Source organism: Lactuca saligna, chromosome 1 (genome assembly GCF_052625555.1).
Source record: "Lactuca saligna cultivar CGN05327 chromosome 1, ASM5262555v1, whole genome shotgun sequence".
In the NCBI taxonomy this organism is placed as follows: domain Eukaryota; kingdom Viridiplantae; phylum Streptophyta; class Magnoliopsida; order Asterales; family Asteraceae; genus Lactuca; species Lactuca saligna.
In genome coordinates this window covers 14,056,211-14,128,299 of record NC_136417.1, presented here as the reverse complement: position 1 = coordinate 14,128,299, position 72,089 = coordinate 14,056,211, and the positions used below count along the sequence as shown (strand labels likewise).

The 72,089-nt window shown below is 37.4% G+C and overlaps 1 protein-coding gene across 1 annotated transcript; it reads left to right on the top strand.

Moving 5' to 3' along the window:
* Positions 1–46,997: 46,997 nt before the first annotated feature.
* Positions 46,998–49,519, top strand: LOC145012526 (mitogen-activated protein kinase homolog NTF3-like). Its single transcript, XM_078971356.1, has 3 exons — positions 46,998–47,467; positions 47,851–48,277; positions 48,587–49,519. The coding sequence occupies exons 2-3, from the start codon at positions 47,855–47,857 to the stop codon at positions 49,277–49,279; spliced, it is 1,116 nt and encodes a 371-aa protein (XP_078827482.1). The 5' UTR covers positions 46,998–47,467; positions 47,851–47,854; the 3' UTR covers positions 49,280–49,519.
* The last annotated feature ends 22,570 nt before the right edge of the window (positions 49,520–72,089 follow it).

The window sequence follows — 72,089 nt, the reverse complement described above, 5'->3', positions numbered from 1 at the left end:
TTATTAAATAATTAAAGTATTTAATTTATATATAAATTCGGATATTATCCAAAGGGGGGGGGGGGAGTCACCGAGCTTATCCGGGTTACGCCCAGCGTACCTGGATTTACGCCCAGCGTAATTCAAATAATCATCCCCTATATAAAGGGTGTGAGGGCAGCCGAGTTCCTTGCTCAGTTCCTCTCATTTCTCTCCCGTTTTACCTCGTTTTTCGTGTAAGAAATATCGCGAAGCTCCGGTATTAATCCCGAGCCCCGAAGATCCCGAGAAGTAAAATTTCCGAGCCGAAGCTCTGCCAGCAAGGATCCTGGTTTTTGTGAAGATCTTCCAGATCTACCGAAGAATACTACTTCTACAAGTTGTAGTGTTGTCCGATCATCTTCTGATCAAGTGAGTGTGTGGTAACTTTCTTCTAACACATAAATATTAAGTATTTTCTATGAAATACGTGTTATGTGTATAATATAAATTTGTTTATACGTGTGGGTGTATAGTCCCTTTCATAAACATGAGTATAATGCATGTATTGTTTGAATGTATTAAGTATATGTTTGGGTGAGTGTATAGTTCTTTCTTCTAACACATATATATGAAGTATTTGCTTTGAAATGTGTGTTATGTGTTTATATACTATTGTTTATTTGAGATAAGTGTTGAATGAATGTTTTATATGGTTTTTAAATGTGTTAAACCGTATATGTATTTTATATTTACTAATATGTTGGGTAGAACATGGGTAGATGAGATAGTTGGTATGTGATAAACTTATGAGGTAAATGATGATGTATCTAAGATGCTTAAAGAATAATATTGGTAGATTCACCAAGTAGAGAATTTCATAATACTAGCAGATGCGCTTGAGAATAATATTGGTAGATGCACCAAATAGAGAATGTCATAATACTAGCAGATGCGCTTATAGGATAATCCTGGCAGATGCGCTTATAGGATAATGTCGACAGATGTGCCCAAAAGAGAATGTCATAAACCTGGTAATCGCGCCTCATAGTGTATGACGTAATCCTGGCAGAGGCGCTTAAAGGATGATGTTGGTAGATGCGCCTTATGTAGCAATAAATTTTGTGCTAATTCCTTAGGTCAATCCTTAGGAATGAATGAATGGCAGGTAGTTGGATTCTGAGGGTAAAATCCTAAGAAATAAAGAAGATAATGGGGATGGTTAATTGGGTTGATTGTTTGATGGTTGAATATAATAATTATATTATTGTGGGTTGAAAACCTTATATGCTCACTAGGCTCCCAAGTTTGACCCACTCAGTTTTCTTTGTATCACAAGTATTAATACGAAGACATATTTCACTGAGAGATTAAATGAGATGTAAATCATTAGTGTAAATAAATGTAAGTTTTGTTTATGCTTATGTGTCTGTATCGGAACATAACATCTCGAGATTTTGTTATATAATGAAAATACATTTCTTTAAAAAATGATTTGATAAATTCTTATCATATTTTGTTTTGGGAACAAATTCCGCATCGGTTTTCTTTAAACGATTACTCCGATTTTAAAAACAAAGCATAAACAAATCGGTCTTTTCTGGCTGTGAAATTGGGGATGTCATACTATAAATGGCCAAAAAAAATTCTTCAAAATTCTATTCGTTTGCGTGTCTTCTTTGTAATTACCAGGAGCCGAGAAATACCCGCCCGAAATTGATTTAGAAATTAATTTCAGGTTGTCCCTATTTTGGGACAACTTTTTTACTATTATATCTCATTTAGGACGTGAACATGTATTACATGATTGTTTGTTTACGAAAGATTCGATTATCATTTTCTCTTTGCTCCTCGGGTGTGTGTGTGTGTGTGTGTGTGTGTGTGTGTGTATATATATATAGACACACACACACACATGGGAGCTTAGGGAAAATATTGTTGCCGAATGTTTCTTAAACATACAATAATGTAATACACGTTCACATATGAAATAAGGTATTCAAAAAGTGGGTTTAGAAGTCTAAATTTGTGAATACTCTACCCATTTCTAATTATTTGTTCCTTTGTTCCCTTGTTGGGGATACTTTTTGAATCGTCGACTCTATCAATACTCTATTTGATTTTTTTCCCGTAGAGTAAACCTTAAACACTAAACTATGTTTCAGTTGCATCATGTCTATTGATAAAAGATGAACTACTAATCCACATTGTCAATCTCCTGAGTTCCAACTAGGACTGGACTCTTTTGTCGAGAGATCCATGCCACACCTAGATAGTAAACATGAAACCAAATGTCTGTGTGAGCAAGTTGATAACCGTTACTTCATGGATCCGAAAGCAATGCGACGTTATGTTCGTATATATGGTTTCAGTTGGTCATATGAAACGTGGACATATCACGGTGAAACTTTAATTCTTCCGGTTGTAGATGTCGTAGCGCCAAGTAACAAGATTGTTGATGTTATCGATGATGTTATGTGGTAAACGATAGAAAATAATACCAACCTCGAATACAAGGGGTAGCGGTGTCGATAATGATTTTGAACAGTTGTTAAAGGTAGTCGAAACCATGTTATATCCTGGTTGTATTTTTTTCTTTCCTTCATTTTTTTAGCAAAGTTGATGTATATCAAATTTAACAACAAATGGAATGATAGTTCATTTGATCAACTCCTTGAGTTGTTGAATTCAACCTTTCCATAATACAAAAAGGTTCCCCATAGTATCTAGCCAAAAAAAACTGAAGAAGATAGGTTTGGGGTACGAGTCAACACATGTATGCAAAAACGATTGTTTTCTCTTCAGGAAGGAACACAAGTCATTGTAGATTTGTTCCATTTGTAAAGAGAGTTGGTTAATTGATAAAAAAAAACAAGGGTAAGAGGGTGGCTCATAAGGTGTTATGGTACTTTCTAGTGACCTCTACACTACGACCTTTGTATTGTTTAAGGTACACTTCCAAAAATATGATATGGCATAGTACCGAGAGACCAGAAGATGGTGTGATGTGTCATCCGGTTGATGGATAGTCTTGGAAAAAAATTGATGTAAATTACCCTGAATTCTCGAGTGAGCCTCACAACGTACGCCTAGGACAAGAAGCTGATGGCTTTAATTCATTTAGTAACATGTGTAATCCACATAGTAACATGTGTATGAAAGATATATCATTCACGTTGGCCTTGTTAATTCCTAACCTAAAATCACTTGGAAAGGACATAGATGTTTTCCTTCGGTCGTTAGTGGAAGAGTTTAACCTTATGTGGCACTCAGGTGTACATATTAAAGACACAACGCCACACACATTCTTCACGATCAAAACTATGTCGTTATGGAGAATAAGTTACTTTCTAGCTTGTAGTAGTTTATCGGGTTGGAGTAGACAAGGGTATAGAGCATGCCCGACTTGCAATGAAGACACTCCCTCGTACCATGCCAGAAATAAAGTCATTTATGTTGGTCATCGTCAGTTCTTAGATGCTAATGATCCATTAAGGATGAGTTTGAAATTTAACGAGCAACCTGAGACAAGACCTGCTGTAAGACAATTTACTAATGAAGACACGCAAGAGCAACTAGGTCGTCTACTACTTCGTAAAATGTGTAAACAACCTAATACTATTAAGGAAAACATGGATCAACAAGGACTCATGTAACGCCCGGGTTTTCAGGGCTAAGCATTTTGTCAATGTAATAGTCTATGTCAACTATTGTAACTCTTTTTGAAGTAATAAATATGAAATATTTGAGTATTATGTGAACTATGTGTTTATGTGTTTATTATAAATGTATAATTAACAAAGAATAAAAATGAGCGTCAAAATTAAAGTGTGAGATAATCCCGATATCTCTACATAAAGTTGTAGAATACGTCTCAAGGTTTCCATACATATAAAGAATGCCGAAATCCGAGCTATAATGAAGAAGTTATGGCCCGCCGAAGTTTTACGGCAAAACCGGCATGGCACCGGAAGACATAAAATAGTAAATTTACGATAGAAGACTTTTTAACCTTAGAAATCTAAACAAAAGTTGTAGAATATGTTAAACTAAGAACATCGATAAAAAGAACGCCCAAATCCGACTTCGTATGAAGAAGTTACGCCTTTTCGAAGTTTCGGACTAGTAGTGTACTACCCGAAATTCGAATGCTTGATCGAGCGGTTTTTAGCCGACACGACCTGAACGAGAATCGAAGATCTTGTTGAGAGTAGCGTAACGAGAAAAAGATGGGCAAAAACGGATGTCGGATGAAGAAGTTATGAGGATTTAACGAACCAATCGTGTCCCGGCCCGTTAATAATATAAAATTTAAAATGAGCCAAAATTAGCCGACAAAGTCTAAACGAAAGTTGTAGAGTACGTTCCCACCTTCGCGTGGATATAAAGAACGTCAAAAATGGAGCTCGTATACGAAAGTTACGAATTTTTGAAGTTTGAACTCGAAAATGCGAAACTGATGCGAAATCGGATGACGTGACCGCTTCTGAACCGTCGCTTGCTGACCACGGCTTCGCTCCGGATCGTGCCACGACACCTCGCCTTACGCCGCGCGTACGAAGCGAACGCCCCGCGTCCGAGTACGCCTCGCGTCGGAAGTCGCTAAGCCTCGCGCCTACCGGTGTTGCGAGCCAGCTGGTGCGAAGCTGGCACCCTTATCCGAGCAGTACGCCCAGCGTACCCTCGGTACGCCCCACGTAGAGGCGACCTTCGGCCCCTATAAATAGGTGCGAACTTCTCCGGATTTTTCACACCATTTCTCATTCTCTCTCTAAAATCTTTCTCTCTCTAAGGTTTTGAAGCCTCCCTAAGGTCTAGGTGAACCCCTAGCACCCTAAGGAAGCCCCGAGACTCCTGGAGTCCCGAGAAAAAGGAGTTTTTCGGTTTCGAAACGCTGCTCCAATTAAGTCCCGGTTTTCGATAAAATTCGCTGTAAGTATGCTACACTTACGCAATTTTTAAGATAGCTTCCAAATAATTATAGGAATGTTATTAGGTCCTTAAAATAAATATTTGGGCTATTATTATGAGTTATATTGAGCATTATTAACGCTTAATAATAGTCAGACTAATTAATTTATCGCGGTTATCATTAAACTAAACCCTAGTGATATCGATACTAGGTTTTATCGAAGGAATATCATTTTAAGAGTATCGAAGCGCTGTCCGAGTGCTGAGTCACCACCTAATCAGGTGAGTGCATAGTTACCTTCAACTTACACATAGATATGAAGTATTTTACGTGCTATGTGTGCATATTATCTGAATACTTGCTATCTATGCTAGATGAACGTTGTTATACATGTTTTCAATGATTTAAACTGTATACGTATTTTATATCTACGAAAATGTTGGGGTAAAACATGGGTAGATATAATAGGTGATGTGTGATAAAATGATGAGAGGCCTCGATGTTGTTGTTGTGTATCCAGTCATCTAGCGGAGTATAGATGACGACCACGGACTCTTCTAGACAGTCCAGTGGAACACTAGCAGGCTCGCAACCTGTAGGTGTTGTGAACGATGTGTTCACCGGTGTACTCCATCCCCCACATGGTTGCCTATTAGGACATTTATTGCTGAGGAATCCCCTTAGCAGTAGTGTCCGTCCCGATGATGATCCTTAGGCTAGGTCCCTTATGATAGGTGTTTAGGGACGTAAAGTGAGGATAACGGGAACGGGTAATCGGGTTATTGTTGATTGATGAAGTTAATAAACTTATTTATTGTGGGTTGAAAACCCTATGTGCTCACCAGGCTCCCAAGCCTGACCCACTCAGTTTTATGCATTACAGGTAGTGGCGCATGAGCATAGGTGTGATGTTTTGGACGAGGGATTACGGATATAGGCCTGTAGATATGAAATAATGTAGTAAGGCTTATATTGTACTGTTTATACTTTTGATCTGTACGAACATGACATCCCGAGTCTTTTAATGAAATACATTTCTATGGAAATGCTTTTGATAAATCTTTATCATATTATTGTTTTGGGACAAATTCCGCAACCCTTTTTATTAAAAGATAACTCTGATTTTGAAATAAAGTATAAACAAAACCGGTCTTTTCTGGCCGTGATTTTGGGGATGTCACAGTTGGTATCAGAGCATTAGTTTAAGCGAACTAGGAATTTGTAGGATTTTTAGACTTAAACTTAGAATGCTAAGCGATGATTGTGAGGTGTGAGCACTAGCTTATTTTAGGAATTGTGCCTAAAATGCTTATAGGTGCTAAATGCTTTATGCATGATATGCTGTTATTTTGTTCGGATCTATGGTCTGTTGTCGACCGGATCTGGAAACCTTATGTGTTTAGGATTCTAAACGTACGACTACGCTATTAGAACTAGCATGTAAACGTTTCGGAGTGATAAGGACGATTTAAAACGTCTCTCTTAAATAAAGATCTAAATTCGCCTTATTCGGTGAATAGATCAAGATGGTAAGGACCCGTAGCGGAAACGTAAACGCAAATGGGAACAGACACCAACCCCCCGTGATCGAGCAAATACCAGTTGTGGAAGCCGCTGCCGGACCAATAACGATGGCCGGAGTGCAAGCGATGATCCAGGCAATGTTGGATCGTCAAATGGAGGAAACCAGGCGTTTGCTCCAGCAAAATCGAGAGGAAGCGACTATTCAGCTCGAACAACCTGAGTTGAACGAAGGGCAGACTGAAGAAGGAAACTACAGTGGGACTATTGGCCAAGCCAACCCACCGATAGTTAGGCAAAACCACCTGGATGGAGGAAATGATGGACGTGGATGCAAATACAAGGATTTCATGGCATCCAAGCCACCGAGTTTATCCGGAAGCCCGACGCCGGTAGAAGTCATGAACTGGATCTCTGAGGTGGAGACAATGTTTGAGAGTTGCGAGTGTAGCAATAGGCAGAAGACTGCTCTTTCAGTTCCTCTATTGAAATCTGGAGTACTAAGCTGGTGGAAGCTATTAGCTGATTCAATGCCCAAAGGTGAAGCAAGCAAAATGTCGTGGGAGGATTTCCTGGTACAGTTGAAGATGCAATATTGCTCTGAGCAGGACCTTCTGGAGATCAGCAACGAATTCCAGAATCTGAAGAAGGGAGGAATGAGCGTTACTGAATACGCTGCAAGCTTTACTGAGAAAATGAAGCTTGTTCCTCACCTCGTCCCAACTGAACTCTCCAAGGTTAACAAATTTTCCCTCGGATTACCAGCGGACTTCGGTCCAATGGTCAAGCAAACTACCACTCTAAAAGCTGACATCTGGGCTGCTAAGAATGTGGAGACCCAGATACAAGAGAAGGGTCTGGAGAGAGCGGAAGTGGGAGAGAAACGAAAATTTGACGGATCCTCGAGGTCCGGTAAGAAAGGTAGATTCTCGAAGTCTGGTTCGAGAGGAGGAGGATCAGAAGCAAAGTGGTGTGACAAGTGCAAGAAGAAGCACTTTGGGAAGTGTGATGGAGGAGTCACTTGTTACAAATGCGGAAAGCCTGGGCACTATGCCAATGAATGCACCCTTAACCAGAAGGCATGTTATGGGTGTAATGAAGAAGGGCACATTTTGAAGGACTGTCCAAAGAAGAAGGAGGCAGGAAGACCCAACATACCACCAAAGCCGAAGGCGAGAGCCTTCCAGATGACGCTCGAGGCTGCAAAGGAGGCAGCAGACGTCGCTTCAGGTACCTTTCTTGTAAATGGTTTACCTGAAAATATACTATTTGATTCCGGAGCCAATTACTCCTTTGTGTCGCATAAATTTGGTGCGAAATTAGCATTACCTGTAGAAAAACTAGATAATGCCCTGATCGTAGAAGTTGCCAGTGGCAAATTCGTACCTGTTAGTAATCGTATTAGGAACATCGTCATTGACCTAAACGGAAACGAATTCCATGAGGAACTACTACCCATAGAGTTAAACGGTTTCGATATCGTTTTGGGTATGGATTGGCTTAGCGCCAACGATGCCGAGATATTATGCCAAAAGAAGATAGTTAGGATAAACCCACCCGGAAAGGAATCATTTATGGTGTACGGGGACAAACGCAGAGTGAATTCTGGAATCATCTCCCTGATGAAAGCCAGGAAATGTTTGTCCAAAGGATGTGCATCATACTTGGCATTCGTAATCGATGCTAAGAAAGAAAAGAAAGAGGTGCAGAATATACCAGTTGTGTGCGATTATCCGGAAGTCTTTCCCGAAGACCTTCCCGGATTACCACCTGATAGGCAAATAGAGTTTCGTATAGATTTATTACCAGGAACAACACCGATAGCAAAGGCACCTTACCGATTAGCACCGACGGAGATGAAGGAGCTCATGACACAACTTCAGGAGCTGTTGGACAGCGGTTTCATTCGACCTAGTTCATCACCCTGGGGAGCTCCGGTGTTATTCGTGAAGAAGAAGGATGGAAGCATGAGGATGTGCATAGACTACCGAGAGCTGAATAAGGCAACGGTGAAGAACAAGTATCCATTGCCGAGGATTGATGACCTATTCGATCAGCTGCAAGGTTCAAGCTACTTCTCAAAGATCGATCTTAGGTCAGGATATCATCAGCTGAAGGTGAGAGAGCAAGATATTGAGAAGACTGCATTCAGAACAAGATATGGACACTACGAGTTCTTGGTTATGTCATTCGGACTAACCAATGCTCCCGCAGCATTCATGGATTTGATGAATAGGGTTTGTAAACCATTCCTCGATAAATCCGTGATAGTGTTCATCGAAGACATTCTCATCTACTCGAAAAGCCAGGAGGAGCATGGCAAGCATCTACGAGAAGTATTGGAGGTGTTAAAGAAGGAGAAGCTTTTTGCAAAGTTCTCCAAATGCGACTTTTGGATACGGGAAGTCCAATTCTTGGGTCATGTTGTTAACCAGGAAGGAATAATGGTTGACCCCGCCAAGATCGAGGCTGTAATGAAGTGGGAACGTCCGAAGAGTCCCACGGAGATTCGAAGCTTTCTAGGATTAGCCGGATATTACCGACGATTTATCCAAGGCTTTTCTTCGATAGCTGCTCCATTAACAGCTTTGACCCATAAAGGAGCTACATATACATGGAATGAGAAACACAATGAGGCGTTCGAGAAGCTGAAGAAGAAGTTATGTGAAGCACCGATACTTTCTCTACCCGATGGAGTCGAAGATTTCGCAGTTTATAGTGATGCATCTGGAGTCGGGTTGGGTTGTGTTCTGACCCAAAGAGAAAAGGTGATAGCATATGCATCTCGACAATTGAAAGAGCACGAAAAGAACTACCCCACTCATGATCTGGAGTTGGCAGCGGTAGTATTTGCCTTAAAGATATGGAGGCATTACCTCTACGGCACGAAGTGCAAGCTCTTCACTGATCATAAGAGTCTCCAGTACCTCTTTAATCAGAAGGAGTTGAACATGAGGCAACGACGCTGGCTAGAACTTCTCAAGGACTACGACTGTGAGATACTTTACCACCCAGGTAAAGCAAATATTGTTGCTGATGCTCTCAGTCGGAAAGTCAATCTTGAAAGGAAAAGGCCAAGAGCGTTAAGAATTGAAGTCGTCTCGACGATTGTGGAAAGTATCAGGAAAGCTCAAGAAGAAGCCTTAGAAAAGAATGACCGAAAGGAAGAACGTTTGGGAAAAACGTTAGTGTTCGGTACGAACAGTCGAGGACTGAAGGTATTCCAAGATCGAATTTGGGTACCTAAGACGGGAGGAATAAGAGATCTTCTAATGGAAGAAGCACACAAGACCATGTACTCGATTCATCCCGGTAGCACTAAAATGTATAGGGACCTAAAACCCTACTACTGGTGGCCGACGATGAAGCTCGATGTTGCGAAGTATGTGGCTGAGTGCGTAACATGTGCGAGGGTTAAGGCACAACATCAGAAACCGTATGGGAGTTTAGAACCTTTACCTGTACCCATGGGTAAATGGGAAGACATCACCATGGATTTTGTGACTAAACTGCCCAAAACGAAGAACGGACACAACATGATTTGGGTAGTCGTGGATCGTTTCACCAAGAGTGCACACTTCATAGCCGCCAACGAGAAGTGGTCTATGGATAAGCTCGCAAATGCTTACGTGAAGGAAATTGTAAGACTTCACGGTGTCCCTCTTACGATTGTGTCAGATCGTGATAGTCGTTTCACGTCAAGGTTTTGGAGGAGTCTACAAGAGGAGTTGGGTACGAAGTTGTGTTTGAGTACTGCTTACCATCCGCAAACTGATGGTCAGAGCGAAAGAACGATTCAGACGTTGGAAGATATGCTGAGAGCATGTACCCTCGAATTCCAAGGGGAATTGGGACGAACACTTACCTCTAGTAGATTTTTCCTACAATAATAGTTTTCACTCGAGCATCAAGATGGCACCTTATCAAGCCTTGTATGGACAGAAGTGTCGTACGCCGTCTTGTTGGCTTGAAGCCGGAGAGAAGCAGTTTATGGGCCCCGAGATAGTCCATGAGACTGCTGAGAAATTGAAGGTGATTAGGGAAAGAATGTTAGCAGCTCAGGATCGTCAGAAGAGCTATGCTGACGAGAAAAGACGACCGATAACCTTCGAAGTTGGGGATTCCGTTTTACTTAAAGTCTCACCGTGGAAGGGACTTATACGATTTGGGAAACGAGGAAAGTTGAATCCAAGGTTTATTGGACCGTTCAAAGTTCTTTAGAGGATTGGGAACCAAGCTTACAAGCTGGAATTGCCCGAAGAACTCAATGGTATTCATAACACCTTCCATGTGTGTTATTTGAGGAAATTCGTGGGAGATATTCCCGACATAATTCCAATCTCAGAGTTAAGGATGGATGAAAATAAAAGGCTGATCGAAGAGCCCGAGGCAATTGTTGACCGTAAGACTAAGAAGTTACGACGCAAGATGGTCGACTTAGTGCTAGTCCAATGGAAACATTCGAATGGGCCGAATCTCACTTGGGAAACAGAGGATGACATGATGAGTCGTTATCCACATCTGTTTGCTGATGCATGATTCCGGGACGGAATCATCCTAAGGGGGAGAGAATTGTAACGCCCGGGTTTTTAGGGCTAATCATTTTGTCAATGTAATAGTCTATGTCAACTATTGTAACTCTTTTTGAAGTAATAAATATGAAATATTTGAGTATTATGTGAACTATGTGTTTATGTGTTTATTATAAATGTATAATTAACAAAGAATAAAAATGAGCGTCAAAATTAAAGTGTGAGATAATCCCGATATCTCTACATAAAGTTGTAGAATACGTCTCAAGGTTTCCATACATATAAAGAATGCCGAAATCCGAGCTATAATGAAGAAGTTATGGCCCGCCGAAGTTTTACGGCAAAACCGGCATGGCACCGGAAGACATAAAATAGTAAATTTACGATAGAAGACTTTTTAACCTTAGAAATCTAAACAAAAGTTGTAGAATATGTTAAACTAAGAACATCGATAAAAAGAACGCCCAAATCCGACTTCGTATGAAGAAGTTACGCCTTTTCGAAGTTTCGGACTAGCAGTGTACTACCCGAAATTCGAATGCTTGATCGAGCGGTTTTTAGCCGACACGACCTGAACGAGAATCGAAGATCTTGTTGAGAGTAGCGTAACGAGAAAAAGATGGGCAAAAACGGATGTCGGATGAAGAAGTTATGAGGATTTAACGAACCAATTGTGTCCCGGCCCGTTAATAATATAAAATTTAAAATCGAGCCAAAATTAGCCGACGAAGTCTAAACAAAAGTTGTAGAGTACGTTCCCACCTTTGCGTGGATATAAAGAACGTCAAAAACGGAGCTCGTATGCGAAAGTTACGAATTTTTGAAGTTTGAACTCGAAAATGCGAAACTGATGCGAAATCGGATGACGTGGCCGCTTCTGAACCGTCGCTTGCTGACCACGGCTTCGCTCCGGATCGTGCCACGACACCTCGCCTTACGCCGTGCGTACGAAGCGAACGCCCCGCGTCCGAGTACGCCTCGCGTCGGAAGTCGCTACGCCTCGCGCCTACCGGTGTTGCGAGCCAGCTGGTGCGAAGCTGGCACCCTTATCCGAGCAGTACGCCCAGCGTACGCTCGGTACGCCCCGCGTAGAGGCGACCTTCGGCCCCTATAAATAGGTGCGAACTTCTCCGGATTTTTCACACCATTTCTCATTCTCTCTCTAAAATCTTTCTCTCTCTAAGGTTTTGAAGCCTCCCTAAGGTCTAGGTGAACCCCTAGCACCCTAAGGAAGCCCCGAGACTCCCGGAGTCCCGAGAAAAAGGAGTTTTTCGGTTTCGAAACGCTGCTCCAATTAAGTCCCGGTTTTCGATAAAATTCGTTGTAAGTATGCTACACTTACGCAATTTTTAAGATAGCTTCCAAATAATTATAGGAATGTTATTAGGTCCTTAAAATAATTATTTGGGCTATTATTATGAGTTATATTGAGCATTATTAACGCTTAATAATAGTCAGACTAATTAATTTATCGCGGTTATCATTAAACTAAACCCTAGTGATATCGATACTAGGTTTTATCGAAGGAATATCATTTTAAGAGTATCGAAGCGCTGTCCGAGTGCTGAGTCACCACCTAATCAGGTGAGTGCATAGTTACCTTCAACTTACACATAGATATGAAGTATTTTACGTGCTATGTGTGCATATTATCTGAATACTTGCTATCTATGCTAGATGAACGTTGTTATACATGTTTTCAATGATTTAAACTGTATACGTATTTTATATCTACGAAAATGTTGGGGTAAAACATGGGTAGATATAATAGGTGATGTGTGATAAAATGATGAGAGGCCTCGATGTTGTTGTTGTTGATCCAGTCATCTAGCGGAGTATAGATGACGACCACGGACTCTTCTAGACAGTCCAGTGGAACACTAGCAGGCTCGCAACCTGTAGGTGTTGTGAACGATGTGTTCACCGGTGTACTCCATCCCCCACATGGTTGCCTATTAGGACATTTATTGCTGAGGAATCCCCTTAGCAGTAGTGTCCGTCCCGATGATGATCCTTAGGCTAGGTCCCTTATGATAGGTGTTTAGGGACGTAAAGTGAGGATAACGGGAACGGGTAATCGGGTTATTGTTGATTGATGAATTTAATAAACTTATTTATTGTGGGTTGAAAACCCTATGTGCTCACCAGGCTCCCAAGCCTGACCCACTCAGTTTTATGCATTACAGGTAGTGGCGCATGAGCATAGGTGTGATGTTTTGGACGAGGGATTACGGATATAGGCCTGTAGATATGAAATAATGTAGTAAGACTTATATTGTACTGTTTATACTTTTGATCTGTACGAACATGACATCCCGAGTCTTTTAATGAAATACATTTCTATGGAAATGCTTTTGATAAATCTTTATCATGTTATTGTTTTGGGACAAATTCCGCAACCCTTTTTATTAAAAGATAACTCTGATTTTGAAATAAAGTATAAACAAAACCGGTCTTTTCTGGCCGTGATTTTGGGGATGTCACAACTCAAGTTGAACTAGTTGAAATGTGGCATATTTTTCGAGTTCGAGTATTGGTCTTCTTTGCAGTTGAAGTATACCATAGATATGATGTATGTTGAGAAAAATATGGGTGAGAGTGTTTTGGGTACTTCTATGATCAATGATAAGCCTAAAGAGAAATCAAATGCACGAGAGGAATTAAGAAATCTGAATATCTAACATCCCCCTCTTACATGTATCACAATATTGTCCGCTTTGGGCCACTCGACACGAGGACTTCCCAGGGGGTCACCCATCTCAGTACTACTCCCACCCGAGCACGCTTAACTATAGAGTTCTTTTAGAATCTGCTTCCATCACGGCTTTAAAACACATTGTGACAAGGAAGGTATCCACACCCCTTTTAAGGAAATATTTCATTCTCCTTCTAAGCCGATGTGGGATCAAGTGCAACCCACCTTCACCCCTCCCCCCCCCCCACACACACACTTATAGGGTTCGACGTCCATGTCGAACACATCGACCCGTGCCCCAACTTTTATACCAATCGGTCACACCCCCAAACCGGATGACGAAAACTTTTGGGGGGTGGAACGAGAATCAAAGTATTACAATAATTGTATACATTGAAACACAAGTACATAAATAACCAGCATATCATATGATTATATCAGTTACATGACCCAAATGCTATTTAGTATCAAAATACATTACAAGGTTTGTATGTTATCAAATAAAGTAGTTCTCGTAATGATATTTGATGTCTTGTCATCAAAAGTAGCTCCACTAATCTGAGCTTAATTGTTTCCTGAGATTATATGCCATTTTAAAAAGTTAACATAAAGTTGGTGAGTTCATAAGAGTTCAGTTGTAGAAAACTCCGATATTATTCTATAGATGAAAATTGTATCTCCGTCTTGTAAAAAGTTTTGTATGTGTACGCCTTTAGCGTAAAAGAAGAATGTATGTGTGTAGTATGTATCCAAAAGAATTTATAAAATAAAACTTCCCATAACTTCTAAGCTTTTAAAAATGTGACTTGTCATGTGATTTTTATTATCCAAAAATCGAGTGTATAAGTAAATAACCATACTTATAAATGTATAAGTAAATAACCATACTTATAAATGTTATGTATAAGTAGATAACCATACTTATAAATGTTGTGTATAAGTAAATAACCATACTTATAAATGTTGTGTATAAGTAAATAACCATACTTATACTGTATCTTGCACTAGAATTTACTATTCGATGTTATAATGAGCCCCTATAATCGAGTCATCGATTGTAATGTTGCTTGCCACGAGGCTTCTTCGGACGTCGTGAAATGGTAAGACAATTGTCACCCTAGACCTGTCGGTCTAGCTGTAGCTAGCAGCTTAGGTGCGGGTTGTCAATCACATATAGATCTATACACAATTCACCTAATCACTTAAGATTTAACGATTATAAGGTCCGGGACTTAGTGTTATGGTTGAATAAATGTCTCACATAACCCGTCGAAAGTATGTAATTCTAGTTGTAAATGAAATCATAGCTTTTCCATGTTCAATGTATGGTTCCAAATGTGTGTTGGTTACTTAGTGTGTAATAGCATTACCCAATGGATAATGGTACTATCCAAAGGGTAATAGTTTTATCCAATGTGTAAACATAAAGTTTTAATCATTCAAAAATAGACTTTTGGTAAAAGTGTTGGTTTGTGGTAATCCAATGTGTAATAATATTATCCAATGGATAAAGAGATTATCCACCATACAATAGCTTAAATATGAGAAACTTGTGCATATGAAAGAATAGGACTCGTGTGCTTTCTTTGAAAACATGAATATATGTATATATCTTCATAAAAGAACATAAACATGCATGATATAGTTTTACCCAAAGGTTAAATGTAACGTTTGGTTCCCTGGTATGTATTTAATTTAATTATTTATTTATTTTGAGAGGAGGACTCGACGAGTTAGTGGAACTAACTCGTCAAGTAGAGGGTAGTCTATGTGCGGGGTTTAAGTCTATGCACGAGGCCAATCTATGCGAGGGGTTTTAGTTATCGACTCAGCGAGTAGCCCAGCCACGGTGAAACCCTAATTTTGGGGTTTTGCACCCTTTTTAAGCATCCTAATCCCCACTCCTTGGCCTCATTCACAGCCTCCTTGTCCCAAACCCTTATCCACGAAACCCTAGAGTGTTCTTTGAGTGTGAGAGCTATTTTGAGTGTTCTTTATGTCTCTTGAAGCTTTTGAAAGAAGAAGAAGGTAGAGGACTCAAGAGAGAAGAAGTAGATCCAGAAGCTTCATCCCTTTAGCTGCAATTTCTAGTAATAAAGCTTCAAACTTGATCATTCTTTTCTTAGATCTATTCATTTCCATTTTATGTGGGTTTTTAGTCCAATTTTGATAGTTTTTGGCAAAGGATCGATCCAGGTGGGTATTCTTCCAGATCTAGTGTCTAGAGGGGCTATGAGGACATAAAGGTGCAAACTTTATGCCCTTAGAGTCCCCATGCAAGTGCTAAGGACGTTATAATGGTTTTTTTGAGCTTCAAAAGGCCATGCATGGAAGCAAGCTTGATACTTTTCGTGGTTAAATGGTACCTAGGCCCTAGATCTAGGTTTGCATGTTTTGGATTGAGATGCTAAGGCTTTTTAGACAAGAGCTATGTCCTAAGGAATCAGGATTTTGTCTAAACCCTTCAAGAAGAGCTATTAATGGGTAAAGTTGGAAACTTTACCCTTAGAAAGATCATTTCAGTGAACAGACGAGCTATGGACCTGGAATCTAGAAAATAAGGGCTTAATCTGTTAAGATGGCCAATTCATACAGGACTCGTCGAGTCCATGAGGGAACTCGACGAGTTGGGTCGTGTTGTCTCATTTCAGTTTATGGTAGAATTCGACGAGTATGTAGAGGGACTCGACGAATAGATTCGCCAAGTCGACGACTAGGAGCAACTCGATATGACTCGACAAGTTGGAGGACGACTCGGCGAGTTGAGTCGCGATTCCAGGATTTCTGAGTTATAGAACTCGGTGAGTTGAAAGGTTGACTCGACGAGTTGGTCAACCCATAATGTTGACTTTGACTAGAGCGTTGATTTTGACCAGGGGTAAAATGGTCATTTTACCCTTAGATAGATTTTTAGTTTTCTGACTAAGTATTATTGTATAGAGTTAGTCGGGGAGTCGTGGGAGCAGCCATCAAAGATTCCTCACACACGAGTTCAACATCCAGTTTGAGAGGTGAGTTTTCCTCCAGTAGGAATGGGTCGAAGTCACCAATGTCGGCCCGTTTATGTATGTTAGTATATGTTGGGCTTAGGCCCGATGTCGAGGTTAGTCTGATGTAGCTTATATGTTATGGACTTCGGTCTGATGTCGGGGCGGTCCTGAGAAGTAGTTATGTATGCTTGATGTCTTTATGATTCGTGCATGTTATGTGTTATGTGTTTCGGGCCTAGGTCCGATGTCGGGGCAAGCCCGATGTATGTTAGCTTATATGTTACGTGTTATGTGTTCTGGGCTTCGGTATGATGTTGGGGCGAGCCCAATGTTACGTGTTTATGTTATTTGTTTACGATATATATTATGCAGTGTGTATGCCAGGGTAAGCCAATGTCGGGGCAAGCCCGATACCGGGCGGGGCCCGATGGCAAACGTGGTCTGATGCCGGGGTGAGACCAATGTCGGGTAAGCAGATGTCGGGTTCGTCCCGATGCATCTGGACGTAGTCCCAAAGTTATGTTATATGTTATATGTTATGTGTATGGTATGTGATGTCTTGGGGGGACTCACTAAGCTTCTTGCTTATAGTTTTCAGTTTTGGTTTCAGGTACTTCTACTAGTAAAGGGAAGGGCTCGGGATGATCGCATGGCACACACCACAGTTTTATAGTCTGGGATATTTTACTCTGATAATTGAGATGATACTTTGATATTTGACAATTGATATGATGTTTTTGAGATACACGTTTTATGATGTTTACTTGATGTTATTTATGGTTTTATCAATGATTTAAAAAACAAAATTTTGGATTGTATTTTTGGGATGTTTCATTAAAAGTTTTATCCAACATATATTAGATCTAGGACCTTTGTGTAAAGATATTGTCCAAAATGTATTTTGTTTGCATGTCATTAACCTCCCCCAAAAGTGTAAAATAAGTGAAAACTAGTAGAAAAGTGGGTATCAACTCACCTTTTGTGCTTTCCCTAGAAGATGGCAACAAATGGTGAGAAAGATGAGGTAGAATTCGAGCTTTGAAAACAACACCTCCTTGAACTTCAAGATCTTGACTAGGGTTTTTGATTCAAGATTATAAGTAAAAATAACCAAAAGATGATGATGGATGGTGGTGAATCTCAAAAATTAGGAGGAACACTTACCAAAAAGCTTGCAAAAACACTTTTCAAAAGCATTGAATCAACTAGAGAATTCTTGGAGAGTTTAGAGAGTTTAGAAGTGAGATTGAAGAAGAAATGGTGGGGAGGGAGGCCTCTTGGCCGAATTTATAGAAGGAGAAGGAGAGATAAGAGTGGTGGTGGTTTGCATGGGGAAATGAAGAGGTAAGGTATTGTGAATATTTAATTTAGGGTAAGTTTTCTCCATTTTTTTATTCATGTAAGGTCATTTGATTAAAATAATCAAGTAACACATTTCGATTATTTTTTTCTTGATTTCTTTATTATATAGATGATATGATGATGTTGGATATGGGGTGATATGTTGGGAGAGAAGAGACATATTTTGTCTCATATAGTTTTTATAAAAACCTAGCCCTTTTTATAAAAGTTTGTCATTTCTATAAAAGTATGGTGAGATTTGAGAAATTTGTAAGGTTTAATAACTAACAAAAATATTGTTATTTAATATTATTAATAATAATATTAATACCTTATAATTAAGAGTAAATTACACGAATCGTCCCTCGTGCAGGTGCCAAAGTACATGTTTAGTCGCTATTTTTAAAAATTAACTTGGACCGTCTCTGTATGATTTTTTTCCACTTGGGTCGTCCCTGAGGACATAAAATTGCTATTTTGCCCTTAATAATTTATTTATTAATTTTCTATATTTTATTTATCAGTTTTTAAATGAAAATAAAAATCCCCAACCCCTTTCCCTTTCCCCGGTTCCCATCTTCTTCTTCCTATTTCTCACTCACGTACTCCCGAAACCATCGCACCTCCTCCTTTCTCCAACGAGACTAACCAGCCAAAATGTTCATTCTTACCTCTTTCATATCACCATCGTCTAGCTCAAACAACCCTGCCTTCAACACATACTTCAATCGATCCCTCCAACTTCCATTTTTGTTTTCCCTTTCCCTTCTACCTTCGTTGGAAACCACCCAGGTCACCGATTCGAGCACCATTGTTGAATCCAAAGACCACTTCTCTACCACTCCATCTTTGCCTCTCTTCATCTTCTTCAGCTCATTGCATTTGAGAATTCTTCCTGTCATCAACAATAAAGTTGTCGACATCTCAAACCCTAGGCGGCGAATCCTACTGTGGATGGCTACTGGGCCCATCGTTACTCCACATCCAACGTCAAATCCTTCATCCTATCCCTCATCCTAAAGTCATTGAACCTGCCCTCGACTATTGCAACCATCTTTTCTACCTCCGCCTCATTTGTTGCGAGATCGACCCCCTTTGAACAACCCTATTCCCTAATCTGACGATCGGAACATGAGGCCACCAAACCTCCACCATTGGCAAACACACCCATGCCCTTATTTTTTCTTGTTCTCTCTTACGACTAACTGTTAACCCATCACCATAAAACCTACCGAAAACCACCAACATCGATCTTCACTTTGATATACACCCTAAACCATTGAAGGGTTCCACATAGATGAAAGAAGTGAGAAATTGGAAAAGGTGTTTGTCACAGTTCAAACTACTGGAATAAGGTGCGATAGTGGTGGGGAGAAAGAAGAACATAGCACTGGTTCATGCTGGGGTTCATTGTCAAAGAACTGGGCAGATGTGGGAGACGATGGTGGTAAATGGCAGAGGTGGAGGAGATGTCGGATTTATTTTTCTAGAGAGAATAGCAAAGAGCGAGAGAGAGAGAGAGAGAGAGAGAGAGAGAGAGGGCCCACTTCATTTTTTAGATATTGTAGTTAATAAAAAAAATAAACACTCAAAAAGGAAATAAACAAGGCAATATAGTCTTTTCAAGTCCCGTTAGGGATGAAACGTATAGACTTGAACTAAATAAGTATGAAGCGTGGAACTTTTAACCAAATAAGGGATGGTCTGAGTTAATTTCGGAAAATAGGGACTAAACATGTATTTTGGCACCTGCACAAGGGACGATTCGTGTAATTTACTCTATAATTATATTGGTTTTCTCAAATTCGTTATATAAAATGTGAGCATTAAACGTGATAACATTTCATTTTCTTGATGTATATCTTTTTTCCAGAATAACCACGTGAGTATCAACTAAATACTAGGTCATATGATGTTTAAAACTTGTTTATGGATTTGTGAACAAGTAAACCCCATGTTGTGAACATTACCCCATTTCCCGGTAATATTTGTGTGTTTTTTTGAATTACTACATTACCGTAGTTAATAAAAGCTTTTATTCAATAATGGATTTCAAAATAGCGTGCATAGCATTATAATTTTCGATAATACATTAGGAATGTTACTGTAACGCCCGTAGATTAGGGCTAGTCAATTTAGAGACGATAAGCGCCAAAAAACGAATTTTTGATAGAAGATTATTTGGAATGAATAATCTTAACTAAGTTGTAGTATATGTCACAAGGTTTCCATGCATATAAAGAACGCCGAAATCCGAGTTATAACGAAGAAGTTATGCCCTGTCGAAGTTTCGCGACAGAACCGGCAAGACGTTGAATGACGTAAAAAGTGAATTTACGTTAGATTGATATTTAGCCTTAGTGATCTAAACAAAAGTCGTAGAGTTCGGTAAACCATGAACGTGCATAAAAAGAACGTCCGAATCTGACTTCGTATGAGGAAGTTATGATTTTTCTAAGTTTCGACTTAGCGGTATGCAGCCCAAATACCCGATTTGAGATCGAGCGGTTTTTAGCCGAAACAATCTAAACGAGAATCGAAGATCTTTTTGATAGTAGTCCAACGGTAAAAGTACAGACGGAAACGAACGTCGGATGAAGAAGTTATGAATTTATAACGGAGTTTTCCTGTCCCGGCCTACTAAAAAAATAATATAATAAAAATAAAGTCAAAATTAGCCGATGGAGTCTAAACGAAAGTTGTGGAGCATAATCTCACCTACATGTGGATATAAAGAATGTCAAAAACGGAGTTCGTATACGAAAGTTATGAATTTTTAAAGATCATGGCACACATACCAAAGCTTATCCAAATATTACGCCCAGTGTACTCTATGTACGCCCAGCGTATTGATTACGCCCAATGTACTCCAAAATTACGCCCAACGTAATCCCAGACCCAACAGCCATTAAATAGAAACCGAGATCAGCCGATTCTTTTGCCATTTTTCTTCCTTTCTCTCTAGTTTTTGCCTCGATTTGCATACCAGTTATACCCGAAGCCCCGGTATCATTCCCGAGCCCCGAAGCAAGTTTCGAAGTCCCGAAGATCCTGAGAAGTGAGATTCCCGAGCTGAAGCCTTGCCCGCGAGGAGCCCGGTTTTTATGAAGATCTTCCAGATCTACCCAAGAATACTACTTCTACAAGTCGTAGTATTGTCTGATCATCTTCTGATTAAGTGAGTGTATAATCACTTTCGTCTGACACATAGATATGAAGTATTTTATAAAATACGTGCTATGTGTATATATATATATATATTGTTGTTTTATATCTGTGAGTGTGTGGTTACTATCTTCTAACACATAAATATGAAGTATTCGCTATGAAATACATATTATGTGTTTATATACTGTTGTTTATTTGAGATAAGTGTGGAATAGATGTTTTATATGGTTTTTAAAAGAGTTAAACTTTATATGTATTTTATATCTACTAATATGTTGGGTAGAACATGGGTAGATGAGATAGTTGGTATGTGATAAAATGATGAGGTATGTAAGATGATTAAGAATGATATTGGCAGATGCACCAAGTAGAAAATGTCATAATACTAGCAGATGCGCTTGAGAATAATATTGGTAGATGCACAAAATTGAGAATGTCATAATACTAGTAGATGCGCTTATAGGATAATCCTGGTAGATGCACTTATAGGATAATATCGGCAGATGCGCCCAAAAGAGAATGTCATAAACCTGGCAGTCGCGCCTCATAGTGTATGACGTAATCCTGGCAGAGACGCTTAAAGGAGGATGTTGGTAGATGTGCCTTATGTAGCAATGGATTTTGTGTCAATTCCTTAGGTCAATCCTTTGGAATGAATGAATGAATGATAGTTGAATTCTTAAGGTAAAACCTTGAGAAATAAAAAAGATAATCGGGATGGGTAATTGGGTTGATTGTTTGATGGTTGAATATAATAATTATATTATTGTGGGTCGAAAACCCTATATGCTCACCAGGCTCCCAAGCCTGAACCACTCAGTTTTCTTTGTATCACAGGTATCAATACGAAGACATATTTCACTGAGAGATTAAAGGAGATGTAAATCATTAGTGTAAATAAATGCACGTTCTGTTTATGTTTATGTGTCTGTATCGGAACATGACATCCCGATGTTTTATTATTTAATAAAAATACATTCTTTTTTGAGAAATATTTTGATAAATGGTTATCATATTTTGTTTTTGGGACAAATTCCGCAACTGTTTTCTTTAAAAGATAGCTCTGATTTAAAAAAAAAAGCATAAACAAATCGGTCTTTTCTGGCCGTGAAATTAGGGATGTCACAGTTGGTATCAGAGCCAGGTTTAAGCGAACTAAGAATTTGTATGAAATTTCTAGACTTAAACTTAGAATGCTAAGTAATGATCGTGAGGTAGTACACGTAAATTGACACAAACACTAGTTTATTTTAGGAACGATGCCTAAAATGCTTTTATGTGATAAATGTTTTGTGTGATAGCTATATTGATGTTATTATTTGTTCGGATCTATGGTTTGTTGCCGACCGGGTCTGGAAACCTTATGTGTTTAGGATTTTAAGCGTATGCCAATGATATTAGAACTAGCATGTAAACGTTTCGGGGTGATAAGGAAATTTATACGTTTATCGTAATTAAAGATTTCTTATCTTAAATTCTCACTTGGTACACCGAATGTCTGCTTGGATGTACAAAGACGTCATGGTGAAGACTCGTAGAGAAATTGAGTAAATGGAGGAAATGAAGGAGGCTTATGATAGTGAATGACACCTATCGGAAGATATCATAAGAGTGTTGTTTTGCCTTTAGTTTATGTCTGATAAATTAACGGAACGTCTGAAGTACACCTTTGATTGGCAGGATGATGGAACGGTTGGTGTAATTCTTGAAGTTGTCCCATCGTCTGGAATTTCCAACACCAATCGAGTTGAAGTAGAATTGATGATTGTAGATAGAGCAATGAAGAAATACTAGTAGAGTCTACGGAAATTTCTATGATTATTTGGACACTTTCGTATATGTTAAATTGTTGTGTGATTTTTGTATAGTGACTTGGTTCGACTGAGAGACAATACTTGGGACGAGTATGAGTAGGTGTGAAAGGTAGTAGATACATATACTACCAGAAGCACAGAACCCACACTTGGATCAGGGAAAGTCACAAGGTTACCAAGAAGCTAGTGATTGATTTCGTTTCATTCAAGTATGTCATTACCATTGTTCCGGTAATGACTAGTAAGATGGTTGTTATTCCGATCCTAGTGGTCATATCAAATTAAGTTCGACTACGACGAGTTTGTTACGTGGTTCATAGAACCAATTTCGAGGTAGCATCTGACTCAAGTCAGAAGATTGAAATCAAAGTGATCGATAGCATCGCGCTCGTTGTTAAGAAATCTTGTAGCTAGAAACGCTACATAAAAAAATGTGATTATATCACATTAGAATATGAAGGAAGGTATATTCCATTCTGGAATTTAACTTTATGAGACTTGATTCTAAGCGTTGCATCATACGATGAGAGGTCATCAGCACACGACCCATCGGTCAGATAAATGAATGTATTTATCTTAAGAAGAAGAAGGAGTCCAACATAGTATGAAGAGCAGATGTAAGATTGAACATCACGGTTATTAATTAGGATGGAAAGTTAACGTATGGAATCATTATTCAAGCCTTGTTTCATTGATGATTTCGGGACATAATCATCCTAAGGGAGAGATAATTGTAACCCCCGTTTAGGGCTAGTCAATTTAGAGACGATAAGCATCAAAAAACGAATTTTTGATAGAAGATTATTTAGAATGAATAACGTTAACTAAGCTGTAGTATATGTCACAAGGTTTCCGTGCATATAAAGAACGCCAAAATTCGAGTTATAACAAAGAAGTTATGACCTGTCGAAGTTTTGCGATAGAACCGGCACGACGATGAATGATGTAAAAAGTGAACTTACGTTTAGATTGATATTTAGCCTTAGCGATCTAAACAAAAGTCGTAGAGTTCGTTAAACCATGAGCGTGCATAAAAAGAACGTCCAAATCTGACTTCGTATGAGGAAGTTATGATTTTTCTAAGTTTCGACTTAGCGGTATGCAGCCCGAATACTCGATTTGAGATCGAGCGGTTTTTAGCCGAAACAATCTAAACATCAATCGAAGATCTTGTTGATAGTAGTCCAACGGTAAAAAGACAGACGAAAACGGACGTCGGATGAAGAAGTTATGAATTTATAACGGAGTTTTCCTGTCCCGACCTACTAAAAAAATAATATAATAAAATAAAGTCAAAACTAGCCGATAGAGTCTAAACGAAAGTTGTGGAGCATAATCTCACCTATGCGTGGATATAAAGAATGTCAAAAACGGAGTTCGTATACAAAAGTTATGAATATTTGAAAATCGTGGCACGCATACCAAAGCTTATCCGAAGATTACGCCCAACGTAATCCCAGACCCAGCAGCCTATAAATAGAAACCGAGATCAGCTGATTCTTTTTCCATTTTTCTTCCTTTCTCTCTAGTTTTTTCCTCGATTTGCGTGCCAATTATATCCCGAAGCCCTGGTATCATTCCCGAGCCCCGAAGCAAGTTCCGAAGTCCCAAAGATCCCGAGAAATGAGATTCCCGAGCCGTAGCCCTGCCCGTGAGGAGCCCGGTTTTTTGTGAAGATCTCCCAGATCTACCCAAGAATACTACTTCTACAAGTCGTAGTGCTGTCCGATCATCTTATGATGAAGTGAGTGTATAGTCACTTTCGTCTTACACATAGATATGAAGTATTTTATAAAATACGTGCTATGTGTATATATATTGTTGTTTATATGTGTGAGTGTCTGGTTACTTTCTTCTAACACATAAATATGAAGTATTCGCTATGAAATACATGCTATGTGTTTATATATTGTTGTTTATTTGAGATAAGTGTGGAATAGATGTTTTATATGGTTTTTAAATGAGTTAAACTGTATATGTATTTTATATCTATTAATATGTTGGGTAGAACATGGGTAAATGAGATAGTTGGTATGTGATAAAATGATGAGGTAAATGATGAGGTATGTAAGATTATTAAGAATGATATTAGCAGATGCACCAAGTAGAAAATGTCATAATACTAGTAGATGCGCTTGAGAATAATATTGTTAGATGCACCAAATTGAGAATGTCATAATACTAGCAGATGCGCTTATAGGATAATCCTGGTAGATGCGATTATAGGATAATGTCGGCCGATGCGCCCAAAAGAGAATGTCATAAACCTGGCAGTCGCGCCTCATAGTGTATGACATAATCCTGGCAGATGCGCTTAAAGGAGGATGTTGGTAGATGCGCCTTATGTAGCAATGGGTTTTGTGTCAATTCCTTAGGTCAATCCTTTGGAATGAATGAATGAATGATAGTTGAATTCTTAAGGTAAAACCTTGAGAAATAAAAAAGATAATGGGGATGGGTAATTGGGTTGATTGTTTGATGGTTGAATATAATAATTATATTATTGTGGGTCGAAAACCCTATATGCTCACTAGGCTCCCAAGCCTGAACCACTCAGTTTTCTTTGTATCATAGGTATCAATACGAAGACATATTTCACTGAGAGATTAAAGGAGATGTAAATCATTAGTGTAAATAAATGTACGTTCTGTTTATGCTTATGTGTCTGTATCGGAACATGATATACCGAGGTTTTATTATTTAATAAAAATACATTCTTTTTTGAGAAATATTTTGATAAATGGTTATAATATTTTGTTTTTGGGACAAATTCCGCAACTGTTTTCTTTAAAAGATAACTCTGATTTTAAAACAAAGCATAAACAAATCGGTATTTTCTGGCCGTGAAATTAGGGATGTCACAGTTACGAAAATCACATTTCTCCTTTTTGACCTAGTATATGCACAATTGACTTTTGTTGACCCTTGTTGACCAAATTTGACGGATGTCACATCTTCCCCCCGTTGAAAGGAATTTCGTCCCGAAATTAGTCTTAGATATCGGGCTCCTAGGGATTTGGGAAAGGTTGGGGATACTTCTGTTTCATTTGATCCTCACGCTCCTAAGTGTACTCAGGTCTCTGCTTAGCGTTACAGCAGACCTTCACAATTGGAATACAACTTTGTTCATTAGTTTGACCTCCCTATCCATGATTTCGACTGGTTCTTCGATGAAATTTAATCTTTCATTATCCTTGATCTTGTCTAATGGAGTGACAAGGGTTTCATCGGATAGACATTTCTTAAGGTTTGATACGTGAAAGGTGGGATGTACATTGTTGAGTTCTTGACGTAATCGGAGCTTATATGCTACATGGCCTATCCTTGCAAGGATCTCGAAAGGTCCTATATAATGTGAATGGAGTTTATCTCATTTGCCAAAATGTATCATCCCTTTCCATGGTGATGCTTTTAAGAGTACTCGGTCGCCAACCTGAAACTCCAAGGGTTTGTGCCTCATGTCTGCGTAGCCCTTTTTTTTTTTTATCTTGGGATGCTTTCAGTCATTCTCGTATCTGAACGATCTTCTCTATTGTTTCCCGTATGATTACTGGGCCAGTGAGGGTGCTAATGGTCGCTTGACCCTTAGCCAGTTAAGTGTCTTTAACTTCAGCCCAGCATAATGGTTATCTGCACTTACGTCCATATATTGCTTCAAATGGAGCGGCTTTGATGCTAGCGTGGTAATTATTGTTATAAGAGAACTCAATCAGTGGTAGGTGAGCGTCCCATGCTTTTCCAAAGTCCATCACACAAGTATGAAACATATCTTCCAATGTTTGAATGATTCGCTCGCTCTGACCACCTATTTGTGGGTGGTAGGTTGTACATCGAGTCGGGTACCCAATGATTTTTGCAATGATTGCCAAAATATGATGTGAACCGGCTATCCTTATATGAGATTATGGACAATGGCACACCATGCAGCCTTACGATATCTTTGAGATACGTTATTGTCAGCTTTTCCATCTTATCTATCTCTCTGATTGGTAGGATGTGCATGGATTTGGTTAGTCTGTCTACAATTACCCAAATGGTATTGTTTCCACCCGTAGTCTTGGGCAACTTTCTTATAAAGTCCATGGTAATCCACTCCCACTTCCATTCAGGTATTTTTGGTTGTTGTAACAGCCAAAAGGGCTTCTGGTGTTCTACTTTGACCTTAGTGCAGGTTAGGCACTTACCTATGTAAGTGACAATCTCTGCTTTCATGTTTGGCCACCAATACAACCTTTTCAGGTCCTAGTACATCTTGTCTGCCCCAGGGTGAATGGAGTATTTTGTCTTGTGTGCCTCGTTCATGATCAAATCCCTAAGATCGTCGAACTTTGGAGTTCAGATTATATTCATGAAATATTGAATTTCGTCATCTTTGAGCTCAAAGTTGTTATCTATTCCCTGAAGTACTTCCTTTGGGGCATTTTCCGTTTTCAGGGTCTCAAGCTGAGCATTCGTGATTTCTGCAGGTAGGAGTGAGTGTATGGTCATCGTTAACGATTTTACTCGACGTCCAGAGTATTCCTTCCTGCTTAAGACATCTGCTACAATGTTTGCCTAGCACGTGTGGTAACGAATATCACATTCGTAATTGTTTAACAATTCGACCCATCTTCGTTGTCTGATGTTAAGCTCTTTCTGGTTGAGAATGTGTTAAAGGCTCTTGTGGTCGGTAAATACCATACATTTAATGTCGTACAGGTAGTGGCTCCAATCTTCAGGGAGAAGACTATGGCTTCAAACTCAAGATCGTGGGTAGTGTAGTTGACTTCGTGTATTTTGAATTGCCTAGAAGCATAAGCGATGACCTTCCCTTTTTGCATGAGTACGCATCCCAACCGTTGATTTGAGGCATCGAAATACACGACAAAGTCCTCCGTGCTTTCCGAAAGGGATATGATTGGTGCGCTACACAACACTTGCTTCAATGTCTAAAAAGCAGCCTCTTGTTTGCCTATACAATCAAAACTCACCCCTTTCTGGGTTAATAAGGTGGATTGCACCTAATTCCACATTGGCTTGGAAGGAGAACGAAACATTTCCTAATAAGGGGTGTGGATACCTTCCTTGTTACAACACGTTTTAAAGTCGTGAGGGCAACAGGTCCCATAAGAACTCTGCAGTTAAGCGTGCTCGGGCGAGAGCAATCCAGGAATGGGTGACCCCTGGGAAGTTTTTGTGCCGGAAGCCCAAAGCGAAAAATATTGTGATACATGCCAGTGAGGGATGTTACTAATGGTATCAAAGCTAGGGCACGGGTCGATGTATTCGACAGGGACGTCGAACATATAATGAGGGGGGGTGAAAGTGGGTTGCACCTGATCCCACAACGACTTGGAAGGAGAACAAAACATTTACTTATAAGGGGTTTGGATACATTTCTTGTCACAATGCATTTTAAAGTCGTGATGACAGCAGATCCCATAACAACTCAACAGTTAAGCGTACCCGGACGAGAGCAATCCAGGTATGGGTGACCTCCTGTGATGTTTTCGTATCGGGAGCCCAAAGTGGACAATATTATGATACGTGCCTGAGAGGGATATTACAGAATATCTGGCGTAATCAATGGTTGTAAAAAGAATGTAACATGTTCACTAGACCACATGCAAGATACTCATTCAAGAAACCTGACCGCAAAATATTTTGTCAATTTATAAGAGAAGTTGAATATCCGGCGTAATCAATGGTTGTAAAGGACCCGACCTATTCCATGACACTAGAAGACTGGTTTCGCCCATTACCGCCACGAAATGATGACAAAGGAAACGATAGAAGTGATGATGACGATTAACTACTTTTTTAGGATTTTATGAAATGTTTTGTTTGAGTTAATATTTCAGATATATTGCACTTTGTTTGGATAAATATTTTTAACCGGTTGTGTATGGATTAATATTTCAGCAAAATTAAATTTTGTAGCAGTTTTTATGCATTTATATTGTTTCTTATAATTTTAATGTTAAATAAAAAAATAAAAAAAAAATAAGAAACACTTTAGTGGCAACATGTAAATAGTAGCAGCAACATGTAATTAGTAGCAACATAAAGCGGTATTAGCAATGACATATTGAACATTTGAAGCGAGGCAACAACAACGACCTTTTTCACATGTCGCCGCAAATAGCATTAGCGGCAACATGGACACTCTTTTACAACAACGTCTGTCGTTGCTAATACTTTAATTTCTTGTAGTGGGTCAGGTTAAGAATACACGTAGAACCACAGTTCTTGGTCATTGAAACTTATGGGCTTCGATTTGTGTCACATAAACGATATTTAACTTAATTGGTGGTGAGATAAGTGAACTGAATCGAAGGAGATAACAAGTGGTTACTGAAAATTAACTGAATTTCGTGGTTAGACATGAGCGTTGTTGTGCAAGATAAAGACAGAAATGGGGAACATAAGAGTTATATGGGTCATGTGTGTCGAAAAGAGAACATACTCGAGTATCAAGACTACGATGTAAGATGTACATGATACTATAGTTGAATCATTCTCAAACTAAAGTTTTGTTCTATGAATCAATTTGAACATTATTCACAACTTTTATAGCCGGCAAGATTTTGTTTATTCTCATTATATTCATTTGTTGATGATTGTTCTAACAAAGTAACAATGTTAAAATTAATATATATATATATATATATATATATATATATATATATATATAATAATAATAATAATAATAATAATAATAATAATTATTATTATTATTATTATTATTATTATTATTATTATTATGTATATTTTAATATGTTAAGACTCTGTTTATTAATATTTAATTTGAAAGTTAAAAGAAATTCAATGAATATCTTGTCTTAATATGTCTTCTATAAAAAAAAAACAATTAAACACTAGACTTTAAGACTTTGTGAATACAATAAGTCAGAAAAGGATGTTGGTTGTTGATAACATGTTATCACATTCAAATTGTCAATCTTATTATTTTATTCATATTTTTGGTGTTATAACACCCAATATAGAAATGAGCAACACCAAATAATATATTATAGCACCTATCGTTTTTTTTGATGTTTTTAATTTCTATTTTTCTAGTTTGTTTTATTTTTTTAATTTATGTCATAATAATATAAAAACAACATATAAATTAAATCACACATAAATAAAATAAATGCTAATTAAAAACGACATTGCAACGAAAAAAAATAAAAACGACATTAGAACGGAAAAAAAAACATTACAATGAAAAAAAACTAATATTCATTTAAATATTTCTGTTCGCTCTTCGCCTTTATTTTTCGGAGCACCTCCAACCGTCTCGGTGACAAATTCTCCTCGCTAGTTTGAAGAATTGTCAAATCCTTCGCAATGTGATCTTCATCGGTTTCACGATGAAGGAACGTCAAATGCTCACGTTGCAACTCATAGTTTTTACGCGCGATTTCGTTGTGATTGTCAAATTTTTTGTCTCATTTCGACTTGCTCGCGACGTCTACTTTCGCCTTCCTCTGTTTGTCGTTGAACACGTCTCGCTTTGTCGCTGCCTATTGGCCGTCGAGGCGGGGATATCTCTTCAAGGTCATTCAAGTCGTCTGGTATCTCATCCGTGTCCACATTGAGGTCAATGTTCGTTCATGCGTCCGAAACATCGACCAATCCCTAGCCGCACGACATCTTCGATTGTTGTTCTGTAATTGTGTCCGTTTTATTCCACTTTGGGCCATCCTAACAATCTCCCAAATCTTTTCGTGTTAAAAGACGTGACTAGTCTCGACATGATATTGGTCCCTTGCCACTCTATAAACGTCAAAATCGGTCGCACCACTTTGCTTGTGCGAGGAATGTTTGTTGTAGACGGAATTAAACTTGATCCACTTCTTGCTTATTTGAGTCCATTTGCTACTCAACATGTCGTGAGTGCGATACTTTTCATCCTTCTTTAAAACGGTACAACATTTCCCGATCACGGCTTCCCGAAAAGCAACTTTTCTCATATAGTTTCCTTGCGTTGGATATTTTGATGTCCCGCACCAAGCCAGTGGCAACGCGTATTCCTCATCCGCGATCCACCATGTTGGATGTTCGTCTTCTGATTGCTCCACCACAACCGTTTTCCCTCTTCTTCGTGATCTCTCTTTCCGGGCCGTTTTTTTCGGCTCCCCCCTCGCTTGTGTCGCAGGTGCCGTTTCTTGGGTGGGTGGTGGTTGTGTGGTATTTTGTTGCATTGTAGCAAATAGGTTGAAAATGTTGTGGAAGGGTTTTAGGGAATTGTGGTGGGGTGAGACGGGATTGAAAAAGTTATCTTGAGTGTTGAGGATGTTCGCGTATAATTCGTATTGTGCAAAACCGAGAGGTGGAAGTGTATTTGTGTTTGGAGGAGAAGTATTTCGGGTATTGATCCATAGTATTGAAAAGAGAAATTATTTGAAGATTTGAAATATGGTTTGATATGAGATAAAAAATAAGGTGTATATATATATATATATATATATATATATATATATATATATATATATATATATATATATATATATATATATATATATATATATGCTTAGGTTATTATATTCTAACTAATTATTGTGCGGATATCGTATGCTATGAGAATTACTAAGAGAATAAGTTGTTTAGCAATGCGAATACGTTCAACCTTACAAAAATATCGTAATTTTCATTTATTCTCGCTAATTATTATTTATTTTTGTTCTCACACATCGTTTTTCACTTATTTTCATTCTGACAAAATACGACTCGATAAATATTCTGATAACATTCTGACAGAAATGAGAATAATAATAATAAGTATATAATAACCTTATAGACGATTTAATTAGTAAGAATGTGTGTTAATGACAATAGTTATGTAAGATTGAACGTATTTAAATTATCAAACAACATATTTTCTTTATTATTCTAAAAGAATAACATTGTTCATACGTCCACACAATAATTAGTTCGAATAGAATAATTTAAGCCTATATATATATATATATATATATATATATATATATATATATATATATATATATATATATATATATGCAAGGTTCTAAATGGCGTGAGGGTAGCGTGGCGGCAAGGCCAAGCCTTAAGCTTAAGTAGTCATGACAAACTATGACGTTTTTCAAGGCATGATATAAGGCGACGATTTTGTATTAATTTAAAATTATATTACCACATAAGTGAAAAACGATGTGTGAGAACAAAAATAAATAATAATTAGCGAGAATGCATGAAAATTACGATATTTTTGTAAGGTTGAACGTATTCACATTGTTAAACAACTTATTCTTTTAGTAATTCTCATAGAATAACATTGTCCACACATCTGCACAATAATTAGTTAATATACTTGAACCTTGCTCTCTCTCTCTCTCTCTCTCTATATATATATATATATATATATATATATATATATATATATATATATATATATATATAAGCTGTAAATTACGGGAGGGGTGGCGTGGCAGCAAAGCCAAGACTCAAGCTTAACTAGCCATGACATTTTCAAGGCGTAATGTAAGGTGACGATTTTGTATTAATTTAAAATTATATTACCACATAAATATAAATTTATATTAAATATAACTATTTTTAGAAGTGTTAGATCAATAACTAATAATAAAAAGTTAACAAAAACCACAATATTTGTATCTCCGATTAGAAAAGACATTAAAAAAAAGGAAAAAACCATGTCTCAAACGAAAAAACATGTCATAACTCGTCATAACGCGTTATATCACGCATTGCCACGCGCCACGCTCAACAATAACTTTATGATGCTTTTCGTAACGGCGAAGTCACGCCTCACGTCATGGCACGCCTTGGCGCGTGCCATGGTGCGTCTTTTAAAACACTGTATATATGTGTGTAAAAGAGGTAAAAAGATTGATTTTTTTTATATGTTTTTGACCGTTTTACAATGGTTCAAAATCGAAATGTAAACGTTGGGAATTAAATTTGGATCGAAAAAATGTCATTTGCGCACGTTACCACAATATTGCGCCATACCATAACGCGGTATAACGGCTTAGGGGGCGGTATTCCTGCCGTTATACCGACGTTTTTTGATCTACACCTAAAATAACGCTAAAGGACATTGCCCACTCTTAGCGGTCTAATATTCTACGATTATAAAATACAACTAAAAAGAGAATATCGTTGCATAGAACTTTAATTAATAATAAAGTTAAAGGAGTGTATTAAATATAGAAGTTGAATGGTTTAGGAGGCAGCCTTCTTATCTCCGGTTACATTTGATTATTATATTAGAATTAGAATAATAAATAGCTTCTACTTTGAACTTTGTTTAGGTCAATTAATTGCATCATTTTATATATTTATATGCAATATATCAGGGAGATTTATGTAATTATGTTCTAAATCAAAGTAACTAATCTAATATCTAAAATATAGTCATGTATGTATTTATGTTCCAAAAAAAAATATTAATCTGATATTTTAAATATATTGGTCATTTGCTGATTATAATTACGGATACATGTTTTTAAGCCAGAATAATTACGGTTTAATTTTTATATATTTACAAAGTTTAATAATGTAAATAAGAATTTTAATGATGAATGCGTATCATTTTCAAGTCGTAAAGGCGTCAACTCTTTTGGCCTACACCCTAAAAAGGAAAAATTAAATAACTTTATAAAAAGATGTACCATTATTCATACTTTTAACCTTATTTTTACGAAAATCATTGTGTTCTAATCCCAAATTAAACTTTTTTATCATTTACTATGCCTATATAATAAGAAGGTTCTGTGTCAATATTCATTCTTTTTGTAGTAATCTGTTCGTCATTATTTAAAAGTGTAGAGGTTTGATTGTTTATACTAATTGATGATCATGGTATCTTTGTTAAAAGAAATCACTCAAGGCACCTACAATGAGAGTCACTTTAGGGTTCCCACTAGGAGTAAAGCTCTTGGGCATCTTTTTAACTCTTATTGCCTTTCAAAAACACGCACACACACATATATTATCAGTTGGTCCTCAAGTTTCACGATTTTGGCAAAAGCACTCTATTAGAAAGATTTGAAAGGAGAATATTTAGTTTTTATATAGTGTGTGTGAGAATCTAAACTACAATGACATGGGAAATGGGGAAAGAAAAATAAAAGTAAAAGCTATGGGTGCACTACGATTTCTTTTAACACACTTTATGTTTTTATATCATTCTATGTCAACTGTTTCTTTATAATCCTTCAAAAAGATGTTAACTATATCTCAATGGGTTTGTACAAATTCAGTCTCAAAAACAAATGAATATAAACTGAACCAACATGAATATAAACTGCACCAACAACTGAAAACAATCATAAAAGTTGTTAGAGATTTTGAGGATAAAAACCTTTGGAAATTCTAAGAATTGAGTAATTACTTTTAAATTAAAGTATTGTGGTGGTACTCAAAATATTCAACCGGATAAGACTCATAATGAGAAAACGGAACAAAGAATGAGAAATATATATTTTCATGAGTACCAAATTATGATGACCAAAATTTGTTATAAACCATCTATGTCCAAAAATTGCCACCAAACAATTTTCTATGTCTGAAAACTGTGAAAAACTATCCTAAAACAGTTTTAGCAACCAACAAAATTGTTATAGATTCAGTTTCAACTAGAAGAGTCAAAATCAGGTTTTTCAAATCTCCCTTGGACCTTGCTCCCAAGAATGTTGTCCCTAGACCCCCATTCATCAAGGGGTTTCTTTCATAAATAACAGTCTACTTTGAATCTTGAATAAACCTAAACAAGTTTGCAATCTGTACCTTCTTTACTTTTTTAATATTCATTAAGATTAATTTTTATCAGCAAGTCAATCCATTACACTTAAATATATTTGGTGAAACAGTTCACCAACAAAACTGATCATTCAGTTGCAGGAAAAAAAAACCTATAATAATATAAACAAAATAATAATAAACACCTGATCAGTTAGATTTACGTAGTTTCACCATTAACGTGATAATGTTTGTTCGTAGAAAACACTACAAGAAATAAACACTACAAGGAATAAAGGCAGTAGGAGTGACAAGTGTCCCTATTAAAAGTATACACATATGCACCACAAATAAAAGCTATAAAATCATGATGAAAGTCATTTGAAATCACCTCACGATATTGTTTTCAGAATCACAAAATTCAAAGTAAAGTGACGATATTAGGAATGATGATCAATAATATAGGAAAGAACAACGAATCCTTTTGTTAACAAAACCTCGGAGGAGACTCGGAGAGCATGATTGTGCCAAAATTACAAAGAAATCCACATTGTTAGGGGTGGAACATGAACATTAAAGTACGGGAGGGAAACAAAACTTCGAAAAGAAACCATATAACAAGCTTAATATGGTTTAAGCTATACAATACTCCAAATTTCATTTAAGAAAGGGATTTTCAATGTTGGAATAGCAAGTGTATTTTAACTTTTAAAAACTGTCAATAAGTGGGTAACTAATTTCTAATAACGAACTTGTTAAAAATTTAAATTAAAACAAATTAGTTAACAATAAATGAAAATAATCACAAACTTTTGACAAACTCGGATAAAACAAATAACCTACGAATAAAATAAAATAACTTATTAAAAAATGGCGACAGTATAAATCAAATGAATTTCCTTATTTGATATAATATAAATTGTTTTTAAAACAAAGACTAGTATGTTCACCGTAGCCCATTGACGGAATCAATTAAAATAGCCCAATAAACCAACAATACAACCCAAATACAAATACTTAAATGTAATCCCTTTATGGCTTTAGAGGAAGTGTTTAATTTTTTGTAAAACAAGTAAAGAGACCCATGCGAACGGAATGTATTTTTTTCAGATTTGTTGCTATTTTTGTGGGAGTGTTATTGTTTTTAATTGGATTTTATGAACAAAGTCCGGTTATATAGGAATATAGATTGTATTCGAAAATAAACATTGATAATGTTGGTGCATAAGCAAAAGACGTGAAAAATATGGATTGCATTAAAAAAAAGGTTGAACGGAGTTTCTCTGCTTATGCCTTGTCTTGAATAATTTTGTGCATTTCCTGATAGAGGTCTACGCTTCGGGATGTTGATATCAGTTGTTGTGAGATGAATGTAAGTGATATTTAAGAGTATACTGGAAAGTACACTTATATAAATCAAGGAAAAATACATGAGTAACAATGGGTAACTTGCATTTATTTTTATTACATGCACATAATAGTATCATAGATTCATTTGATATGACATTTGTTTTGGTCAACACAGGGGTATAATGGTCAACATAGGTAAGTAGCCAGAGAGTGTAGTGGTTGTCATTGTGGGGTATATTTTTCATAGTATAATGTCCTAATAAAAAATGAATTGGAAGTACAATGCTATAGTTAGATGGATTATCCACAGAACAATATCTAATTATAAAAAATAAAAAAAAAAGTTTAAATGTTGTAATAGAAAATTTACATTTTCTATCCACAATGTTTATACATCAATCTTTTAAAAGCCAAAATGACATAAAAAGACTTTTAAACGACCAAGTGCATAATGGTCATTAAGTCACTTAAAAAGCAGAGAAATATATTGTGTTGCTTACCCAAAAGTGTCATTTGTTGCCTTTTTAGAGACTTAAAGTTCTTCTCATCCTTTTCTGGTAACCATTCCAACTGAGTTGCTAGATTCATTGCTAAGATAATTTATACAAAACCTGATTAATAGTAAAAAGTACATAAACTTCATTTTTTTATAAGAAAAACTAAAGTGCATTGTCGTATTTTGTAAAAAAATTGTAGTAGCAAAAAAAAACCTTTATAAGCTGTGAACTTCTTACTAGGACAAAAATATGAACCTAAAAAGTAAAGTAAAAGCCAACATGATGCCAAAAAAAACATTTAAATGACCAGAGGCATAATAGTCAATAAATAGCTTGCACTACCGTATAATTAGTTTTTTTTGCTATGAATGTTCATTTCTAATTTCGTCAATTTACTTAAAAAATACTTCTTACCTACCGAAACAAAACATTTGTAGCTTAAATCGTCATCTGAAATAGCTGTAAAAAAAAAAGGCAAATATTGTATAAAAATAAAAACCTCTGTTCATCTCATGCATAAAAATTATTCACATTTTCCATCTTTTCCATAATATCAAAAAGGAAAAAAAATGCAATATTTAGAAATGATACAACTCTAGGATAACAACTACAATATTAAAAAAATATCAGAAAAATTCATGTTTTACCTGAATAACAATGTATGTAGAAGCCTCCTTGACATCCACCTATAACCAAGGGTTCTATATTCAATATTTTACCTTCAATGTCAAATATTTGACATCCACCTATAAGATGACTTCAAGGTTATTTTGGTCAGATATTCAAAAGTTAAAATGTTACCACCTCCATCTAGCTATTGGTTATAAATTTACCTTTCTGCAGACTGTAGTTCATCATACATAGAATCAAGCTCAATAATCTTCATTAAAATATAAGAATATTCTAAATATATAACTTGAAATATCACACTTATCATTGAACATATGTATCATCTTACCGGTCACTCATCCCGTGTACATTCAGATCTTGATAAAATTTGCTTTTGAAGGCTTATACACACTAACTGGCCTAATTCATACAATATGGACTTTGGATCCACACCTGACCAAAAAATGCAAAGCATAACAAGTTCGTGTCAGTGTTGAATCAGTTCATAACAACTTCATTTATTAATAGAAAACTTATTAACTAAAAACAATATTTTTATAGAAACATTTTCTTACAAAGAAAGGGCCGAACCACAACGAACCAAATTGTTTATAACCTACCCATAACTGTAGACTGCATAAACATAAATAAATAATAACCCAATTACAAAAAACTGAAACCATCAGAAATCAATAAATCAAAAGTTGAATATCAAGAAAAACTTCATAACAACATAAATATGGCAATAATAACCAACATTGACACCAAAACCTTAATTCTTCCTTTTCAAATCCATGTTTCTTGATTGTTTTAATGCATTCAAAAGTTGGATATGCATATCTAAGAATTCACCAACTTAAATTTTTCATAGGGTACATAAAATGTTCTATTTTAATATGGTTTTATAAGTTGAACAATTATACAACAGAACAATGATACTTTTAAACATTTAACATGATTTCCCATTCTCTCAAGCATTTTATCAAACATGCTGGTCTCCACATTTAACTTTTGGACTTGTTAATAAAGAATTATATATGTTGCTATATCAAAATGAACAAATTTCAAGCTTCACAGTAATGAGCCTCAATCGGATAAAAAAACATAATTATCAATAAAAAAAAGTACCATGAACCAAACTGTAAGTCCCAAATTTGCTTGATGTATCAATAAGATTCAATTGATGGTGCGGAATCTCAATCAATTGGATGATGCAAGATCAAAATGGTGAAGAATGAGGAGAAGAAAAAGATGAATATATGATTATATGATTAAATTGATGCTCAAATACAAGATTCTCTCACACACACTTTGCCCTCTCCTCTAGCCGTACACTCTTATGACTCCACTAACACTATATATATATATATATATATATATATATATATATATATATATATATATATATATAGATATGGACCTAAGGCCAAGCCCAAAATACAATGCATTGACCGAAAACCCATTAGTTGACCGAAAACATGTTCACAGATGTAAACATGTTCACGACCGTGAACACCCATACAGTCGTGAACACCAGGCTATTTACGGCCTAAGACTAAAAATAATAAATGCTTAGAAAAGCAAAGTATAAATCATATTTTTGACCCAACAATCTTCCCATTTGTTTATAACTTTCTTTTCTTTGACCCAACAAACCCCCCTAAAAATGTAGCTGGATTTTCTTGTCAATCTTCATTTGGAGCTTGGCTTCAACTTTAACCTTCAAGTTCTTCACAAGTTCAAGATGAACAACTGAATCTTCTAGCTGAATGACCTCATCTTGAACAGATGAGCATTTCTTCAGAATTTGGCTTTGAACGAATGTTGGGTGAGGAGGCTTCTTGAAAAGTTTCTTGAGAACCAGCACTTTCAGCTTGAGAATCTTCAGAGAGAATGACAGAGAACGAATCTTCCGGATCACTTTAGCAAGTACATAGATAGCAGCAAATTTATTGAGAAAGCTTCAATGCAATCTGTTTCATGATCTTCAAGAGCAGCTTCACCTTGCTTTTGGGGTTGAAAGATTGTATGTTGAAAGAATAATCTTTATTTCTTGTTCCTTTGAATGAGAATTCTTCAATACTCACGGATGATGTCTTGGCTCAGAAATTCTCGATACATTCTCTATGAGTCTCGTCTACATCTAAATTCACTTTCAAGGACAAAGAAAATTTGAGATATAAACCAAAACTAAAAGAAAAGTGAGCACACATTAATTTTTTTTACTTTTTTTTTGAAAAAAAAATTAAAATAGAAACAAAACTATTTTTTGATTTTTTATTTTTCTGAAAAATAAATAAATAAATAAAACAGAATTAACAATATTTTTGGTTTTTTGATTTTTTTTAAATTATTAATTCTCCTCCTAAATTTGTGTATAGAGGAAAATTAATCGTATCATGTAGTTATAACCAGAGTCTCCTGGAGGGAGAGCGGGAGTTTGTGTATAGATCTATACGAGGGTGACACCTCCACGCCTTAGTTGTTCGCTACAGCTAGATTAGGCCAGTCTAAGGCGACAAACCTTACCTTAATCATACCGGCGCCTGAAGACGCCAAGACAGGCGAACTAGTCATTATCAAGCATGGTTGTAACGACTCACTTAGAGATTAACTCCAACAAAGATTTCAGTATACTTATACAAATCTTGACGACATTAAAAGCATACATCGACACTTAGTTTTGGGAATTCACGACTACAATACTCTTAAAAGCAGAAAATATCGGATTTTCTGGGATGAATACATTTACACATTACTCTTACTTACGATAGAAAATATATAATTTTTTGGGCTGCATTTCATATACATTTCCAAAAATAGAATACACACATGCATTAATACCTAATTTTGTCACATCACATTCAAACCATTTTTCAGAAAATGTCGGATTTTATGGTGTTTTACTAACCATGCGAAAACTTTTATTCAAACATGCTTATGAACTCACCAACATTCTTTATGTTGACGTTTTCAAAATAACTTGTGTTCTCAGAGAAACGTTAAGCGGTTAGGTCAGCAGGGAATGTGGAATTTATTGCATTTTTGTTATTATCATACATTGAACTTTCTTTTTGGCATGTAACTAATGAAATTATACTTGATGTAAACAATGCTGGTTGTATTTTGATATGTATAATGATGGTGTTGTCTTGTTTCAATTATATACATTGTGATGATATTACAAGATGAAGTCACGCACAAGCCCCCGGACGTTTCCGCCGTCTGGTTCGGGGGTGTGACACATAATTATAGCCGGCCTAGCCACATGACAAGGGATTGCCGCCAGCAAGTTCCAACACTCAGTTCTAGGATTTGTTATCTTTGCGACTAGGTTGGCCATGTGAAGGCCAATTTCCCATCGCTCGCTGCTAGGCCGGTGCAGGCTCCAACACCGGCTACTTTGAGGATCACTGACAGGAGTCAGGGCAGGGCGAAGCCCCCGAGGGATCGAGGTCGTGCTTTCCAGCTAATTGTCGAGGGGGCCAGAGCAACACTAGATGTTGTGGCTGGTATGTTTCTATACCTTATCTTATTGATTATGTGTGTATTATGTGTATATATTTGTACCTTTGGTAGGTACGTTCATAGTAAACTCCTTGCCTTATTTAGTGTTATTTGACTCGGTTGTGATTCGGTCATTTGTTTCTCGGTCATTTAGGAGGGAGTTTGTTATGCCCTTAGGGGAGTTGGAGTGTTCGTTGTGAGTTTCTATCACCAACGAACACAAGGTTTCCGCTTCTTTGATGTATCAGGTTTGTGTTTTGGAGATCTTTGAGGTATCCTTTCCGATCAATTTGATCCCTATCCCTATGGGGCATGTCTGCGTGATTATGGGTATGGATTGGGTGAGTCGTTTTGGTGATTTGATAGATTACGATGGACAACGCGTGTTAGTTCGAACCCCAAGTGGAGGAGAACTGGTTATTTATGGAGAGAACACCATGATGGGTTTAGGGTTTTGTTTTACAGCCAGGGCTCGGTAGTATATTCATCATAGGTGTGCAGGTTATTTGGCTTATATGGCGAATACACGGGTTGGGGGTTAGTTTTCAATCTCAGAGGTCCCGCTAGTTAGGAGTTCGCTGATATATTCCCGGAGGAGTTACTCGGTGTACCTCCTGAGAGGCAGGTTGAGTTCAGGATCGACCTCGTACCAGGTGTAGCCTCGATTGCCAAGGCATCATATCGTTTGGCATCGCCCGAGATGCAGGAGTTGTCATCCTCATTTGCAGGAACTACTAGGCAAGCAGTTCATCAGACCGAGTAGTTCTCTGTGGGGATCACCGATTTTACTTGTCAAGATGAAGGATGGTTCACACCAGATGTGTATAGATTACTGGGAGTTAAACAAGTTAACGGTGAAGGATCATTATCCCCTTCCACAGATTGATAACCTCTTTGACCAGTTGCAGGGTGCATCTTGGTTCTCCAAGATAGATTGGAGGTTCGGGTACCATCAGGTTAGGGTGAGGGAGGAGGACATGGAGAAGATCGTGTTTCGAAATCGTTATGGGCATTACGAGTTCGTGATGATTCCATTTGGGTCCACCAATGCACCGACAATATTCATGTATTTGATGAATCAGGTATGCAGGACAATGCTCGATCATTCGGTAATCGTGTTTATTGATAACATTATGGTATATTCCAAGACCAAAGAGCAGCATGAGGAGCTTCTTCGAGAGCTCTTGGGGTTTTGAGGTGAGAACGGCTGTATGCTAAGTTCTCGAAGTGCGAGTTTTGGTTACGAGAGGTTCAGTTCCTTGGACACCTCGTTAACCAAGATGGGATTTTGGTCGATCTGGCCAAGATTGAGGCAGTGATGCAGTGAGATGTTCTGAAATCTCCCTCGGGTATCAAAAGTTTCTTAGGATTGGCAGGGTAGTACCAGAGATTCATTCAGGATTTCTCTAAGATCACAGTACCCCTCACTCATCAGACAAGGAAGGGGTGGATTTCCGATGGGGCCCCAAGCAACAATAAGTATTTAAGACCCTTCGGCAGAGGCTATGCGAGGCCCCAGTTTTGACCCTCTCGGAGGGAATTGAGGAATTTTGTGGTTTTCTATGATGCATCCATCACTGGTTTGGGAGCAGTCCTCATGCAGAGAGGATAGGTGATAACATATGCTTCACAAAAGCTGAAGCCGCATGAGATGAGACATCCCACGCATGATTTAGAGTTGGGGTAGTGATATATGCCTTCAAGATTTTGAGGCATTATCTATATTGGGTCCGTTATACCATCTACACGGATTACAATAGATTGAGACACATTATGGATCACCCGAACCTGAACATGAGGCAGCACAGGTGGCTGAACGTAGTCAAGGATTATAACTGCAAGATCCTTTACCATCTGGGTAAAGCGAATATGGTGGTGGATTCCTTGAGTCGCAAGTCGCCTGGACCTTCTGATGGGATTGATTAGGGAGGCTCAAGTCGAGGGTGTTTAGGAAGAGAATTGGAAGATTGAGAGGATCAGGGGTGAAATCACCAGATTTGTTCTAGACAATCATGGTTTGTTGACCCGTTGTGGTCGGTTTTGGGTTTCCATGTCTGGTGGGGTCAGAAAGATTGTGTTGCGGGATGCTCATAAGTCTCGTTTTTCTATTCATCAGGGGCCACCAAAATGTATCGGGGTCTGAGATTGAGCTACGGGTGGCTGTGTATGAAGAGGGAGATCACTTGGTACATGGAGAGGTACTTGACCTGCAGGATGGTCAAGGCCGAGCATCAGAGGCTGCATGGCAAGCTACAGCCTCTAGATGTTCCCATGTGGAAATAGGAGCATATTTCGATGGATTTCATCACCAAGTTGCCGAAGAAAGCAAGGGGTTTTGATGCTATTTGGGTCATCGTGGGTCGGTTGACCAAGAGTTCCTATTTCCTGGCGTTTCAGGAGAGTTCTTCGGATGAGAAGTTAGCTGATGTCTATATTCACGAGATCATTGCTCGCCATGGAGGTTTGGTCTCCATTATTTCTGACTGTGATGTTCGGTTCACCTCCCGGTTTTCGTAGAAGTTCCATGAAGAATTGGGTCCGAGGCTACACTTCAACACAACCTATCATCCGCAGACCGATGGCCAAAGTGAGCAGACGATACAAAATCTTGAGGATATGTTGCGAGCCAGTGTCATTGATTTTGTTGGGAGCTGGGACTCCTACCTGCCTCTTGCAGAGTTCTCCTACACCAACAACTTCTACTCCAGGATTGGTGCTCCACCTTTTGAGGTTTTGTATGGGAGGAGATGTCGTACCCCAGTCTGTTAGGGCGAGGTTGTGCACAGGGTTATGGGGCGGGCCGAGGTGGTCCTTTAGACTACAAAAATGATCCAACAGATCAGGCAGAGATTGCAGATTGCTCAGAGTCGGCAGAAGAGATATGCCGACCGATGCCGATCTGAGTTGGAATTTTAGTTCGGCGACATGGTGTTGCTGAAGGTCTCACCTTGGGAAAGTGTGATTCGCTTCAAGAAGAGGGGGAGTTGGGTCCCCGATATGTTGGGCCATTCCGGGTTATTACCAGGGTTGACAAAGTTGCTTATAGATTGGATCTCCCTGAGGAGCTTAGTCATAGTCATAGCACTTTCCATGTTTCGCAGATGCGAAAGTGTGTATTGGACGAGCATGTAACGGTATCATTAGATGATATTCAGGTTGATGAGTACATGAACTATGTCGAGAGACCGGTATATTCTGGAAAGGAATGTAAAAGTTTTGTGTAGCAAGGAAGTACCTTTGGTAAAGGTACGGTGGCAGCATCGGAGGGGATCTGAGTGGACTTGGGAGTCGAAGGCTGAGATGTGGGAGCATTATCCGGATTTGTTCACCGCAACAAGCTTTGAGGGTAAAGCCTAGTCCAAGTAGGGAGAGTTGTAACATCTCGACTTCCAGGTATGAGGATTATTCTTTTAATTATGTTTTTCCATTGGAACATGGCATGGTGGAAGCCTCACCACCGCGTGTTGAAGGACTTTGGGCCACGTATTTTTATGAACCAACACAACGTGTTGGTGAGGGGAAACTCGACGTGTTAGCGGCTGCATGAGAAACCCTAAATTTTAGGGTTTTTCATCCTATATAAACCCCTTAAGTCCCTAGAGCTGATCTTTTATCAGCCTCCAAACCCCTATATTGACCCTTATGAACCCTAATCACCCTTTCTTCTCATATGTGAGATAGTGTGGTATTATGGAGCAAAAGAAGAAGAAAATTAGAAGAAGGAAGCAAAGATCTAGCAAGTAAAGTTATCATCTTTAGTTTGGCATTCTTCTGGACCTTTGTAAGTGTCCAAGATTCAATTTTTATTCCTCTATATAGCAAGATCTTGAGTTTTGTCCCTTTTTTCTTTATTCTTGGATGTTGTAATGGCTGGATCTCATAAAATTTGCAACTTTATGAATCTCCAGGTCAATGTGAATAGTGGTTTGGATATGGTCTTTAGCCAAGTTTTGATGCCATGCATGGAATTTAGGTCATATTTCCCTCTTTTTTGACTCATTTTGGGTTCAAGACATGCGTTGGACATACATGTCTGTAAAGCATCAACCTTTGGGTTGATTTTGATACTAGAATCTCTTTTGGAAAGCTTACGTTTCAAATCTCAAGGAATTTGTGCTTATTAGTTAAGCCCTTGAATCTTCAAGCTTTGTGGATGGGTTTTTGAACACTTGGAGTAGCCCCAAAGGATAAAGTTGGAAACTTTATCCTTTTTTATAGCATTTGAGTTTAGATCTGAGTCTTGGAGTCCCTAGAATTGTAGGAACAACTTAATGTATTAAGCTCGGGCAAACATGGTGAGTTTGCCAGCCAACACACCATGTTGGCTGGGATTTTCCTGACCATCTGATTACTATAGGAACTCGACATGTATAGTGGTGCACTCGACGAGTTGGGTCAACATGGAATGTTAATCCTGACTGTTGACTTTGACTTTGACCATGGTTGATCAAGTTTGACATTTGAGGGCATTTTGGGTATTTCAGGATTTTGATGGAATTGGTCACATGGTGGTTGTAGGAATTTGAGTCGAGAGCTGAGATTCGGAGTTAGACCTTATCGGTTCTGCACTACTTGAGGTGAGTCTTCCTCATTATACTTTCGGGTTGAAGGCACCAAGGCCAACCCATTGGTTTGATAACATGATACAGTATGCTGAGTATGGAGTAGATATGCATGTTAGTTTTGATATGCTAGTTTGGTAGATCTATAGGACTACATGTGATACTACCTGTTATCTTAATATTATATTATATGTTATATGTCGACATATGGTGTGGGTTGGGTTGAGGCCGTACTACTCCGTGATGTAGCAAACAAACCCTGGAGCATACCAGATATGAGCTGAGGGCCAGGAAGGGCATACCAGACTCGTACTGAGAGCTCATGAGCATTCCATATACGAGCTGAGGGCCAGATAGGGCATGCCAAACTCGTACTGAGGGTCGGGGAGCAAGCCAAACATAAGTTGTGGACCTAAGGGGAAAGCCAGACTTATGTTGTGGGATCAGGGGTAATCCAGTCTGTTCGTTGTGGACTCATTGCATGTTGTTGTTATATATTGTGTTGTTTGCTATGTATTGGTATTTTGGGGGAACTCACTAAGCTTTGAGCTTACAATTTTGGATTTGTTTCAGGTACTTCAGAGGATCGTGGAAAGCCGAATGTTTAATCGTGCACCTCCTCATGTTTTATTTCACAAGTTTTAGATTTCTTTGATGTTGAACTTATTTTGAAAACAATTTGTAAACAATGATGGTTTTTGAGTAAATTTTAAAAGTTTAAAATTTTTGAGAATTTTATGAATGTTATACCCTACCTGTGCCTCCATCCTCTCTTCGTTGGGGACTAGCTCCTCCAGCTCCGCCTTCGTTCGTCACTGACGACTAGCTCTTCTGCCTCCATTTTCTCTTCACGATTACCCTTTCTTTGCGACCAAGATTTCTATATAATGGGTATTTAGTTGTAATATTCTAATTAATACCTCTTTTGAGAGTGGTTGAAGTTAAAAAGGAAGTTGGAGATAAAGGAGAATACGATGATGTTTGTAACAAAGAAGTTCGGCCAAGATTTTAGTCACTTATGGTGACTCATCAATCCAGTGAACCCACACATTTACCTTCTAATAATGAATTAATTAAGAAAGAAGATCAAATGCATAGGTACAGTTTAATTCCATATTCTTACACTTGTAATGGTTATTATTGTATGATATCGATCTTGTTTATCTTTTATTAATCATTTATAGGGTTTGTGTTAACTGAGTAATTGCTTAAAGAAAGATATGAAAGTTGTTACTCCTTAAGAATTGATGGAAAAATTGAATACACTGTTATACATTTGCTTGGAGAAATATATGAAATTTGTTTCTCCTTTATTCACTCCTTAAAAGATTGGTTAAACAAAACATGTTCTTGATTTGCATTCGATGGTATTAAGATTGTTTGAAAAATTGCATTTGAATTCATTCTAGATTGTAAAGCACACTTTTTTTATACATGGTCAACCATGTATAAAAATAATGGTGGTGGTTATTTTATTGATTTGGTCTCTTATATTTAAAAAATGACAAAAAAATGTAATAATACATAAGCTAATTAGACATATAGTAAAAAGTAACATTCAGGCTTTAGATTTAACAATGTGGGGACCATGGGTGATGGGTGTTACCAAATCCTTCCACAGGGACTGGCCACGACAAAAAACCAATACTAGGACCAAAAGTGAGATTTTGGTCAACCCATAGGGACCTAAACTGTACTTTACTCTAAGTTTAAAATCAAATGGACAGGTAATTATTTTTTAAAAACATTATGATTTGGTAAAAAAAAAAAAAAAAAAACTCGTTATTGCGTGCAACATTAACAATGACCAAATTACTTAAAATAGTTAGAAACGAATGACTTCACCGTTACAAAGTTTAACGGCAATCAGCTTTTTGATAAGCTCGGCGATTCGCTGAATGCGACCAAAATGGCGGTTTTCTGATAGCGACCAGATAACGAATCCTACTTTATTGTGGCCATGTTTTTGGAAGATCAAATATCATTTCTTTCCTCTAATATCAGCATATTCTCTGTCTATAATTCCTTCTAGATGCGTAGAATTCAAGATGACATTACCTATCAGGTTCGACGAATAAGTTTACGACATATTAGGGTTCGAGAATGACACATCTTAAATTGGATTTCTCATTTTTAAAATGGAAATGATGAATCTTATCGCGAGAAAGTTTTTTAATTTATTTAAAGCTGATTCGGAATGAATCAGGGAGATTAAAGCCTACCCATGTTAATGCCTTCCAAGTATTCGACGAAATTCCAGAGGCTCAAAAGAATCGAATTTGAAGGCCGTACGCTAAACAGAGTATGCTGCTCTTGGCTTTTCAAAATTTAATTTGTTGAATTCAATTGTTAAACCTCAGTTCCCATGCTTATATGATGATTTTCTTCTCTTTATCTTTGTTATTGTTCTTCCTGCTCATATGATTTAGTGCTCCTTTTTAACATCTGTGAATTCATGATCTTCTATCTTGTTAAACTTTACATGATCTTCATCAACACATTACATGACCATACTTCCAAAAATTTCTATTTGCTCATTAAAAAAAGGGCATGAAACGGATTTGAAAGTTATTCCTAAATGAACTAAATGCAAAAACTAGCAAAATACTTTCCAAAATTTCCAATTACAGCATATTACTTTCACTTCTTGTGCCATTTTTACATATGACTTACCCTATGGTGTAGAAAAATGGCAACTCCAGTTGAACCACCAAATGGGATTAAATCAGAAGGGAAGCATTACTTTTCTATATGCCAAGCATTATTTGAATTGGATACAAAGTATGTTCCCATCAAACCTATTGGTCGAGGTGCATATGGTATTGTTTGTTCTTCTTTTAATAAGGAAACAAATGAAAAAGTTGCAATAAAAAAGATCCACAACACCTTTGACAACCATACAGATGCTTTGAGAACTTTACGTGAACTCAAACTTCTTCGACATCTTAGACATGAAAACGTTATTGCTTTGAAAGATGTAATGGTGCCTATGCACAAGACAAGTTTCAAAGATGTTTATCTTGTTTATGAGCTTATGGATACTGATTTGCATCAGATTATTAAGTCATCTCAATCACTTTCAAACGATCACTCCCAGTATTTCCTCTTTCAGGTATGCAGCTATGCTAACCATTTCCTTACACATAAGGATAAAATAGTCATTTACTCCTCTTCCACACCGGATAAATTTCAAAGTACAATTATTAAATACGAAAAAAACGAAGCAAAATTTCAATAATAAACAAACCAATAAAAATACACTGCTATTTCATAGAGTTAACATACAGAAAGAACGACTTAATAAAGACAGTCCAACAACCTTTTCCATTTCCCAAAATCTTTCTTGATTTTCTCAAATACTTTATCCAGACTGACAACACTTTATCCTGAGTCTCACAACAGTCTGCAAATCTTTCCCTAGTTACTACGAGGCTTAAAGTATCTCCATTCCGCCAACATCCTCCACCGCGACCTAAAACCCGGAAACCTTTTAATCAACGCGAATTGCGACCTAAAAATATGCGATTTTGGGCTGGCCCGCACAAACAACAATAAAGACCGATTCATGACCGAATACGTCGTCACGCGGTGGTACCGGGCCCCAGAGCTTCTCCTCTGTTGCGAAAACTACGGAAACTCAATCGATATCTGGTCGGTCGGGTGTATTTTTGCTGAACTTTTGGGAAGAAACCCGTTGTTTCCGGGATCCGAATGTTTAAACCAATTGAAATTGATTATTAACATTCTTGGAAGCCAAATGGAGGAAGAAATTGCATTCATTGATAATCAAAAAGCAAGAAAGTTTATACAGTCGCTTCCGTTTTCACCTAGGGTTTCGTTTTCTCAGCTTTACTCTGAGGCTGAACCGATGGCGATTGATTTGTTGGAAAAGATGTTGGTGTTTGATCCGTTGAAGAGGATTAGTGTTGATGAAGCGCTTAATCATCCTTATATGTCGTCGCTTTGTAGTCCGGGTATGGATCCTCCGGTTGAAGGTGCGGTGGATGTGAATATTGATGAGGAGTTGGGGGATGAAGTGATTAGGGAGATGATTTGGAAGGAGATGCTTCATTATCATCCTGAAGTTGTTTCTGTTTCCGTTGCCAATCCGTAGCCAACCTAATTCCGGTTCCGATTCCGGTTCTGATTATGATTCCGACGTTGACTTTTGAAAGGTTTGTTTTTGAATTCTGATTTTGCGGTTATTTTTGGTCTTTTTTCGAATAAGCATGGAGTGTATATATTACAGTACGGTTTGTTCTTGAACTTTAGTTGTAGAGTGGTTGGGGGAGATTGCAATTATGTATGGCTTTTTATTCTTTTTCTGAAATAATTTAAGCAGACTGATTTAATATGTTAAGCGAAAAAAATGGCTTGATATATCAAGACACTAAACCTAAACATGATTTTTTCCCTTCCAATTTCTCTAATATTTAAAATTGATGAATGTTGTGAAATTTGTTTATTGGAATATAAGGGTAAAGTTTTCATTTGATTAAATTATGACAATTTATTTGGTTGAGAAAACATACATGATATATAACACATTGGAATTACTAAATAAATATAAAGTATTGGCTACTTGATAATGTATTTTAGTAATTTATTAAACGTGATCAAAAGTGGAATTTTTACTTATAATTTTTAGTTTACTATGAAAAAGCTAAATGACTAGCAAATCATTTTAAAAATTTGTGAAATATTATCACTTTAATATGAAAAAGATAATACATGAATTTTTTATTTTCACCAAACCTCAAATCTGACCACGTAAGAAGCTTCCTAATGGTAATACCAGGTTCTAAGTTCTAGAAAGTATAAACCCTATGAAATGGTAATATGTTTTATTTTTTTATAAGTTATATTTTTTATATTAGGTACAATAGTTTTCTAAGTGAAAATTCATTATGATGTTATTTTGTTCTAAAACATTGACAAAAAAAAATTATTTCATTTAAGCTATTATTTACGTAGTAAAATTGATTAGCATGCTATAAATACTAACAATAATTTCCGAAAAATATAAGGTATATCACATTGAAATATTAAAAATAAGGACTTTTCACCCTAAAAAAAATGAAACAAATCATTTAATGGTTTATTAGATAAAAAACAATAGAGCTTTATTTTTTCCTGAGATTTGCTCATGAAGTTACTCATTAAATTGTCACAAAATGATGTTATATTTTGTCGTATTTTTCATTAAGTAATGTTTCAACAGTTAAATAGGTAAATATTTTAACAATATCATATAATACGTTTTTTTTATTGCAAACTAGACGAATATCCACGTGTTGCGCAAAATAAAATTAAAACTTTTGATAATCTTATGTTATTGAAAATATTTATATCATTTAAATTAACTATAAAATAATAATTTTTTCATTTAGTTTATATGAAATTATAATTAATTTGAAATAAGATAAAATAATGCTTATTAAAATCAAATCATTTAATAGTCTCTACTCATGTTTTACGTGTGTATAACATTAGTTATATTTGTCAACTATTTTAATTTACTATTGTTATGATTTACTAATTTAAAAAACAAAAATTAACGGTGTTTTAATTTCATAATGATGATTATTTAAATTATCTAAATTATCAACAACTGTTTGTAATCTAACATAATTTAATTTCTAAGTTTTTATTATTTTTAACTATTATTATTATAAATTAATTTAAAAACAACTTAATTGAATTTTAATTATTATAAAATATAGTTTCCAGATACCTTTTAGTTAATTCGATTCATCGATTTAGATTCTTTTATATTTATTATATTTAATGTTTTCCTTTTAACTATGTTATATATATATATATATATATATATATATATATATATATATATATATATATATATATATATATATATATATATATATATATATTGAATTTTTTTAAATATTACTTAATATTTTAGTTTAGGTTTTAAAATTTACATTAAATTTTTAAGTTTATTTGATATATTAATGTAGGTTATCTATTTAACAATATATTGAAGTTAACAAATTAAGTATATCATATTGATAAATCACAAAGACTTCTAAATATGATAATGTTTACGGCTACAAACATATTTAAGTTAATAAATTAAGTCTATTAAATGGAAAATGAAGAGTTGAGAGTTTCAAATTAATGTGGTGAAAGAAAAAATGTTTCTTTTATAATATAGTATGATATGATGATTATGTTTGATAAGACCATAATTTTTTTTATAATACCTTATAAGCTAGTTTGATAATTTATTTAAAATAACTTATTAATAAACTAGTTTATAAATTAAAAGTTAGTTTTCCGACTAGCACACCAAACAAACCTAAAAACACTCAAAGACGACTAACTTATTTATGCTAAAACTAAAACCCTAATGACTCCTAATTAGGATATGAATAATTTATCTAAGAGATAATATAGTTTTTAGAGATTTTTATCAAGTTTAGTGTAACGCCCGTAGATCTGAGCTAGTCAATTTAGAGGCAATAGGGGTCAAAAATGACTTTTCAACAAACGATTATTTAGAATAAATAATCTGAACCAAGTTGTAGTATATGTCACAAGGTTTCTGTACATATAAAGAATGCCAAAATCCGAGTTATAACGAAGAAGTTATGACATGTTGAAGTTTCGCGACGGAACCGACACGATACCGGGAAGCGTAAGTAGTGAATTTACGATAGAGCGAGATTTAGACTTAGCAATCTAAATAAAAGTCGTAGAATATGTTAAACTAAGAACATCGATAAAAAGAACGCCCAAATCTGACTTAGTATGAAGAAGTTATGATTTTTTGAAGTTTCGGATTAGCAATGTACAGCCCGAAATTCGAATATTAGATTGAGTGATTTTTAGCCGACACGGCCTAAACGAGAGTCGAAGATCTCGATAAGAATAGCGTAACGAGAAAAAGATGGGCGAAAACGGACATCGGATGAAGAAGTTATGAAGATTTAACGGACCAATCCTGTCCCGGCCTGTTAATAATATAAAATTTAAAATCGTGTCAAAATTTGCCGACGGAGTCTAAACGAAAGTTGTAGAGTACGTTCCCACCTTCACGTGGATATAAATAATGTCAAAAACAGAGCTCGTACGCGAAAGTTACGAATTTTTAAAGTTTGTACTCGATTTTGCGAGATCTGATACGAAGTCGCTGACGTGGCGCTTTCCCAGCCGTCCGATGATAATCCCTGAAGCAGCCTCGGATCGTGACACGTAGCCCCCTCGCTACGCCTAGCATCCAGTCTCGTACGCGCCACGTTCGCATAGCCATGCTCGATCCAAGAGAAGCCACGTCGCACCCTCGAGCCTTCGCCACCTGGTCATCTTATCCTAAGTTATGCCCCACGTAACTTTCTGAACGCCCCGCGTAGTGCGAAACCTCACACCTATAAAAGGGGTGCGAGGGCAGCCGGTTTTCACACCAAAATCTTCTTCTCTCTCTAAAATACTTTCTCTCTCTAGCTCCCCAACCACCCCTAAGCCCTAGTTAAACCCCTTAGCTCCCGACGGAAGCCCCGAGGCTCCCGGGGTCCCAAGAAAAAGGGTCTTTCGGTTTCGAAACGCTGCTCCAAATAAAGTTCCGATTTTCGATAAAATTCACTGTAAGTGAGCTACGCTTACGCAATTTTTAATATAGCTTTCGAATAATTATAGGAATGTTATTAGGTCCTTAAAAATAATTATTTGGGATATTATTATGAGTTATATTGAGTGTTATTAACGCTTATATAATAATAATAATCAGACTAATTAATTTTTCCCGGTTATCGTTAGACTAAACCCTAGTGGTATTGCTACTAGGTGTTATCGAACGAAATTGTTTTGAGAGTATCGAAGCGCTGTCCGAGTGCTGAATCACCACCTCTCAAGTGAGTGCATAGTTACTTTCATCTTACACATAGATATGAAGTATTTTATATGAATTACGTGTTATGTGTGCATATTATCCGAGTACTTGTTGTCTATACTAAATGAACGATTTTATACATGTTTTAAATGATTTAAACTGTATATGTATTTTACATCTACGATAATGTTGGGGTAAACATGGGTAGATATAATAGATGGAATATGAGTTTAATGATGAGTTGAGAGGTGTTATTGACCACGAGGTGAGGGTGAGAGGTGGATGATTTGAGAAGCCTTTTTCCCAAATGATGGCCCCGTCATTCAGCAGAGTATGGATGACAACCACAGACTATTCTAGACAGTCCAGTGGAACACTAGCAGGCTCGCAACCTGTAGGTGTTGTGAACGATGTGTTCACCCGGTGTACTCTAAACCCTAGTGATCATGCAGACTTGATGCCTAAACCCTGGTGATCATGCAGACTTGATGCCTAAACCCTGGTGATCATGCAGACTTGATGCCTAAACCTTGGTGATCATGCAGACTTAATGCCTAAACCCCGGCGACTATGCAGACTTAGTGCCCGTTGTGTAAACCGTGGCAACGATGGACTTTGTGTTGATTCCTTAGGATGATCCTTAGGAATGAATGAACATGGAATAGCTGATTCTTAGAGTAGATCCTTAAGATTAAAGAAGATAATGAGGATGGGTAATTGGGTTGATTGTTTGATTGTTTAAACATAATAATTATATTATTGTGGGTTGAAACCCTATGTACTCACCAGGTTTCTCAACGTGACCCACTCAGTTTATTTATATCACAGGTGTTGATACGAGGTCACTTTACACTGAGAGATTTAAAGAGATGTAGATCACTAGTGTAAATAAATGTACTCACCAGGTTTCCCAACGTGACCCACTCTAGTGTTTCTAACCCCCCTAAGCCCTAGATAAAACCCCTAGCCCCCGAGGGAAGCCCCGAGGCTTCCAGAGTCCCGAGAAAAAGGGTCTTTCGGTTTTGAAACGCTGCTCCAAATAATGTTTCGGTTTTCAATAAAATTCACTGTAAGTGTGCTACGGTTACACAATTTTTAATATAGCTTTCAAATAATTATAGGAATGTTATTAGGTCCTTAAAATAATTATTTGGGCTATTATTATGAGTTATATTGAGTGTTATTAACGCTTATATAATAATAATAGTCAGACTAATTAATTTGTCGCGGTTATCGTTAGACTAAACCCTAGTGGTATTGGTACTAGGTTTTATCGAAGGAAATTGTTTTGAGAGTATCGAAGCGTTGTTCGAGTACTAAGTCACCACCTTTCAAGTGAGTGCATAGTTACTTTCATCTTACACATAGATATGAAGTATTTTATATAAATTACGTGCTATGTGTGCATATTATCTGAATACTTGTAGTCTATGCTGGATGAATGATTCTATACATGTTTTAAATAATTTAAACTGTATATGTATTTCATATCTACGATAATGTTTGGGTAAAACATGGGTAGATGTAATAGATGGAATATGAGTTGGATGATGAGTTGAGAGGTGAAATAGACCGTAAGGTGAGGATGAGAGGTGGACGATGTGAGAAGCCTTTCTCCCAAATGATGGCCCCGTCATTCAGCAGAGTATGGATGACAACCACGGACTATTCTAGACAGTCCAGTGGAACACTAGCAGGCTCGCAACCTGTAGGTATTGTGAACGACGTGTTCACCCGGTGTACTCTAAACCCTGGTGATCATGCAGACTTGATGCCTAAACCTTGGTGATCATGCAGACTTGATGCCTAAACCCTGGCGACTATGCAGACTTAGTGCCCATTGCGTAAACCGTGGCAATGATGGACTTTGTGCCGATTCCTTAGGATAATCCTTAGGAATGAATGAACGAGGAATAACTGATTCTTAGGGTAGATCCTTAAGAGTAAAGAAGATAATGGTGATGGGTAATTGGGTTTAACTACTTGATTGTTTAAACATAATAATTATATTATTATGGGTTGAAAACCCTATGTACTCACCAGGTTTCCCAACCTGACCCACTCAGTTTATTTATATCACAAGTGTTGATATGAAGTCACATTACACTGAGAGATTTAAAGAGATGTAGATCACTAGTGTAAATAAATGTAAGTTCTGTTTATGCTTATGTTTCTGTATTAACAATGACATCCCAAACGTTTTGAAATGAATAAAATACGTTTCTTCGAAAATGTTTTAATAACGTATTTATCATGTTTTTCTGGGAACAAATTCCGTAACTTTTTTATTAAAAGAAGTACTCTGATTTTTATAAAGCATAAACAAAAATCGGTCTTTTCTGGCCATGAAAATAGGGATGTCACATTTAGGTATAATTCATAATAAAAGACAACTTATCAATAAATAAATAAATAAATAAATAAACTAATAAACATAATCTTCGAGTTGTCTTGCATCATCCTCCCCTTGTTTGAACAAGACTCGCTCGAGTCTTGTTTAGCTTATTCATCAAGGTCCTTCCTCGTCAATTAAATGTCTTGAAAAGTGTTCGATATTTTTGTTGATCTTGACCCTTTCAAATGGTTTTCTTTTTCCAACGATTCAAATCAAGGGTATTATACTATTATTAGATCACTTACATTTACATCTTTCTTTGGATGAAATAAGAAATGATCATTATAAATAAATGGATCTGACATGACAAACCCAAATTGATTTATTCCTTAGAATTCAAGCCATGTTTCTTGAGGTTCGGTCCCACCATCAAGCAAAAAATGATTATTCTTAGTGCTTACCGTCTCGTCTTCCTTAGTGATGTCATAGATTGTTTTTGCATTATGGACATGATCAATATCATAATTGGGATCGATATCGTCAATAGGATCTCGTTTATAGATGGTTCAATAGGATCTTGTTTATAGATGGGTCTGATGTGGCAGATGAGATCTGAATCGTAGACAAGACCAATATCATTGACGAGATCAAAATTATAGACATGACCAATGTTATCAATGAGGTTGTCATCAATATTCCATGTATCGTCTTCTCACAGTCGACTATAATGAGGTTTTCTACTGAAATCGATCATGGCAATTGGGTTTTGATACTAAATGATGCACGAGGAACATGAATAACCGAAATCGATATTGAAAACTCATGACTTACAAGAATTAAAAAGGGTCTATGGCAAGTCAATTCATTTAATATGATAATGCTTATCATTTCACTGTAATATATGTGGTTTCCTGCATATTTCTAGTTTTATGTTAATTATCATGTTCTATTTTAGCCCAGATTCCTATGATAATAATCTCATGCCAACATCATCTTCTAATGGAGATCTTCATCAATTATACTACATGTGATGTCAACTTTTTCATCATTCACCAACTCAAATAACTGGAAAAAAACTTTTCCCTAATAAGATTCTTTATTCGTGCTCCAAATGTTTCAACATTTAAAGCATAAAACTTTCATCTGTCAGTAGCAAATTTTAAATCTTCAAGACAGATTAGCAAATATATATCTTTCTCGTACCTTTCTCTGTCAGCATAAAACTTTCATCTGTCAGCAGCAACAATTTATTTTTGGAAAGTTGCCTAGAAGCTGCGAAAGATGAAACTAATGTCGCTTCAGGTACCTTTCTCGTAAACAAATTGTCTGCCCAAATTTTATTTGATTTCGGAGCCAACTACTCCTTTATTTTGCATGAATTTGGTAGAAAACTAGCTTTTCCTATCAATAAACTAGATAATGCTTTATTAGTCGAAGTTGCTAGTGGCAAGTTTGTACCTGTTAGCCATCGTATGAAAAACATCTTAATTGACTTGAATAGGAATGAGTTCCACGAGGAATCATTGCCAATTGAGCTAAATGGTTTCGACATCGTGATGGGGATGGATTGGCTAAGCGCCAATGATGCCGAAATATTGTGCAAGAAGAAGATTGTAAAAGTAAACCCGCCAAAGAAAGAGTCATTTATGGTGTATGGGGACAAACGCAGAGTAAATTATGGAATCATTTCGCTAATGAAAGCTAGAAAGTGTTTGGCCAAAGGATGTGCATCATATTTGGCATTCGTTATTGATGCTAAAAAGGAGATGCAGAGCATTCCTGACGTGTGTGATTATCCAGAAGTATTTCCTAAAGATCTTCCCGGATTACTGCCTGATAGACAAGTGGAGTTCAGAATAGACTTGTTACCAGGGACGACGCCATTAGCAATAGCACCTTTCTGACTAGCACCGAAGGAGATGAAGGAGCTGATGATGCAACTTCAGGAGTTATTGGACAAAGGTTTCATAAGACCTAGTTCATCACCCTCGGGAGCTCCGATGTTATTCGTGAAGAAGAAAGTTAGAAGTATGAGAATGTGCATCGATTACAGAGAGTTAAACAAGGCAACAATAAAGAATAGATATCCGTTGTCGAGGATTAATGACCTGTTCGATCAACTACAAGGTTCAAGTTATTTTTCAAAGATCGACCTAAGGTTAGGATATCATCAGCTGAAAGTAAGAGAGCAGGATATCGAGAAGACTGCATTCAGAACACGATATGGACACTACGAGTTTTTGGTTATGTCGTTTGGACTAACCAATGCTCCAGCAGTATTCATGGATTTAATGAACAGGGTTTGTAAACCATTCCTTGATAAATTTGTGATAGTGTTCATAGATGACATTCTGATTTACTCAAAAATCCAAGAAGAGCATGGCCGACACTTGCGAGAAGTGTTGGAAGTCTTGAAGAAGGAAAAGTTGTATGCAAAGTTTTCCAAATGTGATTTTTGGATCCGAGAAGTCCAATTTTTGGTTCACCTAGTCAACCTAGAAGGGATAATTGTTGATCCAGCAAAGATTGAAGTTGTGATGAAGTGGGAACAACCGAAAGTCCCACGGAGATCCGAAGCTTTTTAGGATTGGTCGGATATTACCAAAGGTTTATCCAAGGCTTTTCTTCGATCGCTACTCCACTAACAGCTTTGACCCACAAAGGAGCTACTTATGCTTGGAATGATAATCACAAAGAAGCATTCGAGTTGCTAAAGAAGAAGCCACTAATTCTTTCTCTACCCGATGGATTTGAAGACTTCGCTGTCTAAAGCGACGCGTCTGGGGTTGGGTTGGGTTGTGTTTTGACCCAAAGAGAAAAGGTGATAGCATATGCGTTTCGACAGTTGAAGGAGCATGAAAATAATTACCCCACTCATGATTTGGAGCTGGCAGCAGTAGTATTTGCTCTAAAGATATAAAGGTATTACCTCTATGGCTCGAAGTGCAAACTTTTCACTAATCATAAGAGTCTCCAAAATCTCTTTAATTAGAAAGAATTGAATACGAGGAAACGATGCTGGCTAGAGTTACTTAAGGACTACGACTGTGAAATACTTTACCACCCTGGTAAAGCAAATGTTGTAGTTGGTGCTCTCAGTCGGAAATTCAATCTTGAAAGAAAAAGGCCAAGAGCGTTGAGAATAGAAGTTGTCTCGACAATTGTAGAGAGTATAAAGAAAGCTCAAGAGGAAACTTCTGAAAAGAATGACCGGAAGGAGGAACGTTTGGGTAAAACGTTTGTGTTTGGTACAAACGGTCATGGAGTGAAGGTATTCCAAGAACGTATTTGGGTACCTAAGTCAAGAGGAATAACAAATCTTCTAATGGAAGAAGCTCACAAAACCATGTACTCAATTCATCCTGGCAGCACTAAAATGTATAGGGACCTGAAACCCTATTACTGGTGGCCAACGATGAAGCTTGATATTGCAAAGTACGTGGCGGAGTATGTGACATGTGCGTGGGTCAAGGCACAACATTAGAAACCATACGGGAGTTTAGAACCTTTACCTTTACCTATGGGTAAATGGGAAGACATTGTTATGGATTTTATCACTAAATTGCCCAGAACAAAGAATGGTCACGACATGATTTGGGTGGTCGTTGATCGCTTCACAAAGAGTGCGCACTTCATAGCTGCCAATGAAAAATGGTCTATGGATAAGCTTGCGAATTCTTACGTAAAGAAAATTGTGAGGCTTCACGGTGTTCCATTAACGATTGTGTCAGATCGTGACAACCGTTTCACCTCGCGATTTTGGAGAAGTCTACAAGAGGAATTGGGTACCAAGTTGTGTTTGAGTACAGCTTACCATCCACAAACTAATGGTCAGAGCGAGCGAATGATACAAATGCTTGAAGATATGTTGAGAGCATGTACCCTGGAATTCCAAGGTAACTGGGATGAACATTTACCTTTGGTAGAATTCTCCTAAAATAATAGTTTCCACTCGAGCATAAAGATGGCACTTTAACAAGCTATGTACAGACAAAAATGTCGTACGCTGTCTTGTTAGCTTGAGGCTGGGGAAAAGCAGTTTATGGGACCCGAGATAGTCCATCAAATTGCTGAAAAGTTGAAAATAATTAGGGAGAGAATGTTAGCAACTCAGGATCGTCAAAAGAGCTATGATGACAACAAGCGAAGGCCGATGACTTTTGAAGATGGAGATTCAGTTTTGTTTAAAGTCTCATCGTGGAAGGGACTTATAAGGTTTAGAAAAAGGGTAAAGTTAAGTCCAAGGTTTATTGGACTGTTTAAAGTTCTTCAGATGGTTGGGAATAAAGCTTACAAGCTCGAATTACCTAAAGAACTAAATGGTATTCATAACACTTTTCATGTGTGTTATTTGAGGAAGTTCATGGGAGAAGTTCCCGACACGATTCCACTTTCGGAATTAAGACTTGTTGAGAACAACAGTTTAATTGAAGAACCAGAGGCAATCGTTAACCAAAAGACTAAGAAGTTGCGACGCAAGATGGTCGAATTAGTGTTTGTCCGATGGAAACATGCGAATGCGCCAAATCTCACCTTAGAGACGGAGAGTGACATGATGAGTCACCATCCTCATTTTTTGTTGATGTGTGATTCCGGGGACAGAATCATTCTAAGGTGGAGAGAATTGTAATGCTCGTGTTTCTAGGCTAGGCATTAATGATGGTGTAATAGTCTAGGTTAACCTTTGTAACCTGTCTAGAAATAATAAAGATGTATTATTTGAGTATTATGTGTTTTGTGCTTATTTGTGTGAATTAAATGAATTAAAGATAAAATAATAAGCGTCAAAATGAAATGTTAGATAAACCCGATATCCATGAAGGATGTGGTAGTGGTCATGACGAGGTTTCCGAATATATAAAGAATGTCGAAATCCGAGTTATAACAAAGAAGTTATGACATGTCAAAGTTTCACGACAGAACTGGCACGACGCTGAATGACATAAAATGTGAATTTATGATAGAGCGATATTTAGCCTTAATGATCTAAACGAAAGTCGTAGAATACGTTAAACCGAGAGCGTGCATAAAAAGAATGTCCATATCTGACTTCGTATGCGCAAGTTATGATTTTTCTAAGTTTCAGCTTAGCAGTATGCAGCTCAAATCTCAAAATTGAGATCGAGTGATATTTTTCCGAAACAATCTAAAAGAGAATCGAAGATCTCGTCGATAGTAGTCCAACAGTGAAAAGATAGACGAAAACGGACGTCAGATGAAGAAGATATGATTTTATAATGGAGTTTTTCTGTCCCGGCCTACTAAAATAATATAATAAAAGTTAAAGTCAAAATTTGTCGATGAAGTCTAAACGAGAGTTGTAGAGCATAATCTCACCTACGTGTAGATATACAGAATGTCCAAAATGGAGCTCGTATGCGAAATATATGAATTTCCAAAGTTCGGAACACAAACTTCGAGGTCTGTCAAAACTCACGACGTGAGCAGGGTCCTCACGGCGTGAGCAGGAAAGTTGTAATGACGCACTGGATGATGATCGAGCTCACGACGAGAGTATAAGAGGCTTACGATGTGAGCATAGCATTTTTTGCCTTATAAATAGAAATCAAATGGACAGTCGGGTTTGGTTGATCCTTTCTCACTCACTCCCTCCGTATTACCTCGTTTTGCATGCAACTTATACCCCGAAGCCTCAGTATCATTCCCGAGACCTGAAGCGAGTCCCGAAGCCTAATGATCCCGAGAAGAAACGAGTTTCCGAGTCAAACCTCTGCCCGCGAGAAGCCCGGTGTGTGAAGAGATCACAGTTTCATAAAAGAACTTCTACTCTTAGAGTCGTAGTGTTGTACGATCATCTTCTGATCAAGTGAGTGTGTAGTTACTTTCTCCTAACACATAAATACGGAGTATTCTCTATAAAATACGTGTAGTGTGTTTATATGTTATGTGTTATTTGAAATGAGTATGGATTGAATGTTTTATACATGTGTTATGTTGTGTGTGTGTGTGTATACATATATATCTACAAAGATGTTGGGTAGAACATGGGTAGATAGTGGATCTGTGATGAAATAAAATGATGAGAGGTCTCGATGTTGATATTATTAATCTAGTCATCTAGCAGAGTATGGATGACGACCACAGACTCTTTCTAGACTGTCCAGTGGAACGCTGGCAGGTTCATAACCTGTAGGTGTTGTGAACGATGTGTTCACTGGTGTACTCTATCCCATTCATGGTTGCCTTTAGGACATCTATTGTCAAGGAAACCCCTTTGCAATAATGTCCATCCCGATGAAAATCTTAGATTAAGTCCCTGGTAATAGATGTTTTTTTAGGGACATAAAGTGAGGATAACGGGAATGGGTGATCGGGTTATTGTTGGTTGGTGAAATTAAATATAATTATTTATTGCGGATTGAAAACCCTATATGCTCACTAGGCTCCCAAGCCTGACCCATTCAGTTTTATTTGCATTACAGGTAGTGGCGCGAGAGCATAAGATGGATGAATCATCAGGTTATTTTTGTTTATAGACCAGTAGTTGTAAATAACTGTAGTAAGGTCTATGTTGTACTATTTATGCATTTGGTCTGTATCGGAGCATGACATCCCGAGTTTTGTTATATAATGAAAATACATTTCTTTAAGAAATGCTTTGATAAACCTTAATTTATCATGTATTGTTTGGGGAACAAATTCCGCAACTCTTTTAATCGAAGGATTACTCTGAAAATTATTTTAAAAACATAAATTAAAATGGTCTTTTCTGACCGTGATTTTGGGGATGTCACATACCATATAATCACACAAGTTTTAGCAAAAGGGTATTTCGGACAATTAACTACATTTATATAATAAATTTTTCGGATTTTTATGGATAATTAATTCTCCTAATTTTAAAAATCTGATTTTTTTTTTTAATTAATTCAATTTTAATTCTAATGTAATTTGTAAATATAACCGATTTTATTCAATCAGAATAATTTTTTGTTAGAATGATATTCTTTCAGAATTTTATTCTATTAGAATATTATTGAAGAATAACAAAATTCTTGAATCCAAAGATGAAAAATAACAACATTCTTATATATTCTTATACATCCGAACTTAAATATAAATTCATATATATTCTTACAAACTAAAAGTTTTATACATTTTAATATAATTATACATATTCTAAAAGAATATCAACAAAAATGAACAAAAAAAATAAAAAAATAACAACATTCTTAAACTGTGAGTATGATCAAACTTTATTCATTCTTCATGTTATTCCTATTAGGTCTTCAACACATTCTACAAATCCTACAAATTCCTAGTTTGCTTAAACTAATGCTCTGATACCAACTGTGACATCCCCAAAATCTCGGCCAGAAAAGACCGATTTTCATTTATGCTTTTAAAATAAATTCAGAGTAAATCCTTTTGATTTGAAAGAGTTGCAGAATTTGTTCCCAAAAACAAAACATGATAAAACAATGTTTACCAAAGCATTTCATAAAAGAAATGTATTTTCATTATAATCAAAACTCGGGGTGTCATGTTCCGATACAGACCAATAAGCATAAACGAATACATTACAAGTCATATAACAAATATAAACATATGCAGACTTGTAAACAAAACAACTTGATGGTTCATCCATCTTACGCCCTTGCGCCACTTCCTGTAATACAAATAAAACTGAGTGGGTCAGGCTTGGGAGCCTGGTGAGCATATAGGCTTTTCAACCCACAATAAATAATTAAAATTAATTATTATCAACCAACAATAACCCAGTTACCCATTCCCGTTATTCTCACTTTACGTCCCTAAAATAACTAACACAAGGGACCTAATCTAAGAATATTTTCATCGGGGTGACAACACATGCTGCGGGGTTTCCTCAGCAATATAAGTCAAATAAGGCAACCATGAGGGGGATGGAATACAGCGAATGAACACCCAAGTTCATTAACACCTACAGGTTATGAGCCTGATAGCGTTCCACATGACTATCTAGAAAAGTCCGTGGTCGTCATCTAAATTCCGCTAGATGACTGGATCAAACAACAACGAGGCCTCTCATCTGTTTATTACACACCAACTATCTACCCATGTTCTACCCAACATATTAGTAGATAAAAACATACATTTTATACATATTTCCAAAACTTGTATAGCATGCTTGATCAATACATTTTCCATATAACAGATGAGGCACACACATAACATGTATTTCATATAGAAATAATCATATCTTTAAGATAGAAGAAAGTGAATATACATTCACACACATAACAACAAAATATACACATAACACGTATCTCGTATAAAATACTTTATAGTTATACGTTAGGAGAAAGTAACAACGCTTTCGCACGTATAAACGACGATAAACTTAATACACTCAAACCATACTTGTATTATTATTGCGTTTATGAAAGGTAGTATACACTCACTTGATCAGAAGATGATCGGACAGCACTACGGCTTGCAGAAGTAGTAATCCTCCGTAGATCTGGAAGATCTCTACAAAAATCGAACTTCTCGCGGGTAGAGCTTCGGCTCGGAAACCGCACTTCTCGGGATCTTCGGGATCTCGGGACTCGCTTCGGGACTCGGGAATATCACCGGGGCTTCGGGATGGCTTCGGGGGTAAAACCACAGAGCTTCGGCACAAAAACGAGAGGAAATTAGCAATTAAACCCGGACCCCTCGCATCCTATTTATAGGAGGCTGGAAGCTCCTCGTACGCGGGGCATACGTACCTCAGAAACGTAAGCGCATGCGTCATCCGAAGTGTCGACACTCTTCGGAGTACGCGGGGCGTACTCACTTACGCGGCGCGTAAGTCGGATCAGACCTGTGACTCGCCTTCGGATAATGCTTCCGAATTTTGATTTAAAAATAAATACAAATTAATTAATAAACTTCGGAAATTCATATCTTCTTCATACGAACTCCGTTTTCGACGTTCTTTATATCCACGGAAAGGTGAGACTACGCTCTACAACTTTTATTTAGACTCCGTCGGCTAATTTTGATTTTATTTTTATTATTTATTTTTAATAGGCCGGGACAGAAAAGTTCGTTATAAATTCATAACTTCTTCGTTTGACGTCCGTTCTCGCCTAACTTTTTATCGCTTTGATACTAACAACGAGATCTTCAATTCTCGTTTAGATCAATAAGGCTAAATATCGCTTTAACGTAAATTTCACTTTTTACGTTATTCAGCGTTGCCGGTTCTGTCGCGGAACTTCGACAGGTCATAACTTCCTCGTTATAACTCGGATTTCGGCATTCTTTATATCTTCGGAAAACTTGTTTCAACTACTACAACATTATGTAAAGATATCAAGTTTATTTTACACTTAAATTTTGATGCTTATTTTTATTCTTAATTAATCAAACCACATAATTAAGCAATTAAGCACAAATCACATAATACTCAAATAATACAATCTTATTATTTCAAAACGGGTTACAAAGGTTAACCTAGACCATTACATTGCTAAAAATGGCAAGCCCAGAAACACAGGCGTTACAATTCTCTCCACCTTAGAATGATTCCGTCCCCGGAATCACACATCAACAAACAAATGCGGATAGCGACTCAACATGTCACTCTCCGTCTCGCAGGTGAGATTCGGCCCATTCGTGTGTTTCCATCGAACAAGCACTAACTTGACCATCTTGCATCGCAACTTCTTAGTCTTTCGGTCAACAATTGCCTCTGGTTCTTCAATCAACCTTTTGTTCTCATCAATTCTCAACTCCGAAAGTGGAATCATGTCGGGAACTTCCCCCGTGAACTTCCGTAAATAACACACATGAAAAGTGTTATGAATTCCATTCAGTTCTTCTGGTAGTTCGAGCTTGTAAGCTTGGTTCCCAATCCTCTGAAGAACTTTAAACGGTCCAATAAACCTTGGACTCAACTTTCCCCTTTTACCAAATCTTATAAGTCCCTTCCACGGCGAGACTTTAAGCAAAACCGAATCCCCAACTTCAAAAGTCATCGGTCTTCGCTTTTTGTCAGCATAACTCTTTTGACGGTCTTGAGCTACTAACATTCTTTCCCTAATTACTTTCAATTTTTCAGCAGTTTGATGAACCATCTACGGTCCCATAAACTGCTTTTCCCCAGCCTCAAGCCAACAAAACGGCGTACGACACTTTTGTCCATATAAAGCTTGGTAAGGTGCCATCTTAATGCTCGAGTGAAAACTATTATTATAGGAAAATTCTACCAAAGGTAAATGTTCATCCCAATTACCTAGGAATTCCAAGGTACATGCTCTCAGCATATCTTCAAGTGTTTGTATGGTTCTTTCACTCTGACCATTAGTCTGCGGATGGTAAGCTGTACTTAAACATAACTTGGTACCCATTTCCTCTTGTAGACATTTCCAAAACCTTGAGGTGAAACGACTATCACGATCCGACACAATTGTTAGCGGAACACCGTGAAGTCTCACAATTTCCTTCACATAAGAATTCACAAGCTTTTCCATAGACCATTTCTCCCTAGCTGCTATGAAATGCGCACTCTTAGTGAATCGATCAACGACCACCCAAATCATGTCGTGACCATTCTTTGTTCTGGGTAGTTTAGTGACAAAATCCATAGCAATGTCTTCCCACTTACCCATAGGCACAGGTAAAGGTTCTAAACTCCCATACGGTTTTTGATGTTGTGTCTTGACTCTCGCACAAGTCACACACTCGGCCACATACTTTGCAACATCGAGCTTCATCGTCGGCCACCAGTAGTAGGGTTTCAGGTCCCTATACATTTTAGTGCTACTGGGATGAATCGAATACATGGTCTTGTGAGCTTCTTCCATCAGAAGATCTCTAATTCCTCCTGACTTAGGTACCCAAATACGATCTTGGAATACCTTCAGTCCATGACCGTTTGTACCAAACACCAACGTTTTACCCAAACGTTCCTCCTTTCGGTCATTTTTCTCAGAAGCTTCCTCTTGAGCTTTCTTTATACTTTCCACAATGGTCGAGACAACTTTAATTCTCAACGCTCTTGGCCTTTTCCTTTCAAGATTGACTTTCCGACTGAGAGCATCAGCAACAACATTAGCCTTACCGGGGTGGTAAAGTATCTCGCAGTCGTAGTCCTTGAGTAATTCCAGCCAGCGTCGTTGCCTCATATTCAATTCCTTCTAATTAAAGAGATATTGGAGACTCTTATGATCAGTGAAAAGTTTGCACTTTGTGCCATAGAGGTAATGCCTCCATATTTTCAGAGCGAAAACTACCGCTGCCAACTCCAAATCATGAGTCGGGTAGTTCTTTTCATGCTCTTTCAGCTGTCGAGAGGCATATGCTATCACCTTTTCTCTTTGGGTCAAAACACAACCCAATCCAACCCCAGACACATCGCTATAAACGGCGAAGTCTTCAACTCCATCGGGTAGAGAAAGTATCGGTGCCTCGCATAGCTTCTTCTTTAACTTCTCGAATGCTTCTTTATGCTTATCACTCCAAGCATAAGTAGCTCCTTTGTGGGTCAAAGCTGTCAATGGAGTAGCAATCGAAGAAAAGCCTTGGATAAACCTTCGGTAATATCCGGCTAATCCTAAAAAGCTTCGGATCTCCGTGGGACTTTTCGGTTGTTCCCACTTCATTACAGCTTCAATCTTTGCTGGATCAACCATTATCCCTTCTTGGTTGACCACGTGACCCAAAAATTGGACTTCTCGAATCCAAAAATCACATTTGGAGAACTTAGCATACAACTTCTCCTTCTTCAAAACTTCTAACACTTCTCGCAAGTGTCTGCCATGCTCCTCCTGGCTTTTTGAGTAAATCAGAATGTCGTCGATGAACACTATCACGGATTTATCAAGGAACGGATTACAAACCCTATTAATTAAATCCATGAATGCTGCCGGAGCATTGGTTAGTCCAAACGACATAACCAAGAACTCGTAGTGTCCATATCTAGTTCTGAACACAGTCTTCTCTATATCCTACTCTCTTACTTTCAGCTGATGATATCCTGACCTAAGATCGATCTTCGAGAAATAGCTCGAACCTTGCAATTGATCAAATAGGTCATCAATCCTTGGCAACGGATATCTATTCTTTATTGTTGCCTTATTCAGCTCTCTGTAATCAATGCACATTCTCATACTTCCATCTTTCTTCTTCACGAATAACACCGGAGCTCCCCAGGGCGATGAACTAGGTCTAATGAAACCTTTGTCCAACAACTCCTGAAGTTGCATCATTAGCTCCTTCATCTCCGTCGGTGCTAATCGATAAGGTGCTTTTGCTATTGGCGTGGTTCCTGGTAACAAGTCAATTCGGAATTCCACTTGCCTATCAGGTGGTAATCCAGGAAGATTTTTGGGAAATACTTCTGGATAATCACACACCACAGGAATACTCTGCATCACCTTCTTTTCCTTCTTAGCATCAATCACGAATGCTAAGTATGATGTACATCCCTTGGTCAAACACTTTCTGGCTTTCATTAGGGAAATGATTCCAGCGTTCACTCGACGTTTGTCCCCATACACCATAAATGAATCTTTTCCAGGCGGGTTTACTTTAACTATCTTCTTCTTGCATAAAATTTCGGCATCATTGGCGCTAAGCCAATCCATTCCCAACACGATGTCGAAACCATTAAGTTCGATAGGCAATAATTCCTCGCGGAACTTATTCCCATTCAAGTCGATTAAGATGTTTTTCATACGATGGCTAACAGGTACAAACTTGCCACTAGCAACTTCGACTAATAAAGCATTATCTAGTCTATCAACAGGTAAAGCTAGTTTTCTACCAAATTCATGCGATATAAAGGAGTAGTTGGCTCCAAAATCAAATAAAATTTGGGCAGGCAAATTGTTAACGAGAAAGGTACCTGAAGCGACATCAGCTTCATCCTTAGCAGCTTCCAGTGTCATCTGGAATGCTCTCGCCTTCAGCTTTGGTGGAATGTTGGGCTTAGCTGCCTCCTTCTTCTTCGGACAGTCTTTCAAAATATGCCCCTCTTCATTACAACCAAAACACATCCTTTTGTTGTTCGGACATTCATTGGCAAATGTCCAACCTTTCCACACTTGTAGAAGGTCACATCCTCGCTACATTTCCCAAAGTGCTTTTTCTTACACTTTTCACACCACTTCGCTTCTCCTCCTTTTCCCCCACCAAACCTTTTCGAATCAGATTTCGAAAATTTACTTTTCTTACCGGAACCAGATGTTCCCTCAAACTTCCTCTTCTCACCAACCTCAACCTTGTTGGTGGTTCTCCCCTTTATCATGTTCTCAACAGACTTAGCAGCCCAGATAGCTGCCTCTAAAGTATGTGCCTGACGTACTGGCACCTCATACTCCCATGGAAGTCCCTTCGCATACCGGTCCACCTTAGTCAGCTCGTCTGGAACGATACGCAAGGCAAACTCCGTCTTATCGGTGAAGTTATTGGTGTATTCATCAACTGACATACTGCCTTTCGTTAGTGTCAGAAACTTGTTCTCCAATTCCAACAGATTTTAAGCCGAGCAGAACTTGCGCTTAAACTGCACCAAGAACTCTGCCCATGACAATTGCAATGGCTCATTTGGGCTTACGGTCTTTCCTAAAGTGTTCCACCAACGAACGGCTCCACCTCGGAATTGACGCACGACATAGATAGTTTGCAACTTACCTCTGCAGCCACACGTCATGAAGGCTAACTCCATTTCGGAGATGCAATCCATCACTCCTATCAGATCCTCCTTTCCATTGAAGGTCGATGGTTTGCAAGTCAAAAAGTCCTTGTACTTGCATCCCATTCCATCATTCCTTCCATCGCGGTTATCTTGCCTAACTATCGGTGGGTTGGCATGACCAACTGATCCACTGAAGTTTCCACCTTCCGAGTGCCCTTCATTTAATTTAGGCTCTTCCACACGAACCGACAGTTCTTCATGATTTTGTTGAAGCAACCGTCTAGTTTCCTCCATCTGACGATCCAACATCATCTGAATCATCAATTGCACACCAGCCATGGTTATTGGCTCAGGTGCTGCTGCTACAACAGGTCTTTGTTCAATCACTGGTGGTTGATTCCTGTTTTCATCAGCATTTCCAACTCCACTTCTTGTTCTCACCATTTTGATCTACACACCGAATAAGGTGAAATTAGATCCTTATTCACGATAGATATTCAAATCATCCTTATCACTCCGAAACGTTTACATGCTAGTTCTAATATCGTAGACATACGCTTAGAATCCTACACACATAAGGTTTCTAGATCCGGTCGGCAACAGACCATAGATCCGAACAAATAATATCATATATGACAACATATAACATTTAACACATAAAGCATTTTAGGCAACTTCCCTAAAATAAACTAGTGCTCGTGTCTAAAACATAACGGACACACATCTCAAAATTCCACTTAGCATTCTAAGTTTAAGTCTAGAAATCCTACAAATTCCTAGTTCGCTTAAACTAATGCTCTGATACCAACTGTGACATCCCCAAAATCTCGGCCAGAAAAGACCGATTTTCATTTATACTTTTAAAATAAATTCAGAGTAAATCCTTTTGATTTGAAAGAGTTGCGGAATTTGTTCCCAAAAACAAAACATGATAAAACAATGTTTACCAAAGCATTTCATAAAAGAAATGTATTTTCATTATAATCAAAACTCGGGGTGTCATGTTCTGATACAGACCAATAAGCATAAACGAATACATTACAAGTCATATAACAAATATAAACATATGCAGACTTGTATACAAAACAACTTGATGGTTCATCCATCTTACGCCCTTGCGCCACTTCCTGTAATACAAATAAAACTGAGTGGGTCAGACTTGGGAGCCTGGTGAGCATATAGGGTTTTCAACCCACAATAAATAATTAAAATTAATTATTATCAACCAACAATAACCCAGTTACCCATTCCCGTTATTCTCACTTTACGTCCCTAAAATAACTAACACAAGGGACCTAATCTAAGAATATTTTCATCGGGGTGACAACACATGCTGCGGGGTTTCCTCAGCAATATAAGTCAAATAAGGCAACCATGAGGGGGATGGAATACAGCGAATGAACACCCAAGTTCATTAACACCTACAGGTTATGAGCCTGCTAGCGTTCCACATGACTATCTAGAAAAGTCCGTGGTCGTCATCTAAATTCCGCTAGATGACTGGATCAAACAACAACGAGGCCTCTCATCTGTTTATTACACACCAACTATCCACCCATGTTCTACCCAACATATTAGTAGATAAAAACATACATTTTATACATATTTCCAAAACCTGTATAGCATGCTTGATCAATCCATTTTCCATATAACAGATGAGGCACACACATAACATGTATTTCATATAGAAATAATCATATCTGTAAGATAGAAGAAAGTGAATATACATTCACACACATAACAACAAAATATACACATAACACGTATCTCGTATAAAATACTTTATAGTTATACGTTAGGAGAAAGTAACAACGCCTTCACACGTATAAACGACGATAAACTTAATACACTCAAACCATACTTGTATTATTATTGCGTTTATGAAAGGTAGTATACACTCACTTGATCAGAAGATGATCGGACAGCACTAGGACTTGCAGAAGTAGTAATCCTCCGCAGATCTGGAAGATCTCTACAAAAATCGAACTTCTCGCGGGCAGAGCTTCGGCTCGGAAACCGCACTTCTCGGGATCTTCGGGATCTCGGGACTCGCTTCGGGACTCAGGAATATTACCGGGGCTTCGGGATGGCTTCGGGGGTAAAACCGCAGAGCTTCAGCACAAAAACAGAGGAAATTAGCAATTAAACCCGGACCCCTCGCATCCTATTTATAGGAGGCTGGAAGCTCCTCGTACGCGGGGCGTACGTACCTCAGAAACGTAAGCGCATGCGTCATCCGAAGTGTCGACACTCTTCGGAGTACGCGGCGCGTAAGTCGGATCAGACCTGTGACTCGCCTTCGGATAATGCTTCTGAATTTTGATTTAAAAATAAATACAAATTAGATAATAAACTTCGGAAATTCATATCTTCTTCATACGAACTCCGTTTTCGACGTTCTTTATATCCAAGGAAAGGTGAGACTACGCTCTACAACTTTCGTTTAGACTCTGTCGGCTAATTTTGACTTTATTTTTATTATTTATTTTTAATAGGCCGGGACAGAAAAGTTCGTTATAAATTCATAACTTCTTTGTTTGACGTTCGTTCTCGCCTAACTTTTTATCGCTTTGATACTAACAACGAGATATTCAATTCTTGTTTAGATCACTAAGGCTAAATATCGCTTTAACGTAAATTTCACTTTTTACGTTATTCAGCGTTGCCGGTTCTGTCGCGAAACTTCGACAGGTCATAACTTCCTCGTTATAACTCGGATTTCGGCATTCTTTATATCTTCGGAAACCTTGTTTCAACTACTACAACATTATCTAAAGATATCAAGTTTATTTTACACTTAAATTTTGACGCTTATTTTTATTCTTAATTAATCAAACCATATAATTAAGTAATTAAGCACAAATCACATAATACTCAAATAATACAATCTTATTATTTCAAAACGGGTTACAAAGGTTAACCTAGACCATTACATTGCTAAAAATGGCAAGCCCAGAAACACAGGCGTTACAGAGACCATTGTTCATGTTCGTTCATTTAACTAAACGAACGATAATTTTTGTTCATGTTCGTTCATTTATTAAATAAACGAACATAAATGAACTTCCCGCCGAACAGTTCACAAACGGTTCGCCGAACGTTCAGTTCGT

Coding starts and splice junctions, on each gene's coding strand:
- LOC145012526 (XM_078971356.1), top strand. CDS start 47,855: ATGGCAACTCCAGTTGAACCACCAAATGGGATTAAATCAGAAGGGAAG. Junction 48,278..48,586: donor CCCAGTATTTCCTCTTTCAG/GTATGCAGCTAT, acceptor ATCTTTCCCTAG/TTACTACGAGGCTTAAAGTA.